This window comes from Rattus norvegicus, chromosome 13 (assembly GCF_021556685.1).
Source record: "Rattus norvegicus strain SHRSP/BbbUtx chromosome 13, alternate assembly SHRSP_T2T, whole genome shotgun sequence".
NCBI classification, from domain to species: domain Eukaryota; kingdom Metazoa; phylum Chordata; class Mammalia; order Rodentia; family Muridae; genus Rattus; species Rattus norvegicus.
The window spans coordinates 100,663,357-100,735,445 of NC_141546.1; the positions used below are offsets into that span (position 1 = coordinate 100,663,357).

At 44.0% G+C, this 72,089-nt stretch overlaps 2 long non-coding RNA genes across 3 annotated transcripts in view; one reads left to right on the forward strand and one right to left on the reverse strand.

Moving 5' to 3' along the window:
* Positions 1-27,508: 27,508 nt before the first annotated feature.
* Positions 27,509-37,831, reverse strand: LOC148001870 (uncharacterized). The gene is made up of 4 exons (XR_015636378.1): positions 37,617-37,831; positions 37,336-37,458; positions 32,787-32,979; positions 27,509-29,163 (listed from the first exon to the last, which is right to left on the reverse strand). It is a non-coding gene; the product is annotated as an uncharacterized LOC148001870 (long non-coding RNA).
* Positions 37,832-62,610: 24,779 nt separating this feature from the next.
* LOC120096341 (uncharacterized) overlaps positions 62,611-72,089 on the forward strand; it is a 15,246-nt gene continuing 5,767 nt past the window's right edge. For both annotated transcript variants that reach the window (XR_015635755.1, XR_015635756.1), the window contains exon 1: positions 62,611-62,820. This is a non-coding gene — a long non-coding RNA (uncharacterized LOC120096341). The remainder of the gene's footprint in view (positions 62,821-72,089) is intronic.

A 72,089-nucleotide genomic window follows, 5' to 3' on the forward strand; every position in this document is an offset into this window, starting at 1 on the left:
GAGGCTGAGACAGTAGATGATGACGTTCGTGTGGTCACTAACTTAGCGATGTGGTGATTTCCAGATCAGTGATAGAGTGTCTCAGAAACAGGGTAGACAGTGTCTGAAGAACAGCAATCAAGGCAATCTTCTGGTCTCTACACACACACATGCCCCCTTCACCACACACACACACACACACACACACACACACACACACACACAGAGGGAGAGACACAGACACTCACACACACAGACACACACACACAGAGACACAGACACACACACAGAGACACAGACACACACACAGACACACACACACAGAGACACAGACACAGACACAGAGAGAGAGAGACACACACACAGACACAGACACACACACAGACACACAGACACACACACAGAAACAGACACACACACACAGAAACAGACACACACACAGACACACACACACACAGACACAGACGCGCACACACACACAGACACACAGACACACACACACAGACACACACACACAGACACACACACATGGAAAATGCAATTTCTGCAGATGTGCAGAGTAAGTGGTCTATTCTTTTTGTTGTTTTTACTTTTTTAAGATTATAATGTAATTACAGCATTCGTCCCTTACCTTCCCTCTTCTAAGCCTTCCCATGTTTTTTCTGCTTTTTTCACTGTTACGGCATGCCATGCATGTATGTATATATGCATATACTCCTAAATATTATCTGCTCAGTCCATATGTTATTGTATGTGTGTTTTCAGGGCTAACCCTTTGGCATTCTATAACCAATTCCCTGAAGGTAGACTCTCTCTCCCACTCCCAGCATCCCTTGGTTGTATTCTTCATATAGGGTTAAGGCCTCATGGACTTCTCTAGTCACGTTGGCACGTTCATTGACGTCATCCATGTTCAACTCATAGCTGAGCAGTCAGGTTGGTGAGACTTTATGGGTGTGGCTTCAGACATTACTAGAAAACAAAGTCTCACAGCAAACTCCCTGACTCTCTGGCTCTCACAATCTTTCTTTTCCCTTTTCTGAAATGTTTCCTGAACTTCAGGTAAGCTGCTGCTTTGTGCAACTAGGCTCCACAGCTCTCCATTCTGATTGGTTGTGGTTTTCTGTAAACGTCCCCATCCTTTGCAAAGAGTTCTCTTGACCAGAGGTGAAGACTATATATCTGTGAGTATAAGGACAGGTGCTTAGATTGTAGTTACGGGTTATCCTGGTCTAGTAAGGTAATGGTGTGGATTTGCCTCCAAGATCCATGATTTTGCTGGCCCTGAGTAGTTAGCTAGGTTCACAGTAGCAGGCATGGCTTCTCTCTTGTTGGAGCGGGCCTTGAGTCCAATTAGAGCTGGTGGTTGCTACCAGGGCATGCATGTACCCTTGGGGTTAAGTGGTATGCTGGTCGCTGGTACTGTTCATAGGCATCATACCCAGGTAGGATTCTTGGTTGCCTCTCTCTTAAAAGTTCACCTGCTTCTGGTACTGTGAAAGCTAATCCTCAGGGAGGAGACATCCAAGTCAATGCTGAATTATTCTTACTCATGTTGAAATCGCATTTCCAGGGCTGGAAATGTGGCTGAGTAGTTGTGAGCATTTGCTTGGTGATTTCTCAGAGGACCTGCTTTCAATTCCTAGCACTTATGTAGTAGTTCCAGGGAATCAAATCCCCTCTCTGACCTCTGCAGGCACCAGGAACATATGTGGTGAACATACACACAGGCAAGCAAAACATTCATGTACATTAAATAACATAAGTAAGTCATTTTTAAATTTTCAGCACAGCATTTTTCTTAGTACATATTAAAATTATTCTTAACATAACTGTGCTGATTTACCTAGGTTTACCTACATTTTAGCTACATATTAAGAATAATCCAGGAAAATGTTTCATCTTACCTAATAAAACAACAATTTTTTATTTAATAGAGAATCTCTTTCTATTGATAAATTCATTCCTGTATGCTTAGAGCACATACTCCAATAAAAATTTTCAACTGAAAAAAATTCTACTTTCTAAGTGGTTTCAATTCAATATCTCATAGCCTATTGAGTCTGTGCTAGAAAGCAATATTGCCCAGATGACACTGCAAAATTAATAGAAAAATATGAATATATGTAATTTTTTGAAGCCATACAACATCAGTGTCTCAGAATTGTATAGCCAAAAGCCCAGCAGAGAAAATTTATATAGTTTTCTTTACTCCTGTTTCACATATGCATTCCTTATTTGACTACATTTTATGAGGCCTTAAACAGTTCGTTTGGTCAGATGTTTGTGGTAATCATCTGATAGATTCTATCAACTGTGACAAACATGAGAATATCTATTTGACTCTTCAAGTCTCTTGATCCGTTCCTTTTCTGAAAAGACGTGGTAGCTATTGTCTCATATCTGACTGCTTTAAGGATGAGGCCAGAATGCGATGCTTTGCTGTGTTCCACTTGTTACTACAAAACCCCTGAGGCATGGACTTCACATGCAACAGATCTTTAAGGCTTACAGTTCTTGAGGCTAGGAAGTCTAAGGTGAAGGCACAGAAAGATGGAGTGTCCGGTAGGGGTTCACCCTTCAAAGGTGACGGTTCCTATGCATCCCTTATTGAAAGAAGGGAGGCAATCTCTCAGGAGGGCCCTGCTGGCGCTCATGAGAGCTGGTTCTGTTACCCAGTCACCTCCAAAGATCTCACTACCGTGTGCCAACACACTGACTTAGATTTCAGCATGTGAGTTTTTAATAGATAAATATAAACATTCGGTGATTTGTGACCTTCTTTCCCATCCCTAAGATCATGTGCTTTTCACGTGTAAAATACTGTCAGGTAAGGACAAACGCTATCCAAAGCTGATCTTACTCCCTCACCAGTTCCAAAGCCTGATTCAGTTTCGCGTGAACCTTGAATACGTGGTGTGGAGTGCTGGTCAGACAAAGAGTTTATGAAATTCGTAGGCAAATGGTTGGAACTGGAAAATATCATCCTGAGTGAGGTAACCCAATCACAGAGAAACACACATGGTATGCAGTCATTGATAAGTGGCTATTAGCTCAAATGCTTGAATTACCCTAGATGCCTAGAACAAATGAAACTCAAGACGGATGATCAAAATGTGAATGCTTCACTCCTTCTTTAAAAGGGGAACAAGAATACCCTTGGCAGGGAATAGAGAGGCAAAGATTAAAACAGACACAGAAGGAACACCCATTCAGAGCCTGCCCCACATGTGGCCCATACATATACAGGCATCCAAATAGACAAGATGGATGAAGCAAAGAAGTGCAGACCGACAGGAGCCGAATGTAGATCTCTCCTGAGAGTCACAGCCAGAATACAGCAAATACAGAGGCGAATGCCAGCAGCAAACCACTGAACTGAGAACGGGACCCCCGTTGAAGGAATCAGAGAAAGAACTGGAAGAGCTCGAAGGGGCGCGAGACCCCATATGTACAACAATGCCAAGCAACCAGAGCTTCCAGGGACTAAGCCACTACCTAAAGACTATACATGGACTGACCCTGGACTCTGACCTCATAGGTAGCAATGAATATCCTAGTAAGAGCACCAGTGGAAGGGGAAGCCCTGGGTCCTGCTAAGACTGAACCCCCAGTGAACGTGATTGTTGGGGGGAGGGTGGCAATGGGGGGAGGATGGGGAGGGGAACACCCATAAAGAAGGGGAGGGGGAGGGATTAGGGGGATGATTGCCCGGAAACCGGGAAAGGGAATAACACTCGAAATGTAAATAAGAAATACTCAAGTTAATAAAAAAAAAAAGACAATCAAAGGCTCACAAGACTATCAGTCATACCTGGGACGTTGGCTTTGGATTTTCTTTTCTTCTGGGTGTTGGTTGCTGATAAGTTACCTTCGCTGTTTGTTGACAATTAATTTGTGTTTTTACTATTATGCTAATTTCTTTTCACCTCTGAGGTCACTTTCAAGTTCATTGTCTAACTCATTCTTCAAATGTTCTGTAGTGTTAACATCTGATTCTTAGAATAGTAAGATTTGTCTTACTCTCACGAATTGCTTTTGTTTAAAAAAAAATCTTTTCTCAAACTGTAGATTGTGATATTCTTGTATTGTTTCTTGAACTGTTGTAGAATGTGATATTCTCGTTCATAAGCACAGTGTTTCCCAAATAGCTTTTCCCCCTGTTTCATGAGTGTAAGCAGATTTCTTCTTCTTTCTAAAGTGTTGCTGTTCCCTCTTGCTGCAAAATGTTATCAATATGTCACGTTTATGTGTCTCATCATTGTTGACCAATGTAGTGGACATGCCCTGACAACTCCATGATTAATATCCATATCACCTCAAGAGAAAACAGATGGCATCCGATATTATCAATTTAAAAAAATTATGCTCACCAAGTACTGTAGAATGACTGCCTTCCCCATGCTAATCCATAGGGATCAGTCCAAGGGTTTGAAGCAAAGCCAAGTTCATCCACCATAGCACATCTTTCTTTAACTGATTACATTTTTTCTTTTACAATTTCATATACAACTATAATGCATTCTTCTTACCCTCATCTTTTGCCTTCTATCATCTTCCAACCATCCTGTCACCCCACTCCTCCTCCTTCTCCTCTCCCTCTTCCTCCTCCTCCTCCTCATCATCATGGTTGTTGTCGTCATCGTCGTCATCATCATCATCATCATCATCATCATCATCATCATCATCCATAAAAGTTCTTTTTGTACATGCTTGCCACTTTTTGCCTCTTTGTGACTGACCCACTGGTTTTAGCCAAGATCATTTGTTCAACCATGGGTTTTTAAGTATCCACTGGTATGTTTACCTTCTATTACACAGCTGGCTCTAGTGTCTCTGTCTCCTTCAGAATCCATTTGTAGTCAATAGCTCAACACAGACAGATAAGGGTGTATGAGTCCCTTCCCAACCCCTGGTTGGCTGTTGACAGTCCCAGTATTGTGCAGGTCCAGTGCAGACAGTCATGGCTGCTGTGAAATCATGCTTGCAATGGCTGGATTGCACCCTGAGGAAAGCATTCCATAGCCCTTCCCCCTATTTATGGCTCTTACACTCCTTCAGTCTTTTCTGTACTGTTCCCTGAGCCCTAGAGGGAATCACCAATGCCCCGTTAAAGGCTGATAGGATGTATTCTCACTCATTTTTATATCTTTGAGCAGCTATGAATCTATAGTACCACCATTCTCTGCAAAGAGAAGTTTCTTTGACTATGATTGGGAGGGGCATTTGTCTTTGAATATAAACATAAATATTTAGAATGCAGTTTGACCCCATGTCAGTTTTCTAAACAACAGTAACAACAATTGTAAGTTTCCAATGGGCCCAGCACTGCCCAGCTGCAGGTTTTCAATCAGGTTCATCACAACAGATACAGATTCCCTCCTGTGGAATATATCAAGGCTCAGATGCATTCTGAGTATGACTGCTCACCCCTATGATAGCTACGTGAAGTTGTGAACACATCTTGCCTAGCAGGTTGGCATATACTTGGGGAAGACCATTCTTCCCAGTGGCTACATAGCCCCTCTCAGCACTTTGGAAATATTCTCATCTTTTAAGCCAAGAAAATACTGTATTTAATAAATGTCTCTAAAAGCCTGAGGTAATAAGAGAGAAACAGAAACACCCAAGTCAAGATCTGTGACTCTCATCGGCCCCTATGCCTCACTATAGATATGAACTATCTCGGAGTTTGTGAGGCCTGGACTTCTAACTACTTCAGCTGCATAAGGCCCATATAACATGCCTGAGACTCTAATAAAATGTTTTATGCAGGTGAATATTCCTGTAAATGAATGAAGCCCAGGTATTCTATCCATTCTCTCTCCATATGTATTAATCAACTATGGAAAACTAATAGTTAACTAGTGATCATGAGAAACTCTGAGATCCTGACAGGAAGACAGGCTTAACATCAATGCACTTTGCTGTTAGTAGAATATATTTGACTCAGTCAGACGTTTCCCTGCTTTGGGTTAACAGGAGAAAGGGCCTATGAACTTTATTTAAGTTTTGTAATAGCTTCATGGTGCCATCAACCTGACACAACTTATAGGGAGAAAAGTTTATTTTGGTTAATGCTGCAATGTCAGGAAGGGAGTTCCACTCTGGGCTTCTGATGACAGTGGGCAGTCCATCAGGGGAAGGGCAGGAAGGCATGGCTGAACAAGCTGTTTACTATGTCAACCAGGAGACAGAGAAACAATGACTTAGGGAAAAGTACTGTATTCCACAATGTTAGACTTCAGTGAGTTATGTAAACTGTTACGTATACACTGGGGGATATATAACAGAATATGTGATCATGGCTTAGGACAAATTAATAAGTTGAAATCTGAATATAAACCTAGCCACAGCCTAGATCTCAAGTGGAGCCAACTCATAATTAGATCAAGGGTGGGGGGTCTTTTCTGGGCTGGGGTTCAGTGGGTAAAGTGCTTTATGTTCGAGCAAAGATAGGCATTCAGATATCTAGCACCTTCATGAAAGCCAGGGTTCGCAGTGTGCACTTAGGACCCTAGCACTGGAAAGGTAGACACAGTCAGCTATCTAGGGCTTGCTGGCCAGTCAATTTACTTGTAATAGTGAGAGGCACTATCTCAAAATAAAAGGAGAAAGACTGCAGTGCAATACCTAATCCTTTTTTAAAGATTTATTTATTTTTATTTATATGAGTACACAGTCACTGTCTTCAGACACAGCAGAAGAGGGCATCGAATCCCTTTACAGATGGTTGTGAGCCACCATGTGGTTGCTGGGAATTGAACTCAGGATCTCTGGAAAAGCAACCAGTATTCTTAACCACTGAGCCATCTTTCCAGCCCCTACAATTCCTAATCTTGACCTCTGGCCTCTCATATACAGTCATGATTGAGCACATGCACGTACCCACCCACCCAAACACACACACACACACACACACACACACACACACACACACACACACACACACACACACACACATTGGTAGAAAGAAAGAATCTTGAAAAAACTCTGTGTATATAGGGTCACATCAAATCTAAAATTCAGTACCACCTTGAGTACGGGGCATGTTCTGCTTGTCAGTTCGTTGTCCTTGGAGGCACTGGACAAAAGGTCACTACCCTGTGACACAGATCTGTTTTCTTAGCTTAGAAACGTGTATACCAGAAGAAGTGAGTTCTTTCCTCCAACCCGAGGTCGACGATGTCTTCAAATTCTTAGAGATTTAAAGGAGCCTGTGCTCAGGTCTACTATGTCTTCCTTCGGAGTATTGACTGTGTCTGTTTATTTTAAGGAAAATGGGCTCCATATGTCATGGGATCATTTGTACTTAAATTGCCACATGGGACACATAAATAAATATCATATTATAAACATGTATGAGTGGGTTTAGCTCTGGAAGAGGCCACTTTCTGAGTCATTCTCATCTTAATCTCTGCAGACGTTGGCTGGTTCCCAGGCTTAAACGCTGTGTCTACATGCAGTCTCAGGCCTGGGAAGGTATTCTCCCATTTTACTTGGCACATTAGAGCAACTTTGACCAGGAAGCATTCACCAGAAGTAAATTTAGCAGGAAGCAATTCAATTCATACTCCTGTGCTCTAGGGTCCCCATGAGACCATGTGTCATGGATTCTATGTCCTAATCTAAGGGCAAGAACCACATAAGAGGCCTAAAAATAACAAGACAGTGTTTTTACCCCAATTCAGCTGCTAGACAATCAGCTGGCTTTCAGGGAACAATCCTACAAGGCAGGGTATTCATTCATTTCAGCCATATGGGAGGAGGCAGACATGGCCACTTGACCTTTTAAATGTAAGTATTAAGAAATAAGCGTGGACTCAAGGGATGGCTCATAGCTTAAGAGAACTGGTTGCTCTGAGAGAGGACAGAGGTTCAGTTCCCAGCACCCACATGATGGTTCAGAACCATCTCTAACTCTAGTTACAGCTAGACCTGATGTCCACTTCTGGCCTCTGCAGGCACTGTATGCATGTGGTTCACAGACAGACTTGTAGGCAAAATCATCACACACATAACATAAAAAGGAATAAAATAGTTTTAAGAAGCAAGAAACTAATCGTCTTGGCAACAAAACAAAGAGAAGAAAAGCACACAAACATAACCTCACATCCAAATATGAATATAACAGGAAGCAATAATCACTATCCTTAATATCTCTCAACATCAATGGCCTCAACTCCCCAATAAAAAGACATAGATTAACAAACTGGATACGCAACGAGGACCCTGAATTCTGCTGCCTACAGGAAACACACCTCAGAGACAAAGACAGACACTACCTTAGAGTGAAAGGCTGGAAAACAACTTCCCAAGCAAATGGTCAGAAGAATCAAGCTGGAGTAGCCATTCTAATATCAAATAAAATCAATTTTCAACTAAAAGTCATCAAAAAAGATAAGGAAGGACACTTCATATTCATCAAAGGAAAAATCCACCAAGATGAACTCTCAATCCTAAATATCTATGCCCCAAATACAAGGGCACCTACATACGTAAAAGAAACCTTACTAAAGCTCAAAACACACATTGCACCTCACACAATAATAGTGGGAGATTTCAACACCCCACTCTCATCAATGGACAGATCATGGAAACAGAAATTAAACAGAGACGTAGACAGACTAAGAGAAGTCATGAGCCAAATGGACTTAACAGATATTTATAGAACATTCTATCCTAAAGCAAAAGGATATACCTTCTTCTCAGCTCCTCATGGTACTTTCTCCAAAATTGACCATATAATTGGTCAAAAAACGGGCCTCAACAGGTACAGAAAGATAGAAATAATCCCATGCGTGCTATTGGACCACCACGGCCTAAAACTGGTCTTCAATAACAATAAGGGAAGAATGTCCACATATACTTGGAAATTGAACAATGCTCTACTCAATGATAACCTGGTCAAGGAAGAAATAAAGAAAGAAATTAAAAACTTTTTAGAATTTAATGAAAATGAAGGTACAACATACCCAAACTTATGGGACACAATGAAAGCTGTGCTAAGAGGAAAACTCATAGCGCTGAGTGCCTGCAGAAAGAAACAGGAAAGAGCATATGTCAGCAGCTTGACAGCACACCTAAAAGCTCTAGAACAAAAAGAAGCAAATACACCCAGGAGGAGTAGAAGGCAGGAAATAATCAAACTCAGAGCTGAAATCAACCAAGTAGAAACAAAAAGGACCATAGAAAGAATCAACAGAAACAAAAGTTGGTTCTTTGAGAAAATCAACAAGATAGATAAACCCTTAGCCAGACTAATGAGAGGACACAGAGAGTGTGTCCAAATTAACAAAATCAGAAATGAAAAGGGAGACATAACTACAGATTCAGAGGAAATTCAAAAAATCATCAGATCTTACTATAAAAGCCTATATTCAACAAAACTTGAAAATCTGCAGGAAATGGACAATTTCCTAGACAGATACCAGGTACCGAAGTTAAATCAGGAACAGATAAACCAGTTAAACAACCCCATAACTCCTAAGGAAATAGAAGCAGTCTTTTTTCTTTTTTTCGGAGCTGGGGACCGAACCCAGGGCCTTGTGCTTGCTAGGCAAGCGCTCTACCGCTGAGCTAAATCCCTAACCCCATAAAATAGTTTTTAAAGGAAAGAGGGGAGGGGACTTGGAGGGGATAGCAATTGGATGTAAAATGGATTGATGAATGGATGAATGAATAGATAGATAGATAGATAGATAGATAGATAGATAGATGATAGATGATAGATAGATGATAGATAGATAGATAGATAGATAGATAGATAGATAGATGATAGATAGATAGATAGATAGATAGATAGATAGATAGATAGATAGATAGATGATAGATAGATGATAGATAGATGATAGATAGATAGATAGATGATAGATAGATAGATAGATAGATAGATAGATAGATAGATAGATAAGAAAATAAATACTTTGAAAAGGCAAAATTCAAATAAAAGTCCAAGTCACTAGAATTGTTTATAGCAACAATAAGAAGGAGAAGCCAAGAGTTAGGAAGAGAAAGGCTTTAGATGGAGTCTAGCTCAGAGCAGCTAACTCTTTCAGGATGCTCTGAGGTGTAAGCAATGGCACAGTAGTCCTAACAGTCATGGCATAAGAGCCTCGGAGCTCCATCGCTCACATCTAGCCATCATGGCTCCACCATGGATCAGTCTTCTTAACATCCAGTGTTGTACCACTCGGGAGAACAGAAGTGGCCCTTTGTGAGGTCCCATCGATGTCTCATCTACACCCTTCAGTTGTCCAGTTTTTCCTGATTAGAATGCAGAAAGGTGTTGGAACTCTTGCATCATTTTTGACTGAGGGATATGAGAAGACTGTGTTACAGACAAAGACAGTACCTCATATTTTTCTCAGAGATGCCCAAACTCAACACATGAAAAATGAGCTTTTGATTCTCTCCTAAATCCAGAATATTTTACTTCCACCCATGCTGCTGTGTCTGTTGGATCCTCTTGGATATAAGTATGGCATGATTTGGCAATACATTGCTTCTCCTAAGCAGCATAATGACTAACAGTTAGGAAATAAGGTATTAAGTAAAATGGTTACATTCCCTTGCTTGCCGAATACTCTTTAGAAATGAACTAGGAAGAATGTTCAAACAAAACCTGTTCACTTCCTTGGAAGCCTCTTCTTTTAACTAGTGGCATAAAGAGAACTAGACCACATCTCCTTGACTTCAAAACCCAGGCTACTTAACATTGTCTCATCCCACTTGCAAGGATCCTGCTGTAGATACACATGAGAGCACAGAAGGCACATGCCCTACAAGCTCTGTAAGGATAGTGCTGGCAAAGAATGGTCCCTGGTTAGTGTCAGGATGTGCTCAAGCTACTCTACTGTGGCTATGACAAAACACCATAAATCTTGTACCAAAATTGCCCATCACAAAGGAATTTCCCATAGTTTTAGAGGCTAAGAGGTCCAAGATCAAGGAACCAGCAAGATGTGACGTCTGGGGTAGAACCATTCCCAGGCTCAAAGAACATATCTCAGAGTGTCTTCGTGCGGTAGAAATGACAACGTAGTTCCCTGGGCCCTCTTTTAGAAGCTCTCTTCGCCCATTCATGAAGGCTCCACTTTCATAATCCAATTGCCTCCCAACAACTTCCCAGAAACACAATGGTCATTGGGTTTCACTCTGTGAACTTTGGTGGGGCAGACACAGACATTCAGACCATAGCAGCCACATTGGATCCCACAGTCAAAGACAAAACTTGAAACAAGAATGCAGTTTAGAAGGGAGTGGCTGTGGGTCCTCAGGGTACAGATAGAAATAGGCTGGAAGGAGACTGTAAACCAAAAGTCTGAGGGCCCAAGTGTGACCATCGGATTCTGTATTCTCTGGCTGTAGTACTAATCTTCCTTCTGCTGGCCCCATTCAAGGCCCTTTCTGAACCCCTTCAACAAGCCCTCCATTCTATCTCTGAACATCTACTCTTCTCCCTCCAGTTTGTTCACCACCCTGTAGCCAGGTGATTAACAATTCAGATGCACCTCAGGCTAATCTCCTTCAAGAACCTGATTGTTCTTCAAGCCGGGCTAAATTCTTTACTATAATCTATTGGAATGCCCGATGGTCTGGAAGCTGGTTACTTCTCCACCTGTGCCCTCCGTGATTCCTTGTCATCATTTCTCATAGACCTTAGGGTGCTGTGCTCTTGCTTCTACTGTAGGTAGATACTTGTCTATAGTGTCCCAAGTAGGCCAGACTACATGTACTTGGGCTTCAGCTCATGGGCCCCACAGGAATGAACCCTTTCCCATGCCATACCATTTTTCCATGCACCCTGCCACCCTTTCAGAATTTCACACTGAATGGTAGGTAGCTCGTGGCTGGGGGGAAAGCTCTTGAGCCACAGTACTATACATCACTTGCATTGGATCACTTTCTAGCAAGAATCCTTAGCAAGAACCAATGACCCTCCACTAGCTTCACCCCTACCCAGATCTGTGAAAACTACCTCACCAACCAGAGAAGTGGACTACTGATCACCTCCTCAACCTGTCACACAAACAGAACTGCATTTGACTTTCCCAGCATCCATTAGATTGGATGAGTCATAGAGGACACTTAAGAAACGTATACTTGAATGTGTGTGTGTGTGTGTGTGTGTGTGTGTATGTATGTGAGAGAGAGAGAGAGGAGAGAGAGAGAGAGAGAGAGAGAGAGAGAGAGAGAGAGAGAGAGAGGAGAGAGAGAGAGAAAGAGAGAGAGAGAGAGATTCTTAGCTCAGCTATAAATGTTCTTAAAATAGCATGTCATTGACACATGCATGGTAGAAAAGCTTAGGGTATAGTGCAGGTTTATTTCTTGGATGTTTTAGCAGGGTTGTGTGTGTGTGTGTGTGTGTGTGTGTGTGTGTGTGTGTGTGTGTGTGTTGGATCAAAGAACATTTTTAACAGAATTGATAAAATTTTACTTTGCACTATAAAGAATCAACCTGATATAATTCGACTTATCAGAAGAAACTGTGATTCTGATAACCAGGGGGACACGGGACTGGGGAAATATGTTTCCCTTAATCTTGGACCTTCTTATTTCCACAGAATGATCTAGATAGAGGCAAAGGTAGAGTGCTTGTGAAGTGTGAACATTATTCAGAGCTAAATGCTGTGGGAGGAACAGAAGGGTTACATGCCAGAAACACGGTTCATGTAAGTAACAGGCAGCGGATGCTTACGGTTCTCATAGTAGAGACCAAAATGCGGATAGAAGTAACAGAAGGAGGAGCAGTTGGTTTTGGCTCATGGTTTCAGGGGGGACAGTTTTGTTGCAGCAAGGATGGCAGAATGGGGGAAGCCTGGGGCAACCACTGCTGCTTCTCCTGATGGCCAGACCAGGAAGCAAAGAACTCAATGGGGAACCAGAGTTCCCCCTTCAAAGGCCCACCCCACCCCCAAAAAATCCCGCTCCTCCTCTACCTCCCAAACTCTCACCACCAGCTAGAAACTGGTTATTTAAACACGGGAGCCTGCAGAGGACATTTTCCATCCACTCCACACCGTTTAGCAGTGATGCCATTTAAATGACAGAGGCTCCACTTAAATGACCACTTCACATTGGTATAAATCCTCCTGAAGTTTTATGCTCACACACGCCTGACTCTGCTCTAACGTGTGTGCGCCCTCTTCTCTTTTTAGAGAATGGGGCTCATTCTTCACATGTCTGTTTTATAACCCATTTTTTTTCAGTTAATGCCACATCATTAAATATTCTGTGATATCATCTTCCAGTACTGCGGCAGGCACCCTATAATTGATTTAACCACCACAAGATCATGTGTAATTTTGTTGTTTTGGATGCTGTTGCCATGAGCATGCTTATGACTGAATCGTTGTCCAAAACAATTAATTTCTTATGATAATTTCTGAATTGTGACTGCTGACATGTATATTGCTAACTTGATTTCCAAACAAGCCACATAGAGTTACCCACCCCCGAACCCCAGTCGTGCGTGAGGTTTGCTGTCTCATTGCCCTTTGCCAGAATTCTTGGCTTCACTTTTTGTTCATCTTTTCTCGTTTCCAAGTTTTGAATGATATTTCATGTTTTTCAGCTTAATTTTTTCGTTGCCAGTAAGATCGAATTATGTCTTATATCAACTATTTGTATTTCTTCTGACAAAATCAGATTTAATAAATGTAAATATAAAATTCTATGTTTGTTTTCCAAAAGCTGAATAACTGCAATGAAGAACTTGGCTTGACAGTGGAGTTCATGAAAATGAAAGTGGGAGGAACCCATGAAGGAGGTGGCGGCTGTGTACGAATATTCAAACCCTTACCCTACTGGAGGAGGCTCATGCTCTGTTTCTGAGGGTTTTTTTTTTCTTCTAGAGGAAAAGAAGGAAAAGCGGATGGAAAGTTGCAGGTTTTACCTCATCTTTTTTTTCTTGTCTCATGTATATACATGTATATGCAGTTGCGTGTGTGTACAGATGCGTGTGTGCAGGTGCATGTGTGTGCACATGTGTGGAAGCCCAAGGCTGTTGTTGGGGATCTTCCACAATCACTCTCCACGGCGTTCATTGAGGCAGAGTCTCTTAGTTGAACCAAGGCCTCACTGTCACATCTGTGTCTCCCACTTACTCTGTGGATCTCTACTTGGCCAACTTCCAAGCTCTGTAAATTACAAAGCAGGTGTCCTCCACTGCTCCCCTGTCCAATGGTCTCACTTTGTTACCCAGCGCATCCTAGAATGTTGGTGATACTCCCTGGAATGCCTCCACGAATGAGAAGCTGAGCTGACCATGGAAGTCTAGAAGGCTCAGAGATGATCACACAGCATAGCACTGGGCTGAGAAAAGATGGGAATTCAAACTTCGATTTCAACTGAGCACATGTGACTGCTGCCATCAGAAAGCTGGAAAAAAAATCATTAACTCAAAACATTACAAGTTGGAGACCATCTGTGCCTTTAAAGCTACCATTTTTATAGCACCTAATCAAGCGATCGTAGCAATTAAGGTGATTTATTTTCACTCTGATCTAAGCACAACAATTTAAACTCACTTACTAGATTTTCAAATCAGTCAACTTAAAATATGTTTATATTATATTATAAGCAAGATTGCTGGGGACTGTTAAACTTTCAAGCAAATCATTTTTTAAAGCACAAAGTGGTTGGGAAAAATGAAAAGAATTGCTTACTTAGCAGGCCTGCTAGTGTTTGAGCGCACTTGGTGCTTAGCTTATGTGATGTGTGCTTTTAACACACAACACTGTTATTTTACATTAAACCAAACTCTAAACGTTCACTAAGTCAAATGTGCCTCCCAAGGACAAGTTCTAATTTTCTAGTTCTAGGAAATGTACCAGAGATTAGATCAAAATGACAATACATTTTCACCTATCACTTAGCGATATTTCCTGTTTGGATTCACCCAATAACTATCGAATTTGCTCACTCTCTTTTAGATTAGAAACAGGACTATTAAATGCATCTTTCAGCAACCCATACCAGGGACAATGATTGCTAAGGGCAACAAACTTTGGTGCAGTAAGCTATCGAGATGAGGCTTGAGTTTGGTTTATAAGGCTAAGCAGACATGGGGATTCCGAGTCAGTTAGCCAGATCGAAAGCTTTGATTCTCCAGCTATGCTGTGCAGCGCTCGGTCTGGGTGTGCGTTAGTGGGGCACATGCTAGCGAAGAATGCATTAGTGCTCAGTCTTTGCAATGGCCCCTGAAGCTTTCCTTATTTTCATTTTCCGAGCTCAGCGTTTTAAGTGATACCAGCCTCCACCACTGTGTTATATGATCTTGCTGATACTGCAGATAAAATACAGCCACAATTTATTTTGGTAATTTAATCCAGTAGGAGTTGGAGAAAATCCTGGCTGTTCACATGCTATTTCAGGATGACGTGACCCACCCTGATCCAGGGAAATCGAGTTAAACTGGGCCTGGTGTTTTCCCCCTCTGTTTTGTAGCAACATTATGCTGGGCTATGTTTAACCCCAAGAAAGCTGACAGCACTGACCAGATTAGGAAGGGAAGCCCTGTGCTCTGCTTTGACGTAAGAATAAGTCTGATTTAGCCATCAATTAGAATGTATTTTTGGAAAGCCATAAATGGTTTTCCAACTCCAATTTCCACTTTAGGGAATTAATTGTCTCTCATAGAAAGTCATCCTAAGACTAGGTATGGGGGAAAGAGACTCTGCCTTCTTCATTTTGGTCTGAATGAATGTATACCAGGCTGCATTCTGTAGAGAAGTCCCAGGTGATTGCGACACAGATGCCATCCAGAACTTTCCTGCTTTGGCTAGACAGTCTGTTCCGCTAAACAGATCTGAGAGTCTGTTCAATACATCCCAAAATAGTGGCAGGGAGCCACACAAGCCCTGATATTATACTTTCTCCAAATTGTGTATGTTTGTTTTCCTAGAGCACCGTAACTCTCGCGATCTTTCATTCCTTTGGATGTGCTACTGACCTTAGCATGAATATTGGTCCAAACGTTGGGCAGGTTTGTGTGTTAAGTGGTTCTTATCCATGTGATGAAAAGAGGCAGATGAACGGCAATCACAGAGATGTTTCTGAGTACATGGGTGTCTTCCTACAATACCTCCTGCCCACTCCCTCTGGTTTAGACAGTCCCCTCTTCCAGCTGATGTTTCCCAATGGACACAAAGGCTGGTGAGATGGGGTATTCCCAGCTTCCAAAACTGGGGACAATGTCTCCCTCACGCCATAGCCAAATCTGGCCTCAGAGATTTGGTATCCTCCTGCCTCTGCCTCCAAAGTGCTGGGACTGCAGATCGTGTGTGTGTGTGTGTGTGTGTGTGTGTGATTTGCCATACCTGTCTCCTCATTTCTTCCTTTATATTTCTACCTCTTTTTTTCTTCTTCCCATTCTGGTATTTTTGGGGGGAATGTGTAATATGCAGAGTCCTCTCTTGAGTGCTGGAGATGGTGAGACACTTTTGAACTCATTCCTTCATTACAAAGGTTACAAGGATAGAATAAGGAAATGATCTAATGGGGACTGGAGTAAGAACACTAGGAGAGCCAGAAGCCACCAAGAGAGGCCAGTTCATGCAAGAAGGGCTCTGTTAGCACCTGTGGGCTGGTGGTTTGGATAGAAACCTTGTATTCTCTTCAGGACAGCACCCCTCCCCCGCCACTTCCTTCTTCCTTCTCTCTTCATCAGCCTTCTATACAAGCCAAGTTTCTTGTCCCCTTCCAACCTTGGTTGGAATCCCACATTGGGGAGCAGAAGATCTGAGAAGCCCTAAGGAAGAAGAAGTTACAGCTGAAACCTCAAGAAAATGACCTTGCCCAGCATCAAATCTGAAACAATAGGAACCAGGAGACCAGAGAGAACTCAGGACCGGTTGGTCTCTCGCTACCGTCTCTGACTGCTCTCAGAAAGTTATTCTCCATAAAACAGATGAACACAGCTTTTATTACTGAGGCAAGGTTGCCTTGTGTGACTCAGACTAGCCTTAAACTTCAGACACTCTTTTCTCTGCCTCTCCTGTGCTGGGATTACAGGCACACACAACCTCACGTGGCTTGAGCACACACTTCCCAAGTGATGTGTCTGCCGTGTGTCTCTGTAACCTGCTCTGGCTCAATGATAGATGAAATGTGTCTCACCCACGGGGGTGGACTTCTGCCTTTCCCTTCTTCTGGAAAAGACAACCCTACTGCAAAGTCCTAAATGTACTGAGCCAACAAAACCAACAGCTCTCACCATTCGTCAACTGTCACCATTCCTCAACTGTCACCATTCCTCAACTGTCACCATTCCTCAACTTTGATCCTCTTTTCTAAACAATCCAGGCCATAAAAAATAGAACAGCAGTTATCCAATTATTCTTCTATTAGAATCAAAAATTAAAAAATAGAAGCTAGATTAATCCCTCTATGAAATCTTACTTGAAGGTCGAGGAGAAGGCTCCCTGGGTAAAATGCTTGCTTCACAAACCTTAGGAGCTGGATTTGGATCCCCGGAACTCACTAAAAAAATCTTAGTACTGTGGCATATGTCTCTCACCCCAAACACTAGGGAGTTATAGAAATATGAGCGTCCAAGGGGCCAACTGGCCAGCCTCACTAACCAAAACGGCATGCTTCGTGCTCAGTGAGACTATGTTTCAAAGGAGTAAGCTAGAGAAGTGGCGGAGAAAAGACGTTCTGGCCTCTGGTCTCTATACATGCCCATATGGGAGACAGCACTTTGCACACAAGTGTGTAGGTCTACATATAACCCACGTATGCATGCACATTGCACACATGTACACACACGTGTGTGCACACACATTCTAAAGAGAAAAAAGACCTGCTTATTTTATGACTTAAAACCAAAATGATAGGGGTTGGGGATTTAGCTCAGTGGTAGAGCGCTTGCCTAGCAAGCGCAAGGCCCTGGGTTCGGTCCCCAGCTCCGAAAAAAAAAAAAAAAAACCAAAATGATTTAACCTATTGACAACAGTTTTGTAGTTAAGTTAAACACACCAAACAAGCAGATGTTTCTACCCATTCTCTAGCAGGTGGGGATCACTTATCTGTGCCCTGTCTGGATTTTCTGGGGTCTGCAGCTTTCACTGAGCTACATGAAGATCCCTGCCCTTCCTTCCAGAGTTAATCTTCCAGAGTAGACTGCAGATCTGTGTGAGCCAAAGAACTCGATGCTTACTTGCCTTTCTCCAAGACCTTCTCACACTCACCTTCTCTGACTGGCCAGGGCGATTGCCTCCCTTGAGTGAACCTGTGCATGCTATTGAAGCTTGTGACCTGCTTTTTTCCCTCTCATTCTCATCCTGGTAGAAGCAAAACCTCTCTCTCTTCCTCACTGTCTTCTACCTTCCACCTTCTCCGCTTTCCACCAAATTCTACAGAGTCCACAGAACTTCTCAGGCTGTTTCCTTGAAAAAAAAAAATCACAACCACTCTGTTCGTCTTCGTTGGATGTTTTATAGACATATTTGAACTTCCTTCAAGCGTATGTGCCAACATCTCACCTAAAACCTTCTGATGATGGGTTGCTCGGTTTGCAGCTTAAGCCAACAGCCCAAGGTCAATAAGTGTTCAAAGACAGAAGAGAGCTCAAATATATCATCAAATTGGCAACGTATCTACTCTGTGGGAGCATGTATAGATTGCTTCCCTGGTCTCTCTCCATATCACTCCCATAGTAGGATAGATATTTGTTAAATTAGTGAATGAACTGAGTGTTATTTAAAATGTATACAGGGGTGAAGAGATGCCTCGGCACTTTAGAGTAAGTTCTGTTCTTTGAGGAGACGTGTTCCCAGCACCCTGTTAACTCCAGCTCCAGATCTCACTATACAGATCTGGACTATGAAGGTAACAGAAATCACACATTTATGCAATTGCATACATTTATATTCACATAATATAAAAGGATTTTAAGAAGTAAGATGTATCCAAGGTTACGACACAATGCCTTCCTCCTGTGTGTTAATGGTGCAGAAGTGTCACCCTTCCAAGATGATGTCACTGGGTCCCACCTCATTTCTTTCTCCCACCTCCTGAACTCCCTGATGCTTTCCCTGCTGGATCCTTGCTACATAGTTCACCTTCAACTCTTCACCGTTCTCTTTTTATTTTTATTAATTTTTATGTCTATGAGTGTTTGGTCTGTATGTACATCCACCCCAGTGTGCCTGGAGCACACAAAAAGTCAGAAGAGACTATTGGATCCCCGGGAACTGGAATTACGGGTGTTTGTGAGCCACCATGTGGGTGCTGGGAACTAAACCTGGGACCTCTGCAAGAGCAACAAGTGCTCTTCCCCTCTGAGTGTCTCTCCAGCCCCAGACTTCATATCATTTTGACCTCTGTGTCTACACCTTCAAGTTCTAGTTCTAGTCCTAGTTCCCCATGACTGCTTCCTCTTACAATGTCTGAACAAACTTTACATTGTGTGTGAGTGCGTGCATGCGTGTGTGTGTGTGTGTGTGTGTGTGTGTGTGTGTGTGTGATGGACCGTGAACACAATCCTAACCCTTACTGTTGGGAACTCTTAATTATCCAGGTCAAAGTAATTTGCATAGATAAAGGAAATTAATCCTGGAGATTACTGTATCTGAGCAACCAGGAATGAGTTTCTTCATCTGTTCAGAAAACTAAGTCATGGAATCCAATCTAGGGAGTCGAGGGGAACAAAAAGAAGAGATGAAGAAAAATGGGCATTAGTATCATATTTCTGTAGAGTAAGTGCGTTGGGCAGTTATCTGCTGAATTCTCCTCTGCCATGCACACACTTAAACTGTATTATTGTGAGTACCTATTAAAGGGAAACACAGGTTCTCCTGGTGCACTCCTTCAGGTTGACCCCAAATGTGCTCCGCATCCAGAGCCCCTGCGCTCTGATTTTCCTCAAAGCGTTGGATCATAATTCACCCAGATTATTAGCAATTTTCTTTCCTTATTGCATGATTTCTGTCTGCCCCTGGGTGGTTCTGTTTTAATTAGAAGAAAAATAGAATGGAAAAGTTTCAATTGTAAACACACACAGAGGTCCTGCTGGCAACGATGAGTTTGGCAGAAGGAAGGCCTGTGGTCAGCTTAGCTACTCTTTATTGGCTCACAAACAAGAACGATTTTGAAGGAAATTAGAATACATTTTTTAAAGTGACAATTTTCTCCATCAGGTAGATTACGCTATTTCCTGTTATTTTATGATACTGATATTTCACTTATACATTTTTCTCCAGCTCCCATAAAATTTTCCATCTGGAGTGAACTTTTCTAATCTCTTTGTAAGCTGCTGGATCTGCCGTCTCCTTTCTGCTTGCTCTTTCGTTCATTCTCTCTCTCTCTCTCTCTCTTTCTTCTTCTTCTTCTTCTTCTTCTTTCTTTCTTTCTTTCCTTCTTTCTTTCTTTCTATTTCTTTCTTTTCTTCTTTTTTCCAGTGTCAGTTTCCAGGAACCTCTATCAGATACCAGTGAGCATAAACTTACAATAGCTTAAGAGCTTATCCAGAGAGCCAGCTCTGCAGAACAGAGGTGGGGGTAGAAACCAGACTCAAATACTGAAGTTACCTTTGCCTGAAACCTTAGCTCAGGCCTCCAACAGCTTACAACAAAAATCCTTCAAAATTAAGAGTCGTACCGTTTCCAGCTGATAGACATTTTCCACACAGAGGATGAAAGGGCAGGTACAGCCAGGCGTCCTGTCAAAGGGGAGGGACAGCAATTGGCTGTGGTTGTGGGCGAGAGGAGGGGGATAAATGCTCTCTAAAAGCTTAAATTGTACCAAGCAGATCTTTTCCTGACCCCCTTTCCCAAGGGAACCGTAAAGTCTTCCCAGGGAATGTGAAAGAAAGAGAACAAAGGCCGCGGTATCGCATGGATGAAGTTACAGGCTGATTACAAGTCACGTGATGAGATTTTATTACTGCGGGAACAAGATGGAAAACCTTTCTCTGCGGACATTATTTCCTGCCTCTGGATTACAGCGGGGTGTTTCTTTCATTTAGACGATGTGGCCTGTCAGTAGGCTTCCCTCTGCTCACCTTTGTTAACCGGCCATTCAGTGGTGTAACTTCACCGCACTCTTTGCATGCCTGCCCTCTGCTATGTTCCTGTCCCAAGTGTTTTGCTGTCATTTGCAGAATTTGGACAGCATTTATATAAAGAGAATATAGGGCGGGTAATAACATTGTTTAGTAGAATTTTTAATTAGGAAAGTGAGAGATAAGAGGGCCAAATGGTAGGGTACTTCTGGGCAGGTGCCAGCTTGTGGTCACATGAGAGAAGGCTTGTGTGTGTCTTGATGGGCCATAACTGTGAATAAACAAGGACACAGAAAGCTGTAACAAACCCTGAGACCTTTAGTGAAGAGGGTGGTCTGGCACTTGAGGACTAATGGCCAGGCTCTTCTGCATGGGCTGGGGGATCATCATCCAGTGTTCACAGTACAAGCTAAGGTGCTGTGAACATTTACACAATTCTCTAGATTATTCAAACCAAAGAAAGACTACAGAGGAAATAGAGTGTCCATGGCGGTTTCCTTCTGGATGTACCTGATCACTCATTTACTGATATCAAATCAAGAATGCTACAGGGCAGAGTAATTATGTGTTTTGTATTTCCCCAGTGAGTGGATGAATTACAGAAATAGTAGGGTTCTATTTTATTATTCAATTTTCTTGAGTCCTTAGACCCTCAGCACCTAAAATGAGAGGTATTATATTGAACAGTTTTCTTCAAACTATTTTACACAAAACGTCAAAAGTTCCCAGCGGTTTGAAGACCCCTTGGCTTGCTTTCTCTCCAATAAGGTTTTGCAAAAGCAGATCCACTTCCTGGCATGATGGTATAGCCAAGAAATCATCCACTCTTTGGTTATAAAAACTGTCCAAACTGAGAAGTCCCCCCCCCAACCCCGTGAGAATTAAAATGATTTCTAAGAGAAACAGATCGAATGATACCTAGCCGGTGAATGGTTGACCAAAAGTGAGGTATTGATACTGTGTTAAAGAGGGTGCTTAAGAAAGGTGAAGGCTGGTCTATACAATTATAATAAACTATCGGTTGCTCTGAAATATCTTACCATTGCTTTGAGGAGTGGTTGTCTGAATTAGCTTTCAGTTACTGTAACAAGTATCTGAGATAACCTAGTAAAGGGGAAGATGTGTTTCTGCCTTAGGTTTCAGAGTTTCCCTTTCGGCCTGTGGCTAGGGAACACCATCTGATAGAGTGGCTGGTGGAGGAAGTCATTCACCTCAGTGCCTGGACAGAGGGAAAGAGGGGAGAAAGTTATGCCTCTGTGGGCTCCCCCACCCTCAGACCTCCTTTGGGGTCTCCCTCTTACAGTCCCTATCACTTCCCAGTCACACCATTCTGAGAAAGAGGCTTTGGATGTTTGGGCCTTTGGTAGACAATGCCAGATCAAACCTACAGCAGCGGGGAGCTAGCTGTGGCAATGTGGTATTTCTACACCTTTTATTCTCTCCATTTAGAAGCTAAGTGCCTGCTTAGAAAAGCTGATCATTTCTGGGATGATGGCTGTAATAACTAAAACCAGGGACTATGCAGGGATCAGGGACCGGGTACATTTTGTAGAGCTCTTTTTAAGATTAGCTTAAAATGTCTTTTCTCCTCAATGCTGTCAAACATTCTGATCCCCCTGGCTCCTGCATTAGACTAATTTTCCAAAATTATGTGTAAACAAAGGACAAACTCCCTCCTGTTTTCATCCAAATTATGAAAGCAATGTGTCTGCAGTCAGCTGAGGCTGAGACATGGTAAATGTAACCACAACAGCCAGGACCAGGAGAAAGCCTACTGGGAAAGATCTGGAGCTTCCTGGTAGAAGGGCTGTCTGCAGGAGTGAGCTGCAAGATTGGCCTGGCCAATCAGTCTTAAGCTGATAAACAGATACAAGTGCTTGTGAAGAGTTAGGGAAAAATCTAAAGGGTAAGCTCTCTTTTGTTTGCTCTAGTAAAACATAACATCTGAACCAACCGTAAGCACATTTAAGCATGGCATCCCACAGTGCTAAGATTTCCACATGGTTATGCCACAGAACTCTACAACTCTTTCTCATCCTTACACATCCTTCTTTACCTGTACCCCATGCCCACAGCCGTCTCCACTCTCCTCTCTTCTTCTGTGAATTCACCTATGTTCCTCGTATCAGTAGACTCATACAGTATTTGCCTTTTGGGGACTCGGTGTACACAGTTTTGAGAGTCTGTTCTTGTGGCATGTGTCATAATTCCTTCCTCTTTAAGCTGAGTAACACTCAGTCATATGTCCATACTACAGTCTGTCAAGCACCCACTGATGAACATTTGAGTTGAAACTGACCTTTCAGTGAGCAATTGTGTTGTTTCTTCTGGCTACTTGACCCTTTGGCTAATTACCCAGAAGTAGCCTGTTGTTATATGGTGGCTTTACATTTAATTTCTGAGAAATCATCAAACCATTTTTCCCCAGAATTGACTATATTTTATGTGATTGCCATGAAAACCAAATGTTGTTCTGATTTTTTTGTGTCAGGAAGTGCAAGTTGGAAATAAGTATCCATACTGAATTTTCCAAGTAATGGCTTAGTATGTTCCAACTGATATGTGTAAATACTTAAGAGTTTTTCCAAAATTCAGACATCTGCATCATTAAATTCTATCATCTACTGTGTGAAAATGAAAGGAGTGAAACCCTGTATATTGACCAAATTCAAAGTCCACACATCTGGAAATCCAGGTTATAATAATAGAGAGCTAATATTTAGGCAGAAAGCCATAAATAGAAATTATATGTATTAACTCTGCCCTGGTCCACTGCTTGATGTTCCCTTCCGGAGAGCCTAAGAAATTTAACAACTTCTACATTCTCCTTGAATAGTCTGTCATCCCAGTAACATGCTAAGTATGATGGGAGGCTAGGATGTGGCAAGGCATTAACATGGACTCAGAACTTACAAAGTTGCCAGCACTACACATGACACACAGTTAAACTTAATTTTAGATAACAACAACAAAATGTGTTAGGTTAAGTATGCTCCGCTCAACAATGGAGACATATCTACGCTAAAACACTCTACAGTGTTGATCTAAAACTCGAATTTAAGTGTATATCTTGTTCCCGTTTTTGTTCACTAAATTGAGCACACCTAGGTAATTCACCGTAGTGTACAGGCAGGAAAGGCAATCAAACAAAATTGTGGTGTCACTAGGGGGCGCCATAAAAAATGAGGGCACAGCCATTCTGGAAGTGAAGAGACCATCTACCGAGATACAGTGCTGATTGAGCAGCAGGTTCCATCAGCGTCGCACCCGCCCCCCAAAACCCACAAGTGGTGGGGACCAGCTAAACAGCCAGGTTCCTGGCATACAGTCAGGCTTGGTTCAACAGCCCAATCTACCAGAGCAGAAGCCAGTGTGGGTGGACACTGACCACAGCAACCACAAAGGGAGAGTGTCACCAGCCTCCGAGGACATCTGAGATTTCCAGGTACCCTGCTAAAGAAAGAATGGTAGACACTGGAAAGCAAAGGGTCTAAGCTCAGGCCAGAACCTTGTTAAATCTTATTGCGATGGCTCATTGATTATCCTCTACCACAATGCATGCACAAACACATACACAGACTCCCAGAAAATATTCCAGGTTAACTTTACTTCTCCAGAACAGAAAAGTTTGCTCATGTGTTCTCTGCGACTTTCCAAAGTAGCTGGCTGTGTGTTGTATGTGGTCTTTTACAGTTTGCCTTCCAACCTAGACATCATCGATTTGGGCACCTCATTCAGACCCCCCAGTCTTCCAGGTATCAAAGGAAATACTTCAAAGTTAGAGACATCAGTGATTTCAAAAACAATAAAGGCAGTCAGTGCCAAAAACTACAGTACAGATAAGTCTTAATGAACACCAACTATCTGTCCTGAACATAACATAGTTTCTGGAATTTCCCTCTCTGTATTCTTAAGAGAAATACAAGACTTGAAAAGCTAATGATCACTTCACATCATGCCTCTGGCTCCAAACTTCATTTACCCTCCCCGCAGAAGTTCCAGAGCTTGGGAAAGAGGTGCAGAATGTCTGAGACCCTATCTACTCACTATACATTTCCTCAGAAAACATAAAACCTGTTGGACGTCAGAGAGACATGACTTAGCAGGCCAAGCACTTAGTGTACCGGGGTCTCTCTCATTAGAGGAAGAAAACATAAAAATACAAAACCATAGGCTTATCGAGTGATCTGAGCCACAGGCTTCGGGTTTATCCAGCAGAGGACAAACACTGGCCAGCTAGTGTGAAAATGGCAAGCAGTGCTTTGCTAAAATTTATTATTCTTGGGAACAAAACCAGAAAGTGCACAAGGTGGGTTTAAAAAAAAAATTAAGCCTGATTCAACTCTCCATCTAAAGGGCTGAGAATTTATGGTAATGGAGCAGAAAACAGTTGCTCAGAGGGGTAATCCTGTCCATGTGCAGTGAATACTTATATGATGGGATTTGAGGGTTTTGGACAAGAGCTTCCGCTAGGAGACCACGTGTGCCACATGTTGAATTAACAAAGGCATATATGAAGATTTATGAGAAAGAGAATGCACACATGCACACACACATATGCACACATATGCATGCTCGCACATGCATGCACACACACACCTAGATATACCATTTTGTTGAAGTTTGTGTCTTTGTTCAGATGTCTTGCTTTACTGTATTGTTAGTCAATAAGACAACCGGAGGATAATTCTGCTCAAAATCCTTTTTTGCTATTGGAAAATTAGACACAATTCTGTAGCCAAGTCACCGGCAATGTTGGTTAGCTCTGGTGTGGTAATTTGCCATTTGAAACTGACTCGTAGGGGCTGGGGATTTAGCTCAGTGGTAGAGCACTTGCCTAGGAAGCGCAAGGCCCTGGGTTCGGTCCCCAGCTCCGGAAAACTGGGTTCGGTCCCCAGCTCCGGAAAAAAAAAAAAAAAAAAAAAGAAACTGACTCATGAGCCAGGCTTGGTCCTGGAAACCTGATCTCCCTGACATGGGAATGAAGAAACAGACAGACATCCGTACAGAGAAGCTGGGGTCAGGTGGGGGATGCTCACTTTGATGGAGCAGCACCAACTATGCACAGCCCACCCCTGGGCCCCAACATGTTTACTCTGTACAACTGTGCGGAAAGGTGAGCTAGGAGAAAGGGATTAGCTCGGGCTCCCTAGAGGGTCTCTCTAGGTGAGCAATCTTAGGCTGTAAACAGCCAGGAGAAGGACAGTTACAGTTAGTAGGTTTTGTACACATGGAGGAAGGCCCAGCCTCAGCCATTCCTGAGTCTGACCTGAGGAAGGCTTTGCCAGTTCCCATGGGTGCCTTGTCAGTGATGCACACTCCCCAGGGCTTCAATCAACCCTTACACTTCCCTCCAGGCTTCCTGAGTTCCCCACACATCTTTGATTATCAGGATATGCATGTTGAGATGGACATTATTATTGGTATTTTGTGTTTGAAGAAGCAGAACAACTATTTCTCCAGACTCATGTCGCCACAATCCTCCCATCCCTGCTCCCCCATTTCTCCACCCAACTCATCTCCCTACACCACTCTCATCTCCCTGACCAAGTTACTGCTTACTGAAGGGCTGGTTCCCCGTGGATTCTTTGAACCTGTTAAGTCTCAGTTAAAAGCATGAAGAAACTCTATCCGACCTTTCCGAACACATGCATCTTCTTTTCTACACCACCCCGTGTTCCTTCCTGTGTGTCCCCTAAAATAGCATTATTACACTTGGCGGTAATAACTTCCTTTGTGGTCTGTCTCCCCCACTAAGTTTTGGATCCCAAAAAGGAAGAAATCATGCCCGGTGCTGAAAAGATGTAGGTGCTTAAGAAAATATCTGTGAAACGGATGAACAGGGCAACTTCCCTGGGCTCACAGCATGCAACTGTTACACAAGGAACTCAAGTCCTTGTCTCTATAAAGGGTCATTTGTTGGTAAGGCTGATTAATGTATGTAGGATGATGTCATTACACAGGTGAAGGCAGGTACAAGACAGAATGAGGCCCGTCATTGGATGAGAAGGAAGGATGAGCGGGAGAAAAGTTTTAGAGGAGTCTGGAACCAAAAGGAGAAGAGGCAACAAAGAGAACATGGAGGCGGATGTTAAGATTCCTCTCCGCACATTTACAGTCTGTTATGAATATTCTTAAGGGACGGATGTGTACAGGATTTTGTGTATCTAGATGAGCAAACTGTATGTTATCTAGGTGCGCAGTTATATCTTATCAGCTGGATCAGAGGTTATTGTGTTGTGTGTTCTTTCATGTGGCGATTTAAGTTCAAGAGAGTATGTGGTGGCTGGAGACACTGGGCCGCCATGGAATTGGGGTGTGTATGTCTGGCACGGTGGCAACCTGCCGTGGGAACTAGATGGGTAGAGAGATTGTTGCCGGGCTCAGAGAGAAGCCATCGGCAGTGTGATATGGGATAGAGCAATGATGAGAAGCTTTGCTGACTGAGATGAAGACATCTACCAGATATCTTGGGGCACTGCGGTGCCAGACCGAGAGTGGGATAAAAGAAAGACCTTTTTTATAATATTACAGCAACACATATATATGTTTATTTAAAATAAAAAGAGTAACAGCTACATTGATGACCTTGAAGAATCTTCAGTGAAACCAATAATCACCAAAAGCATAGACACATCACATAATACTAGGATGTACCACCAACCTGTTAACAATCCACTAAGTCACACCCTTGAGCTCATCCCCATGTAAATGTCTCTCCAACAAGGAAGACACACCATGCAGTCCAGACATTAGCTGCCACTTACCTTAAAAGGCATCAAACTGAACTTGAGTTCAATCTCTTCCCTCAGGTAAATATCGGGTGCTAATGTAAGGACAACACAGCTGGCTCACATACCAAATTCTGTGGCGTCTGAACACATGTGCTCATCCCTCAGCGCGGTGACAGGTGTCCTGATGTGGTCTCACCGTGCCAGGCGCAATCAAATTAGTCAACAGTTCCTACTAATATCAAAGGCGTCTTTAGCATGACTGTTTATCTGTAGCTGTGATATCATCTCTTTTGATTTATGTCTTTCGTCCTCCGTGAGGCCCCATGTTCGCCTAAATTAACGTCCTCCCAGCAGCCGAGGGTTCTGACTGATTCTTCCTTACTCTCCATAATGAAACAGAACAACAGGATTTTTAAAAACTCTTCTACAACTGGTTTCTTGCTCATCCTCATTTCCATTGTGATGGAACCCTCAGGAAGAGAGGGGTTTATTTTAGCTCACCATCCCCAGTTATAGACCACCGTCCCAGGGAAGACAGGGTATCGGGAACTTGCAACAGCTGGTCATTTCACATCCAAGAGCAGAGAGAAAAGAACAAATAGGTACACAATGGCTCACCCACTTGGCTAAGCTCGAATTCGTCACTATTGAAGGACAGGACTAGGAGATGGCCTGTATTACCCATGGGGCTGCATCTTCTCACACTGGTAGGCTTAAGAGTATCGCTGGCAGATCTGCCCCCAGGCCAACCCAATGTAGGCAATCTTCACCAAGACTCTCCTTGTTGACTTTAGGTTGTGTCAAGTAGACAATTGAAAGTAACCAATATTTCGCTTCCTCTTGGAGCCCAGTTGTCTCAGGTTTACATCAACACTGCTTTCACGGGTGACAGATTTGTCTCTAACCACAGGGTCTACCACCAAAAACAAGGTCGCTAATCGGGAATGATCTTGAATCTTCCTGTCAAATCTGAACTAGAAAGGTCTGAGAACACACAGTTACGTTCTTTCGTGGGAAAAAAATGCCAGGTGTCCCTGTTTCCTTGAAAGGGAGAAGCATTCCATTCTACTCCTAGGAAAGAAAAAACCGGGAGAAGGACTTTTCTGTCCTTCATTCACTTCCTAGGCGTTTAAGAGTGGTGTCCCAGATTGGCAAGGATGGGGGAGGGACCTGAACAGGATGTCTGTGGTCCTCCCTGCAGACTCGAGGCACTTTCATGACTTCTCAGCTCTCCCAGATGCTCAGCAAGCTTGGTCAGGGGCACAGCCAGCCAGTCTCATGGTGTTGCCTGCAGCCAGGGGATGGTGGGGGGTGGGGGGGGGAATTGGCTCCACCAATGGGGAAGCAGCTTGAACGCCTGTCCTCTTCCTGTGTTTTCCAACCTTCAGTTTCAAGTGGGAGAGGGGCTGACTGCTCATTTATCTTATCCCACTGTCCATCTGGCTTAAAATTCAAAAGGAGACAGGGGATGATTAATTACCAAATTTCAACGAATGTCTCCTTTTCTGCTTTTCAAGACTTTTTGGCTGGTTGCGCAGCCTACCTCTTAATAACCCCATTAAAATGTAATAAAAATTAGAATGCAGGCACTGGTAATGTCACATGACATAGTCTCAATTGTGGTGTTTCCGGGACTGATCTTGGGCTAAACAAATTAATTACTTTCGCATCGGTTCTCTCATTTCAAACCAGAACCAAATAGCTACTTCATTCAACCCTGCCAAGAACACAGTGAGTTCATTAAGAGCTTCTAACATGAGATCTGCTGTAGACAGATGGGTTTCTGTTGGAATATTAGTTTTGACACAAATGAACTTGAAGATGCCCTCCCCAAGCACCCATAAGGATAAAGCCAAAGAGAGAACCTGGGGTGTTACTGCATAAGCATGTAACTTTTTCCCAGTAGAGAAATATTATTGTCTAAAGCAAATACCCTTGGTGGTTCAGGTTCCCTAAACATGCTTCAGCCACTTCTGTCTTTTTTTTTTTTTTCTTGAGACCAGCTTCCATGACAATACCAAGAAAACTGTTCAACTCCTTTTTGATTGTAAGGGAAAAGAAGTAATATAGCTGTCACCTGCCCCAGAAGTAAATGCACCAAGGGTGTGTGATCATCCCCTTAAGTTAGTAGCTTGCCCTTTGAACCCCACCCCCACCCCACCCCCCTTACCACAGGACAGTCTCTGTGATTTTCAGCTCCCTCTAACAAACCCAAGAGCTCTTAGTCATCCAGATAAAGAACAAATGCCGCCGGCCAAGTAGGGTCCCTTGTGTTTGAACAACCACCTTTGAAAGGTAGAAGTGTCCCTTGCATAGTTTCTCTTCCTAGAAACTGAATTGGGAAGTGTGTAGGATTCCTTTCTCCTGCCTCTTGGGCAAGCTCCCATCCCAGGCAGTCTCGTTTCTCTCAGCTTGTCATCGCTTCTTACTCTGCAGACGGCATAACTTCTTCTTCGTTGCTACTATTTTGAGCTCCCTCCTTATCTTAGGACCGATATTTGTTCCTTCCTTGTTCAGAAGTCTTAGCATCAAGTTTGAAATCCCTAGACATCCTGGAGCCACTGGGTTGAATCCCAGGAGTGCTAAAAGGGTCCTTTCTCTTTCTTGCTGGTGTTTTCAGTTTCTCTTCTAAAGCTCAAATACTGAAGACAAAGGAGTTATTTCCTCTAGGTGGGCTCACAGAATGTTTTTACCCTAACAAAATGCTATATCCTGTTAACGGAACTGGCTAAACTGGCTAGGCCTTGTAAGGCATCAACATTAAAAAAAATAGGGATTTCAGGCCTAGAGAGAAGGTTCAGTGGTTAGGAGGATTGACTCCCTTTGTAGAAGACCCAGGCTCAATTCCCAGCATCCAGGCAGAAGATAACAAACACCTCTAACTCCATTTTCTAGGCATCCTGGTCCCTCTTCTAGCGTCCGTGGGCTCTGAGAAAGCACATAGTACCCAGGCACACATGCAGGCAAAACACTCATGCACATAAAATAAAATGAATCAAATTAAAATAAAGAAATAGGAATTTATTCAGTATTCATTTCAACACAGGACTAATCTCATCTCCGTGACCGGATGGTTGATTGAGACCTATTAGTCTTTCTGACATACCTACCTGATACCTGGTGTTATCTACATAAAGGAGGGGGGCCTTTCCATTCCCCAATAGCAACAATATTTCCCATGAAAATACAGCAGAGTACAGCCACACCTTAACAAAGTTAGTCTTTCCCCCACCAAGTATCTGTTTCTACCAGATATACCCAAAGGACAGACACAAATCAGCTATACGATTCCATACTAAGTTCCTACGCCATGAGGAGATTTGCAGGGCCTGTGTTTGCTAGTCAAGTTCTGGACCACTGAGCCATATCCCCCAAGCCTTCGGATCTACTCCTAAATGGGTCTTTAGAAGCCTAGTGAGAAGCCACCCCTGGCTTCTCAGATGCACAAGGCCATTGTCTTTGCAGAGGATTGGAACGCCAGCAGAGTACTGGTCAAATCTATATTGGAGAGATATGCAGTTACCAAGTAGGGACCAGGTCATTTTTCCGTTAGAAATACGGCATGTCCCGTCATGAAGGGAGGATTTATTTATGTACCTTCAGTCTTAATACCCTCTCGGTGAAGATATGGTGTATTGTTTTCTGCAAAATGGAGTCCTGGTGTGCTTAAATAACTTGATCTCTAAATGTCTGAGTTTTGCTGCAATGCCCCTCATCCCTTTTCCTTCATACCCTAAGGGGAAATGCGCAGTCTGAACCTGATTGCTTGGGTTGTACTTTCCCTTGTTAACGTAGGCGGAAGTAACCTGAGCTTTAAACTGAGTGCTTCTATCCAGATTTTATAATCTAATATCTAAAGCACGACCCAGAAGAGAGCTAATGAACTGCTCATACAAACCACACAGCCTGCTGACCCCATAATGTCTTACTTTGTTATTGCTGTGACAAAATGCCTGGCAAGTGGTTTAGGGAAAGAAAGGTTCATCCTGACTACAGTTCAACCCAACATGATGGGGAAGGCAGGAGCTGGAGGCTGCTGGTCAGAGTGCATCCTTATCAGGAAGCTGAAAACAATTAAGGGGGAGGGGTATTCAGTTCACTTTTCAGTTTATTCAATCAGACATACCACCCTGGGGGTAGTGTCATCCACATTAAGGTGAATCTCCCTTCCCCAATTAGCCTAATCTAGATAATCTGCCACAGCCATTCCCTGAGGTCTTTTCCATGGCTTATTAGTTACTTTCTGTCTGTCGCTGGGACAAAACGCCACAACCCAGGGTGACCTACAGAAGAGTTGTTTTCATGAATAGCTTCATCATGGCTGAGAGTTCATTACATCGAGCAGCAGGCGTGGCAGCCGGACCCTGAGAGAGCACATCTTCAGCGGCAAGCGAGAAGGAGCCAACTGTAAGTAAACAGAAACTAAGAACTCTCGAATCTTTCCCTCAGTAACAGAAATTCTCCAGCAAGGCCGAGTTCCCTCCTCACACAGGGCCACCAACTGGGAACCAAGTATTCAAGTATCCTAGTGTAGAGCAGGGGACAGACATTTGTCATTCAAATCCCATCAAGTTCAGAATGAAGATTAGCTGACCCAGCCCCGCAGACGAATGGAGGGTAAGGCTTTTGACAGAAATAGAGTCTTTTGATGTAAGTCATGCTCAGAAACTTGAAGCTCCACACTATCCTACCTTCCTACCACACGGAGCAAAAACTGGATTTCTACTACAGGTTTTAAACAGTGATTTGTTTTTTTAAGTGTAATGCTTGAAATAACAATGGTGGCACCAAGAAACTTATTAGAAATGAAAATCCAGACCTATGAATCAAAAATTCCAACGACAGATCCCTCCGGGTGTGCTAAGGCACACTAAAATTTAAGAACAACTTAATTTCACCTCCCATATTTTGATAATTCCAGATCTTGTTGGTCCGATCAGTCAGCAAGGTCCCAAGGCCTGAGTTGTTAGCAGCAGTAGGAAAGAACCTTCTCCATTCTTGAGGAGTTAGAGACACAGACGGTTAACACTGAACAATCTGAATTAGCATGGGGTACCATGACTCACCGTGGTGTCCAGGCACATGTGGAGAACTATGTGGCTATTCCATATGGTTCACAGATATCAGTCCATTGTAATTCAGGTGTGCAGAGGAAAAATGCATATTCAAACACCACTTCAAACTGTGCAAAAGATCAATGGATCGCTGAACAACTATGGCAGCCAACAGCTGGCCTGACGCTAATCCTGTAGAACGGCTCTGGTGGAGAAGCAGAGAGGACACACAATGAAACACAGAATCACAAACAACTCCAGATTTTACACGTAATTGCCTTTGGCTGCAAACCAAATGCTTTCGTGCTCCATGTGGGAAGTGCTCTGGGTCACGAATCAAGCCATGTTTGTGCCCGAAGATACCGATCTCCACATTAAAAGATTCCAACCACAGGGTTTGGGCAGAGAGCACTGTGGGCCAGTGGGTGCAAGAGATAAGACCTGCATTTTGGATGTGCAGCATGGGCGGAAGGGGTTAAAGGTTAGAGTCGGTCTACAGAACACTGGTTGTCAACTAGCCATCCATGAGTGGCTTCTGTGCACGCAAAAGTTATGAGCAATGGGGGTGGATAGAGCAGCACTCCCTTCTGAGAAAGCCCAAAGGAACAGGATGCCAAGAACAGCAAATAAACAATCAGAGAGCACAAAAGGCAGAAACATGTAAATACAGATGAAAATGTCTTAATGAGCAAACTTATCCAAGAAGTGACTAAAACCAGAGCATGTTAACAAAGGAAAATAGAATTGAGTTGGAAAATCCTCAGTGGGTGAAGGATGAATGGTAGAAAGGAAAATCAAGTGGGGACTGCTGGTGGCAAGGCAAAGGACTTAAAGACACACCAAACTGCACATGCCACCTCTTAAGGGACAATGGTCATGGTTAGAGAATCAGGGGAGGGAGGTTGGAAGCTGTTATCCAAACCTTTCTCTTTCTTTCTCAGACATTCAGAAGTCAATGAGGTTGTTGATACGACGGTGCCAAGATGGAAATCATACCTGCAGATAGCTCCTTGCTGGAGTGCCATGTAAGAAGAAATAGAGGAGCCAAGGACCCCAGCTCTGTGGGAAGGTCCACACTCATCCTTACGCTAAAGCTCACCATCTTGCTTTGTGGTTGAGGGATGAAGATGAGGCAGATTGAGAAAATACCACAGGAAGGAGGAAACTGGAGGAGAAGAATTGTCATCAGCACCTAGGGCTCACAGGTCTTCTTAGCCTTGGCTACACATGGTGTCACTAAAAGTAAGTCCAGATTAATCGGGGTTCGATCTCACCCAGGCTATAGGATAGTTGGTCCTTGGCCAAGAATCCATCAAACACTTTGCTGAGAAACCACTAATCAAGAACATTGGCACCGAGAAAACCACAGAGGATCACAGAGAGACTAAGGTCAAGAATCATGGAACTTGCACAATACTGCATTGGAGACAAATTCCCTCAAAGCTGGCTTTCTGTAGGGAGAAAGAAGTATGAATGTTTAGGGCAGTGTCTAACATGTGAGGTGTCTGAGAAGCCATGTTAGCAGGTGTGTTTTCACGAGCTGCTGCTTCAAACAGGGAAACCAAGATGGAGACCTGGGAAATGTTGCTTCTGTGAATTATGATGATGGATGGGTTATGGCTCAAAGAAATGGAAGATGAATGAATGCCAGTGTAAAGACTGAGATGGCCCCTGCGCAACAGAACATTGGCATCTGTTGTCTTCCTTCCCCACCTTTCTGGTAAGCTCTGCCTCATCTTTAGTGCCTTTCTCTCCAAACTTTTTCCCAGAGAAATCCAATCACCTTTTCTGGTTTAACTTCAGACTTGAAGTGCTATTTTTCTCTGTATTTGCTCTATTTCAGGCTGGACACACCCTCCTGTCTTGTCTCCAATGGCATAGATACCTCAAGACTGGCTTTCCCAAAGCAGTAAAACCATACTACAAACATCTGGCATGGTTTGAATTGGGAAAGTCCCCCAAAGACTCAGGGTAATAAATACTTGGTCTCTGATTGGTGGCGCTGTTTAGTGGTGATGTGAACATGTGGGAGGAAGTATATCATTGGGGAAAGGCTTTGAGCATTCATAGCCTGACCCCACTTTCAGTTCACTCTCTCTGCTTTATGTTTGTGGTTAATGAGAGCACCTCTCAGACTTCTACTCAGGCTGCCTGTATACTGCCTTCCCCACCATCATGGACTCTCCCTCTAGGACTGTAAGCCCAAATAAACCCTTCTGTAAATTGCTTTGGGTCATGATATTTTATCATAGCAACAGACAAGTAGCTGTTATACCTGGGGTGGGCTTTAACCATTAGAATTATTTTACATTTATTCACTAAACAGAATACACTGACCCAATCCTGGATTTAATAGGTAAGGTTAAATCAATCATAGTGAGTCATGGTTTCTTTCTTTTAGCATCAGGGTAGAATTCTCAAAAGTTGAATGTCTTTCAAGTAAGAGCCTCTCCTATATTCCTCTTTTAAATCCTGTTGTTCTTAACTCTGGTCGTTTATTCTTAATAAAGTACACAGTAAGAGGAAGGGATTACAATGGTGGGTTGAGATTTACCTCAAGGAGTGGGGAAAGCTGTTAGTCAACCACAGTGGTGACTGTGTGAGTCTTTCAGATCCTCATGACTTTGTCCATGCTTGGTGGGGCAGCCTTCAATGTCACATTCATTAACACATTCTTTATAAAGCCTGTCTGATTTCTCGAGCCTTTCCTTTCACTCTGTATCTCCATGGCACCATTAACAACCAATAGTTTAGTAAGACAAACTGAGCTAAGATGAATGGGGATAGAAGACATGAGACGTAGAAGCTGAAGTTACTGCAGGGGAAAAGAATGGCTCCAAGGTCACTTGTGCAGGTCTTCAGTTCATTGGGATGATGTGCTCCTGTCAATCACCCTGGCTTCTCATCATCATGTGGCTTCTGAGAGCCACAATGTTCATTTTGGTTTGAAAATAAAAGACGTTGTCTTGTTTATCACAATGGTGGCAGTTGTGACCATATAGACAAATTGCCTACTTGACTTCTTCAAGTATACCTTTCTGGGGTGATGTCTATTTGAAACAGAATACAAAACACATGTGTTTTGTGAGGAAAAGTACTGATCAAACAGTTGCCTGGCCTACAGTCTTCAGTGGCTTCCCATTGAAGAAGGAAAAGACAAGGCCATACAACCCCACCAGCATATGGCCAGCACCTGCTTCCTGACCTCAGTCATCTTCCTTTCTCTATTCCAGAATATGTAGGTGACTCAGGAATAAATTACCTTGCTTTAGTGCATATTTTATTTTTTAAAAATATTGACTTTATTATTATTTCAGGCTAAAAGATGGCTTGATGATTGAGAGTGGTTACTGCTCTTTCAGAGGACTAAAGTTCAGTTCCCAGCACCCACATTGGGCAGCTGCTGGTAACCCCAGAAGATTGGCTGCCCCTTTCTACCCTCAAGAGGCACCTGCATACTTTGTGCATGGTGACACACTGGCACAAATTTTTTTATTTTACTTTATCATTATTTGTGTGTGTGTGTGTGTGTGTGTGTGTGTGTGTGCGTGCGCGCGCGCGCGTGTGCCCATATATGCAGGTTCCCTGGAGGCCAGAAGAGGGAAATAGTTAAATCTGTTTACTCATCCCTTCATTCCTTTGAAAAAGAGCCTTCTCATTTATCCTGGGCTGGTTTTAAAACCCTATGCCTCCCATCATAAGCTCCCGAGTACTGAGAGCACAGACACAGACCACTGATGCAAACCACCTCACCTGGCTTATTTTTTATATACAGTTTTTAAAGCTGTAAAATTCACCAAGTGAGATTTTTCAATAATAATACAATCATTTCTCACACAACGAGTGAGGCTTAGACAGCCAAATAGCACTGCTACTTTAAATCCAATCTCTATCTCTGCCAACATTATTCTAAAATTTCTTCTACTCTGGTAAATTTTATTCTCCAGCCTTCCAACATCTTCCCACTTACATAATCTACAGGATCACTCAAACATTACAAAAGGTAAACATGTTTGACCAAATCGATGATGGACAGAAATAGGTCTTATCAAGTTTAAGTTCTGTAGTTTAATTATGGTTTACCTCCTTTGTCTAAGTCAGCATTTCTCAACCCCTGGGTCGTGACCATCAGAAAACACATATTTCCAGTGGTCTGTGGAACTAAGACATCACTCAGTAGCAAAATTGCAGTTATAAAGTAGCAGCAAAAATGAATTTATAATTGGGGATTCCTCAGACCATCAGAAATACTGTGTTTCCTGACAGTCATGCCGCACAGGTTGAGAACTCCTACTCTAAGCTATTATCTTCTTTAATTCATCCATGTTTGGGAGACAGAGAGAGAGCAGCCCCATTCATGTCCTCTGATTGTTTGAGTAATGTACTCTACACAGGAAAGCAGAAAGTGCAAAGCCTAGAAATGTAGAGAAAAGAAGAAGAGAGTATGTAATTTTAACATATAGAGGCAGACGAAGATGTCACCCCAGCACCTCTATCTCTCCCACTCGGCTACCATCATCCTGCACCAGACCACCGCAGCCTCTGGGAGGCCATCCTTTACCGATCTCCCAAAGGTCTCCCCGGATCACTGCTTCTCGGAGGGCCTAGCAGCAGGGCCTCTGTCCTTGCAGCACAGGAGTTTTTCTTCTTGCAGAAATGTCCCATTCCCTGGCGTCTTCCACGTCTGCATCCCAACAAGAACGATCGTGTTGTGAGCGGCTCCTTCAGTCCAGCCCTCACCCCAACACATGCCCCTTCTTTTTCCCTGCTTCATGCTCCCTAGCATCACGTGGCACCGCATGTGAGTACACACGAGTAGATATACAGGATCTATATGCTTACGTGTTGTCGGTCCCATCCCACGGGAGAAACTGCAAGAATGCAAGGAATTGGTTTCTGTTTCTTATCATGTTCGTAGCATGTAACTTAGCGTCAGAAAAGTCACATCCTCAGTAAATATCTGCTGAGTGAAGAGATGATGAGTTGAAATTTGTATCTAACATCTTACAAAAATTGTTGACATGCCTATTCTCCTGAAATGGTCACAATGATGCTTCTGCAATTAGGGTGATTCCCACAGTCGTCTGTGATTAGAGGCATCTCTTTACAATGGGTGAGTTTCTGAATGGGCTATGGCAAACACAATTGGCCTTCTGTGCATGCCTGGTTTTTATCAGTTTGAGAAGCTGTAACAAAATAGCACAAACTAAATGCAATGGAAATCTAATTCTCATAGCTTGGGAGAGCAAGAAATCCACAATTAAGGCAGCAATGAATTGGAGCATGGTGCAGGCCTGCTTCATGGCTCAGAGCCAGCACCCTCTCCTTGTGTCTGCTTATGATGGAAAGGGCAAGGCATCTGAGGCCTCTTTGATAAAAGCTCTAATCCCATTATGAAAGCTCATCTGTCAATCACCTCGTCACATGCCAGAGCCCCGCCTCCTCAAAGCATCACATTGGTGGTTAGGTTTCAACGTTGGATTCTGGTTCTAACGAGACAAACAAATGTCTTCAAGCAAGCTATATATTGTTCTGTGAACTCTTATCTCTGGTGCAAATCAGTGTCCTAAAAGCCAAAAGGATAAAAATAATCACGAAATAGATGTGGCATCTGGAAGATTCTTACCCTAGACTCTGTGGGTGGCATGCTTCTTTTCCAAGACTCTTGACTAGTCCAGAACTTTTTGTTTGTCTCCCTAAACAATGCCAGCTGATAAACTTCAAAACTGGCATTCCGTAATCTCCCACTAATGGATGATGATTGATGATGATGACAATGGTGGTGGTGGTGGTGGTGGAGGTAGTGATGATGCTAGGTATGGCTATCATGATGCAGACGTGGTGGGGATGATGATGGGGATGATGATGGTAAGGAGAACAGCAACAGCGATGAGAGTTGAGATTACATTATCCCTGTAGTGGACACACCTACCAATCAGAACATTTATTGACCTGTGTTGGTTGTAATTGCAGTGACAGTTGAGAGCCAGCCAATATGTGCTGATTCATTCAATATTGGTTTCTCCTTTCACCACTCTACTTGGCTCTTTCTGAAATCTTATTTTAAGTCTAAAGCACATTTTATATATAAAAAACATTTGATTGCAACCTGATGAAAATATTTAATGTCACAAATCAGGAATTTAAAAACCAGATAATAAAAGATGTGTAGTAAGACTTCAAAGTTCAGAGTGATTAGGAAATTGGCTTACTCTACTGAAAAGGACATCTGTGCCCACAACAACGCAAAAAGGTTGCAGCCAGCCAGTCAGACCACAGCCCACCACCCCCTTCCACTCTAAGGAAGCTGGAGGGAGTGGGTTTGTCCTGTGCGTGTTTTCTGAATGTGGGACTGGATGCTTTGAGCAAGGGTTTGAGCAGTGAAGCCTTTAAGGGAATGTGGCTGCCTGTCTACTCCATCCACATGCTTTCATTCCTCACTGCTGCACCCAGACTTTGCTTAAGGCAAAAGGCAGGGTCACCTTTGCAGATCCTCCTCAGTGTGGCTTTGGAAGCAGCTCAAGGCAATAAAGTGACAGTGATAGCCAAAGGGCCATTTTCTTAATGCAAAGGTCAAACTCAGTTGGCTTCTGTATTGCCCTCAGCCCCTCCTTTCTCCATCTGGAATATACGCACTACATAATTCCACATGGAAGGAACGATGGACTTAGAAGATGGCAAAGGACCATGCCATCCACAGCACCCTCCTGCGGCTCCTGAGCTCTGAACCACCACCTCAGACACTCTCCGCTCTCCTGAGTACGTACGGGCTAACACATGCCTAACCAATGTTATACGCTCCCAATGGCCCTTTTATGTGCAATCTCATATAAACGCCATTGACAGATGATAGGTAAAAATCTCTTTCTAGACTTTACCCTTCTAATCTATTAGCATGATTTACTTTTATTAGCTTTACATTTTTCCATATCTTCCCTGGCATCAGTCACGTGAAAACGACCCCAGCATTGCTTTCATCATCTTACAACGTAAACGTGATACACACATTACCTATTTAACGTCTATGATGGATTACCACAAGGGCGTGTCTCCTGCTCTTCATCCTTAAATGGGGACACCACTATCACCCTCTCATTAGGCTATTATGAGCCAGTGTGTAGGAGTTGATCTGTACAACGTTTTGTCTAATAAACTTTCAACATCAGCAACAGAGATACTGGAAATTCGAATGTCTCCATCCCTGCCTAGAGCAATTTCCTTGCCATCCTGTCTCCTTCACTCTCCCTATCCCTCCCTCTCTGAAGCTGACAGCCTGTCTCCAGGTGCGACTTACAATTTAGAATGGCCCTGCAGCCACTGAGAAGCATCCTCTCCCTTCTCTCTCTCCTCCTGTTCTGCAAGCAACACTTCCCAAATTAAGGATCCAGATGCATGTGGCCCACAGCTTTAGAGCACCACCGCAGGAGGGGTCAGCGGAAACCCTGGGATTCTGCCTCCCTGTGCAGTACCTAGTGGCCAGAGTCCCCAGCAGTTGGGATGGGGAGGACAGAAGTCAAGTCTAAGAAACTAAGTGGCCTCTAGCTCCTGGGATCACTTTGAGACTGAATTTGAATGCCTTTGAGTAGCCTCTTGAATTCCCCTGGGTAGCAGGAGAGTGAACCAGAGAGTCTAGCAGGCACATTGCTCTCACCTGAGCTGTGTTACCTACCACACCAGGCTCATGAAGCGGTCAGTCAGTCACTGTACAGCCTCCCTTCGTGTCTCCCGATTCTCATCTATAAACTTCCTCTATAAAGAAATGTCCCCTTTACATAGCTGGTAAGTTGCCATTTCAGAATTACACATTTATTCACTCAAAAAATATCCGTGATCCCCTCTAGTTGGGAGGCAGTAGGCTAGACGCTCACTTAAGACACGATCCCAAATTTCAAAATGTTCACAGTACAACTGAGAAGAAATACAAGTCGGTTAGCAATTAGAACGTGCCGTGATAATTGTGGGGGAGGGTATGGAGAAACAGAAGAGGTCATGTGACATATCTCAGGTCACAGAGCTTCTGAGATGGAAAAAAAGAGTCATGGTTGGTTTTCATGACAATGAAATCTATATGTTTAGAAAATAAGATATATGCCTGTTTCTTTGGTTGCCCATTTTATATCATCACCACCACCACCATCATCATCATTATTAATATTAATGATTTATTAACAGTTTTACCTACACACTCACCACAGGCTAATCACACAGAAGCAAATCCTCTTCAACTGAAGGTCCTCCTTCCTAGGTATGTCTAGTTGACAATCAAGATGTGCCATTACAAACACATAGATGCATTGTATTCTTGTGTATATCCACACTCACACATACACATGAAATCATGCACACTTAAACATATTGCCATGCACACAATCATATACCCACATGCACATAGCTACACACATACTCCACACATATTCACCTATGCACACACGGGATTCCACTTGCATTAGTCACACAGAGAATAACCCGGGTCCTTGGTGACCTGAGAGAGTGCCTCCAACATCATCTTCTTTCCAGGGCCCATGCTCTTCCCTTCCCTTCCACTCCTCAAACTGGTCCTTGGAGTGAGCCAGGACCTTTCCTTTACCATGCGTTTAAGCTTCTGTAAATAGCCTGGGGAAGGCTCCTCAGAGCACCAGGTGATGTTTCTGTGCAGAGATCTTTAAGACAGACCGGAATGAGGTCTATGGGCCTCCTGAAAACACTCTTTGATCCAGGGAAGTTGTTTGTCCAATTGTCTTTGATAAGAATTGAAAGGATGAAGGCAAAAGAGTGACCTGTTATTTCAGGAATTTTGATAAAGATAAACCACTCTTAAGGACAGACCATGCCCAGCTGCAGCACATGTACAACACCAACGGAGCTCAGTGGCAGGTCTGGAGGTTCCTCAGCTCATAAGGCTTTGTCGGGCACTCTTTTGGGGTTTGGTTGTTGTTGTTTTATTTGTTTTTTCTTACATGTCTCCTGCTTATGTATGATGTTTCCAGTGTTGTTATTTTATGATATTCCCAGGTGTGCAAACCTGCGTGTCTCTGTGTCTGTAGGTGGTTCTCCTGCTAGTCCCTTTGTTCTTCTTCTTCTGTAAAGAAGTTCACTTTGTGCTACCCTGATTTGTTGGTTTTTACTTTGCTTCTATTTTATTATTATTTTTAGATGCCTTTTTGTATTCTAATGAGAGAGACAGACAGACAGAGAGACAGACAGACAGAGAGACAGACAGACAGAGAGACAGAGAGACAGAGAGACAGAGAGAGATGTTTGGGTGGGTGGAGAATTGGGGAGGATCTGGGAGGGGTTGGGGGTTGGGAAAACCCAAATCAGAAAGTAGTGTATGAAAAAAAATCTTTTTAATTTTTAAAATTGTTAAAAGATTGAAAAACAAGGTAAAACAAACATCTATTGTGTAAGCTGGTCCACCCAGTGGCCTTCCCTCCCTTTTTAGTTGCACATCTCAGACAGCTGGCAAACAATGTGGTAGATGCCCTGCTTGGAGTGGGTCAGTTAATACCCAGTGCCATGCCTTGTGCCCTTCTCCACATCCTGAGAGACTTTTCACGTGTTTTTTTCTTTCCCACGGCCAACATGAGGAAAACGGACTGTGGGTCAGTTAATGTAAGCAACAGACCACAAGATGATTGCCAACTATGTAGCCATCCCAGTCACTCCAAAGGAAAAAAAAATCATTAACACTGAATGCGAAACGCTTGTTTGGACGTCCAGATGTCGGAAAGCGACGCATCCTGAATAGCTGAGATCTCGAAGTTCTTTCCCATCGTTCTTCCTGATTTTGACTGAAAGTCAAGTTTCAGGGAAATTCTTTCCCATTACTGTGTACTGACCACATCACGAAAGCATTTAAAAATCCAACTCATTTCCTATACGAAGAAATGGAAGGACAACCACAGAGATTTGTGTAAATGTCCCCGTTTGTTATTAGACGCTGTGCTCGGCAGGCTGGGGGATTACCACAGCAGTAAGCACACTTCCTACACAGAACACAAACGCCCAGACACGCCCACACCCCCTCAGGTTTCTAAAAATGAGAACGACTTTCCACTTCTTTTTTCTTTTCTTTTCTTTTTCTGTACTGGTATCTGTAAGTTTATGTCCTTGATGAATATTTTCGAATCCCACGGAGGGCAAAGGTGAGAGAGCTATCGTCTCCCGTAGAAGGCAGAAAGCAAAAGCCATACGATGAAGAGGCACCCCCTGCCCCCCAACGCAGCAAGTTCATGTTCCTGTCCCAAACTCTCACTCGCTGAAAAGAAAGGAAGGGGTGAAGCAGCAAGTCTCAGCCTTAACTCTTTCCTGCCGTGAGCTGGACCAGATGCCCAAGGTTGCATTTTTATGGAATTAGATCATAAATGGGACCCAGCTCGCTATTCAGTCATTTGTCACTAAAGAGAAAGAATGTAGTGTCCTCACATGGAAAGAATGTCATGCCCTAAACATTTATTTCTGGCCACGTCTTTCCCAGCCTCGAGATCAAAACTTCGGTTAAGAGATAAGCATAGATCCAGGGCCCACTCCTCCTCTCCCGCGACAGCATGGTGCCTGTCCAGTGTGGCACATCGGCTTTCTCCATGTTTGGCCTAGGCAGAAAGTCTCCCTTGTTTTCTCACACTCGTTTCTCTGGTAGGACCGGTGTCGTTCTAGCATCTTCCTTTACCTTGCCTGGTTCCTAAGGAGACAATTCTGCAGATGAAGGACTGAGCATGCCCACAACCCCCACAACCGAGTCACTCAGTCTTGGCTGTTTCTCTATAAAGTGTATGCTGTCAGATCACACCAGAGTAAGAGGATCCAGTACATTTCCTAAGCTATCAAAGGCTCAACTAAGCATCCTTAGGCAACAGTGTCACACTTGACTTGGCCTTTTCCCATGAGATCTGTGCACAAGGGGTGAATCACCACATCAAAGCTAACAATTTCACGTCCAATACGCAAATCCTCTGGTGCCTGGAGAGTTCGTTTTTGTATCAGGGGGACTATAATTTTTATATGCTGATAAGAATCTGGATCGGCAGTTTCTCTACATTCTATCCTCACACACTGGCCTCTTTCTCTGCTCAGGAGTACCATCTGCCCCGGGGTCATAGAGCAAGAATGCAGTGAACTTATTCAAAACCAGATTTCCCCCAGCTTTAAAGACAAATAAAAACAACAACAGCAAAAAAAAAAAAAAAAAAGCGCAGAATGCTTAAATGATGGGAAGGAAAATGTACCAAACGCTAGGGCAATTGGTTCTAACCAATGTTCATACATTCACTGTAGTCACACGTCAGCTGTCCCAAGCTACTCGTGCAGATGCTGTTTTGTAATAGAGCCAATACACCCCTCAAATACGAAAACACTGTTGGGAGAAGGTGGGTGCAGGGTTAGCCTGTGTACAAGCGCACTTCACCTACAGGTCCCAATGAAGGCATGGCTTAGGGAGATTTTCAATCTCAGTGTGTGAGCAGCAAGGCAGCAGAGTGACTTGTTCCTATAGAAATCGGCGAACTCAGATGAGGACTGAGTGAGGCTTAGAAAGACAGAAAGGACATAATCTCTCATTTATCTGCTCAAGGCTTTAGAGAGACATAGGATCAAACATGTGTAGGGAATGAGAACACAGAGCCAAGCCCTTCAGAGGAAAGGAAGGAGCTCCTGACTGGGAGGGGAGAAAGAAGGAGGGAACCTAGGCTCGAACAGGAGCATGGAGGACCAGGCTCAGCATCTGTCATATATCCGCATGGCAACGACTTTCCATTTCCCATACCCTATGTGAGAAAAATGTTCTAAATGGCAGGAAGTCCTTTTGGCAATACATACATAAACAAGCATAAGCAAATTCTTCTATTCAAACGAGCCGCTTCGCACATGGCTCTTAGCCCTGCACCTAGCACCATGGGAAACTGCAGATAGCTGTTACAATGAATACTGCACACAGATCCCAGTGTGAGGAATCAGTGGGAGCTTAACTTGTTCATTCATTTATGGGATTACTGAGAATCATTTTGCAAAGGAAAAATGCCTTGCACAGTGATGAACTGTAGCCATATAGACTCGGGGGTCTAAATATATTTATACCCATAATTTACCAACAGATCTGTAGAATGCAGTGCTAAAGGCTCCCTTGGGAAAATAGGATGCGGTCACATATATTTTGTCAATAGTTCCTCTGCTGCCTCAGCCTCCAGCTGCCCTCAAGGAGCCTTGGCCTCCCCAAGTTAGCACAGAGATGCATGGAATTCAGCCTCCTGAATGTTCTGGATCTAAGTCATCCCTGATGTTGGCTGAAGCTGACTCACCCAGCTCAGCCCTTCTTCCTTACTGAGTATCAGTCCTTCAAAGACTGCATGAGATCATCGAGTCTCCTCTTCCTTTTCTTTTGAAAGAGGGAGGGAGGAGGACACTTTCCAAGCTCCAGGATCATGCAGTGTTTCTAAACACTCTGCTCCTTTTCATTCTATTCTAACCAAAGTGTACCAAATCGTCTTCTAAGTCAAGTCCCCCACCCCACCCCAAAAAGGAGATATGAAAAAGCAAAAGTGGAAATTATAGAGAATTTGTAGAGTATTTGTTTAGCCCTCATTATGACTTGGCCGTTTGGATGAGAACAATGCTGTCTATCTTGAGCTTCCTTTTTCTTTATCACACCTCAGGCTTTATTGGCCAATTCTTGTTTAATGTCTACCCAAAATACTAACAACATGAGAGCATGTAGTCTCTCCCTTGAGTTCTTTGCCTAGCCAGCCATTCTCCTAATTTTAATGTTTAACTTTCAATATTCAACTCACATTTTCTTTTCAAGATGACTATTATTCAATATGAGATAGGTAGTATTTTTAAGTATAATCTCCCTCCCCTTTCTGAGTTTTGAGGCAGGGTTTTTCCTGTAACCCAATCTGGCCTTAAACTCATGTCCTTCCTGCTTCTTCCACTGCCCTAGTACTGGGATTGCAGGAGTGTGCCACTCTGTCTGGCTTGTTTATTTTAGATGTGTCTTTAGTACTGTATGTACATGTACATGTTAATGTCTGAGAGTGTGAGTACATCGGCCATGACACACATGTGGAAATCCAGGCCTTACTCTCTGCCCTGTCTGAAGTCAAAGGCAGAAGCAGGAAGCTGACTGATCACATTTTCATCGGCACATGGAAGCAGAGAGAACAGGAAGTAGGCGCCCATTGGCCTACCTCCTTCAGCACTGCTCCACCTCCGAAAAGTTCCATAACGTCCCCAAACAGCGCCACCAACAGGTGACCAAGTGTTCAAATTTGTGAGCCCATGGAGACATTTTGAATCACACCACCACACATAGAGAGAGATCAGCTGCAACTATGGGAGTAATCAACATGAAACTTCAACTCTACATATTCCATCAATATAGTCACTAGTCACCGTGCTGGGACGTCATGATAGATAACTGATGGATTCTTGACAGAAGTAGTCACCATATTTCCATCAGCCAGGATCTAGCTGCTCGCTGAACTGAAACAGACTCAGGGTAGAAAACTCCCTTTGAATCTCACCTCTTATCCCACCTGCCTTGTTCTTGGTCCTATTGGAGCACCTAGAACATAGAGGGAACAGAGGAAAATGTCACTGAATGGACTTGCGCATCACGCAGCCGCGTATAATCATTTCTAGGATGCATTCCTTCCAACACTAAATACGGAGGGAGTATCCACTCGGCTGTAGTAGAAGCCATAGGCGTTAAACAGATACCTCAGTGCATAAGGATAAACTGTGATATGGACGGTGACATATGGTTGATGGTATATGGCCTGTTCCAAATGTTTCTATGAAGACGAGACTGTCGAACTGATATCTAAACGAGGAATCAGAACCAACACGGTAAAGGTAAGGGAAAGCCATCCAAAAATAAGGAAGACAAGGTGGTTCAGAGTGGTTGTGGCCAACTAGAGCATAGGACATAAAAAAAGTGTGCCAGAGACAGGACAAATGGGAAGAGAAGAGGGATCCTACTAACCCTGAGATCTCACGGTGAGAATTACCACTGAACTGCTCACTGCTCGGCAGATGCAGTGTGCTAGATGCTTTGCTACCAGCAGTGCAGCAAGCCCAAACTCGCACCCCAACCAAACACACTGCGAGCGAGCAGTGGAGGTTTTTGCATTATTTTAAAACGTGTTAAGAAAGTCTGTTCTGTTTGGGCCAGGTGAAGGGGTCTTGGACACAGAGCAGCGAAAGCTCATTGGAGGCCATCCCAGGAGAGGGAGGGCTTGACCCAGACACCTTAGAACAGAAGGGGAAAATCTGGCCTGCAAAGTCACATGGAAAGAGGAACTTTGGACAAAATTCTCATACAGACACCTACGCTGAAGGCCTGGATGACTGGCTGCACCTGTGGTTTTCTGAGAACTCATTCAAGCCAGAGAGCAGACACCATGCCAATCATTTGCCTTCTGTATATATCCTCAAAGGCCATCTAAGCAAAGGCACGGCCTGCTTGTTCTGTCTGGCACAGAGGGCAGCTGTGTCTGTTCACACCAACTAGCTCAAGATTCAGCAGGGAGAACCAGGAAGGGAGGGAGGTGAGCCTCATCACCTCTAAGGTACATCGCAGCTAAACCAATCACACTTCCTCACACTGACATTGCCTACAGCCAAGTTTTCCCAGTACAGTTGCCCTCCCACTGATCAATTCTGTAAATGGCTGGCTTTCTGGACAGTTCGGATTATTTAGCTCCCTATTAACTCACACCACTGCTGTGGGTGCTGATATCCTCTGTTTCCATGACGAGGAAAAGGAGGCAGAGAGAGAACAGATGGCTAAACCCAGGCTTTCAGGTGGGTTTGAACTCCTGGCTACAGAATACTCTCGAAACTTTCATGTTGTTCTGCCCTCTAAGGTGTGCAATAAGCCAAGAGTCAGCGCACTTTGCCTTCTGGGGTGCCACAGTCTGCATCTGTGTAGGACATGGGCACTGTCTCTGCCTGAGCTTCCCCCTCTGGGTCACTGTGATACAACAGTTGACACAGAAGATCTGGAAAGAGACGAGGAACAGATGGATTTGACCTGACCCACCCTGACCTTGGCTGCCACTGCAAAATAAAAAGGAAGTTCCCTTGTCACGAATTACTGTGAAAAGCAGCTGGCTGACTGGCCTACTCTAGTTCCTATTCATATGCATTTACTCATGAACTCATGACTGAGAAAACAGCCAGAATATCAGGTTTGTGTCTGACTCCGTTTATACAAAAAGCTGAAGCTTAACAAAGCTAGCAAAGACAAGGAGGCTAGAATATATTTTTAAGCCAGTTATTGTTAACCTTGGGGACTTATAAACCTTATTTATTAAATACACCTTGATTTTTTACCACATGGTCATGTTGACCAAGATGGTGGTGAAGTTATGTTACATGTACTCCTTTTCAACCTTAGTAAATAAAAATGGCTGCCACACACCAACAGCCATGTGGCTGTTACTTAAAAATATCTATTCTTCTCCATAAACCTATTTTTTTAAACAAGACTTGAATCCAAGTTACATATACAGTATATTCTACACAAAAGTTGAATCAAATGTATAGTTATATTGCTGTGAATTAAGATTATCCATCTATAGTTTTTTTTTAACTATAAGCCTTCTGTCATAAGTTTTAACCTAAATTTTTTACAGATTGTCCTAACCATATACAATGAACTTAAAAATCCTAAGGTAGTTTACAGCATAGTTTTGAACAGTTGCTGTCAACCTTCCTAACGCTGTGACACTTTAATGTGGTAACCCCCAACCATTAAATTATTTCATTGCTACTCCATAACTGTAATTCTCCTACTAATATGAATTGTGATATAAATGTCTGTCTTTTCCCATGGTCTCTGGTGACCCCAGTGAAAGGGTCATTTCAGCCCCCAAAGGGGTCACAACCCCGTGTTGAAAAACATTGATCTTAGTTTGTTTTGTTTTTTGTTTTTTGTTTGTTTTTGTTTGTTTTGTTTGTTTTGTTGTTTGTTTTTGAGAGCAGAGAGAAATCATAGAAATAAGAGGCTTTTTGGTTTTTGGTTTTTTTTTAAAGACTGGAAAAAAAAAGGCTAGAAGCCATCTTTATTTATTAAGTTAAAAAAGAGTACATATAATACAACTTCACCACCATCTTGGTTAACATGACCATGTGGTAAAAACCTTAGAGATAAGAAACCTTTGAAAGTGTATAGCAGAGAAAGTTTCAATACAAAAAGACTTGGGAAGCTTTGGCTGTGGTTGTTAGCATACGGAGTATTCGAAAACGTAGCCCGAAGTGTTTGGCCATTGGTTGAGCTGTATTGAGACCAAGCCATTCTCAGTAAAACAAACCTCTGAATCTGGGGAAGAAAAGAGGAAGAGCTGATCAATGAACCCCCTCGGGAGGGAGAGTTCCTGTATGCTCCAAGAGAGAGTTGAGAATCAGAGAAGCCCAGGAGGGCATAGAGAAGCCATGGGATTTCCAGGAGAATGCTGAAAGGGAACAACACAGTGGTAAAAGAACTCTGATTTCAATGTTGTAGAAGCCCAGATGGGTTTAAGGAATCTTTGGGACTTAGAGGGCAGCTCCTTGGGAAACAAGAGGAAATTCACAAAGCCTAGGCCCAGGAAAGCACAAGGAGAGCTAGAGCAGGCAGCTCTGAGGGAAGGCAAAGGAAGGGTGTCAGGCCCAGAAAGTCTTATGGAAGCTGTGGGACCTCCAGGAGGGGCTGAGCGCAGCTGTGGCTTAGTAAGTAGAGAGGTGTTCGCTTGGTCGGGGCCTCTGGGGGTGCAGCAGGCTTCAGGAGCCGGAGAGACACTTAAGGAGTAGATGGAGGGAGACCACTTAGAAAGTAGCGAAAGAGGCAGACTCAAGAGTTTAGAATCACATTTGGTGTGCGACAGAAGTCAGTTGAAACCAATGGTCCCTACATATCACATATCGTAAGAGAGTCAGATCAGCAGCTTGGTTCAAAGGCACTGAGTCCCTTGAAAGGGAACACATCTATTGCCAGTCTTGTGGTTTCGGGGCCGGATGGATGGATGGATGGATGGATGGATGGATGGATGGATGGATTTTTAAAAGAGGAGAGAGAGAGAGAGGGAGGGAGAGAGAGAGAGAGGGAGAGAGAGAGAGGGAGAGAGAGAGAGAGGGAGAGAGAGAGAGAGAGAGGGAGAGAGAGAGAGAAAAAGAAAAAGAAAAGTGAGGACATGATACTACTAGGTACGTTGGAGGAGAAGGTTTTGTTATAGATATGAGGGAGAAACAGCCAGAGAGATTTGGAAGGCTCCAGACTGAATGGAACCATGGTGGGGATAGGAGTGATGCAGAATGAGAGAGGAAGAGAAAGGCGGAGAGCAGAAGAGGAGAGAGAGTGGGGCAAGTGGACCAAGAGAGCAGCACAGATCAAGGGGCCAAGAGACTGTTTAACCAGAATGGCTGAGTTTCCATAGGAAGGAGGAGCTGGGGGAAGGAAAGGGGAGGCCCGGCCCCAGGAGGAGGAGGTTTGGGGTTCGGGGCAGGCGAGGTAGGAAGTGCTGGGAGGAGCCACAGGTTCTGCGTGAGACTTGTCCTGGGTTTCTTTGAGACCAAATACTGTGAAGAAGAGCAAAGCAAGAACAAACGACAAAGATGGGCAGTGGTCAGAGAAGGCTTGTGTAGGCACTGAAGGATGGACAAGGTCACTGAGTGCATGGGTGCTATATGAAGACAGACTCCTGGAGAGCCTCCCTCAGGACAGCGCTGAAATGGATCCAGCAAAGATGGAGAAGGGGAGGACGATGCGTCAGTGAAACCAGGGGCATCTGACGCTACCCACGTTTACACAGAACGTCCATTATATCTGACAGTGAGTGTGTTCTCCTTGGCCGGCACACGAGTATCTTCAGACGGAGAAAGTAGGCCTGGAGAGTCAACAGCAAGAGAAAAAAAGCAATGAGGGTGGGCAAATACAAACCAATAAAACCCATAGGGATTTTGCTATAAGGAAATAGAATGTGTGGGTACAAAGGATACTGTATGGTGGACGCTGTCAGTTCTGCCTTCGTCTCCGGGTTTTGTTTTCATTTTCTAACTAGAAAGGCATAAAGCCACATTTGTGTATATTTAGAGGAACAGTCTAGTGAAAGAGGAGAAATTGATAAAGTGAAACAAGGAACAGTCATGTGTTTAAAGCTGGTGTTCACCTGCACAGGACCAGTCAATACCATTTAAGGTAGGAGATGCAATGTTGACCTCGGCCTACACAAGGCATGTCAGTACAGCAAGTAACTTAACAGACCAGTGAGCTCAGCATGCAAGCAACACAGTTACTGGCTACCAGTATACGCCAAGGCCAAGAGAGCAGTCGTATGTGCTCGTTGTTTGTTCTGAATACTTAGTGAAACTCCAGAGAAGTATTTCGATTCTCATCCCCAATCAGAATTCTTTACTAAACATACTCAAGTTTAAATTTCTCAAGAATCTTTGATTTTTCTACTGAAGTCATCTCAAAACAGAGAAAGAGAGAGAGAGAGAGAGAGAGAGAGAGAGAGAGAGAGAGAGAGAGAGAGATTAAAAAGGTTTAGAAGTTGGCTCCGTTGGTAAGGTGCTCAACATATAGCAGAGTAGAGACTTGAGCTCTGTCTTAGTAGGGGTTTAACTGCTGTGAGCAGACACCATGACCAATGCAACTCTTATAAGGACAACATTTAATTGGGGCTGGCTTACAGGTTCAGAGGTTCAGTCCATTATCATCAAGGCAGGAGCATGGCAGCATCCAGGCAGGCATGGTGCAGGAGGAGCTGAGTTCTACATCTTCATCCAAAGGAAGCCAGGAACAGACTGGGTATCCTCAGGCAGCTAGGAGGAGGGTCTCCAAGCCCACCCCACCCCCAGTGACACACTTCCTCTAACTAGACCATGCCTTCAAACAGTGCCACTCCATTGGGCCAAGCATGTGCAAACCATCATAAGCTCTAAGTCCAGAACCCACAGAAAAATGGGCTTAGACACTTAGCTGTGGGAAGGAGGAGACAGGTAGGTCCCTAGAACTTGTAAGCTAGTCACACTGAATTAGGGAGCCATAGACCAGTGAGAGACTCTGTCTCAGGAAACGAAGTAGAGAGAAACTGAGGAAAGCAACCAAGGTCCACACCTGGCTTCCACATGCATGTAGACAGACAGACAGACAGACAGACAGACAAAATAAATTCATTCAGGGCATGGGCTACCAGTTTTCTAACCACCAGATGGCTTTAGCTAGAAGAGAAACCTTTCGAAGTCTATCTACAGTTTGGATATTATTTCACATTGCTTCCTGTGCACATATTTAGCCCCCAGATGACTCTACACAGAATGGCATCTCATCCCCAAACCATCATGTTCAAGGGTTTGCTTAGCTGATCTGAGAGTGATGCAGGCTCCAAACAAATCAGCTTCTGCCCATGTAAGGACGAACTGGGAGCTCTGGATATGCCCAGCCCCCCGTGAGGATTCTTGTCGGGTTTATGACATGAGACCTGCTGGAAAGACAGTCACCACTCAGCACATTCCTGACCCACATGCCTCTGGAGGACAGTCCGGAGTCAGTCTCAAATGCCCAGATCTAGAGAAAGAAAACCAAACCAACAGCAAACACAAATGAAGTTGGCAGAATCCTGAGTCTCACTAAGAACATGAAAATGGCAATGCTAACTTAAATAAAACACCTTCTCATCCCTCATATTCTCATCTTATTTTCTGCAATAGAATATACAAATTTAGAGTAAGGAAGGGAAAGTAGCTGAATTTATTAGAGGCTAACTTCCTTAAACCAGCCATTTTTTTGTAGCCTAGCAATGGTATCACTGCAAGTATCCTATAACAAATAAGAGAAAGAAAAATTGAAGGAATGAGTAGACACAGGGCAAAGAGCCCAAGGAGATCATGTCTGCTCTCACATGTGCTCCCCTATGTTCTTGTCTCTCCTACAGTAGACTGTATTCATCTTCCCCTTGTTGGCTTTATTTATTTTTAAGTATCTGAAGTCCAACTGTTCCAACCCAGCTTAGTTCACTGTACCTAAGACACGTTAAGTGTTTATAACGCAGTATCAGAAGCATTTTTTTAATATCTGCCTTTTGTTTTGTGTTATTTGTGTGTTACAACCCAGTCTCATTAGCCTCTATTTCCCCATTGCATTATGATTTATACGACACGCACACAGAACTAGGGAGTAGATAAGCTATAATTCTGGAGATGGCAAATCAAAGAAGAAATGAGACACCTGTGAGCTCACTGCATGAGGCTGTGGCCAAGATAAAGCAGGGGACGGTGTGGAAAAGCTCCCCTTACCCATGATACCCTCTAGGATGTGTCTCATACTCTTCTTTGAAGCGTCCAGCTCAAGGTGGGATATGAATTGCTCCCCTAATTCTTTAGCCTTTCACGCTTACCCTTCATGAAGCACTATCACATAACCCTCATCAGCACAGGACACAGCACCCCTTTACTTCCTCCAGCTTTTACCCCGAGCTAATAATAATAACCATATGTTATCTTGGAAGTGTTTCCCTTCTTGATACTGATGGCACTGGGGACTTAAGAAACGCATGGTCCTGCTGTCCATGGTGGTGGACATCTGTAACCCAAGCACTCCGCAGGGAGAAGGAAGAGGGTCCCGAGTTCGAAGCCAGATTGAGCAGCATGGTGAGATGCGACAGAGAAAAAGAGGGGTAGGGGGAGAATGGGTGAAGGGGGAAGGGCAGAGAAAGCAAAGCAGAGTCAGAGAGCCACGGCCCCTCTTTAAGCTTCGAATGGAGTCTGAGATCACTGGGGTTGATAGTAGTAAGATGGTTCATTTGGTGACAAGGAAGGTTCTTTCCCAACTAGAAGGGCTGTCTGGCCCCTCATGGGTGGAACTAGGAGACTGTCAGTGGTAGAACCTGAGGTGTGAAGTGCCCCAGAGAACCAGGACCTTCAGATGCAAACCTTGACTCTAATACGCAGCAAACGTGAGGGCTCCTGGAAAGGTCACAACTAAATGGAAAGCAAACAGAACAGGTTGGGCGCTGCCTCAGCTCTCCTCTTGCCAGGTGCAAGCAAAAATGGAAATCTGATCAGGACAGTTCTGTTCTGTTCTGTTTTTTTAATGTATACTTTTCTTTCTAAAGAGGAAAGATCAAATAAGGGAGTGTCTGGGACAATAGAGCCAGTACATCAAAGTGGATGAGGACACACTGTCAACCCCACCCCTGCTCTAGCAGGAACATTTGGGGACCACCACCCTACCCCTCACTGCTCCTATCTCTTCAGCTTTTGTCAGAGATGATACAGTGGACTGCAGTCACTAAATTTACATGAGCTGCTCCCCGCCTTCTCACAGAACAGACTTTGCACTAGGTTTCATAACTGCAGCCCCACAAGAGTGTCCCCATGGACATTTAATACATGCCAGAGACTCTGTGGTGCTCAGTGGACGAGAAGCCAAGATCCAGTAAATGCTTCCTTGTGTCATCATTGAAACAGGGTCTTTCTCTACAGCACTCCCCAGCCTCTCAGCCTACTGAGTCCTGGGACTAAATGCCTTTTATAACTCAGAATCGTTTTATCTTATGATATGTTTATTGGGATGGAAACCCATCAGAAGCTGAGTCTCGTCTGTAACAACTTCATGACACTCTTTAAAGGACTTAGTAGCTGACACACCCTCACATTTGATAAAATGCTTTCACATTTGATAAAGGAGTGGGGATTTGGGAAAGGCTAATTAGCATTTTATGAGTATTTTTTGCCACTGATGCTCTCCAAACAAAGATTCCATGGAGATGGGGCTAATCGGTTCTTTTTGGCTTATCAGAGAGACGGGGGATGGAGTAAGGGAAGGAGATGGAGGAAAGATAAAGGAGGAGAGAGACAGAAAGAAGGACTAGAGAGGAGAGAGAGTATCAACATCCAAGCCAATGGACCTGTAGAACTCCCCTATCATACACACAATCCTGGCTGCTTTCATGGCATTTGAGGGTTTGGAATTAGTTTCATTCTATAGCTCAGACTGACCTTGAACCCATGAACCTCCTGCATTAGCCTCGGGAGAGATGGGATTGCAGATCTAAGCCACCACACCCAGCTCTTAGCTGCTCTCGGCTGCTTTGGGCTGCTCTTCAGCTCTGTCATCCTTCTAAACCTCAGTGCTGGGTGGCCACTCACCTCACCAACCCATTGTTGTGAGTCAGTGTGTGCATCTACCACTGCCTAGAAGTCCCACATGTTCATTCTTCAGCCTATTCCAGGAGACTGGACTCAGAGGTGGGAACAGTCACAGAGAAGTCACAGAACTGTGCCACAGCGTCAGAGAACTGCTGATGCAGAAATTTCTGATGCCAAGAAGCAGAATCCTTCCCCTGGAGACCACTCATGGGACAATGTGCACTTCAAGAGTTAAAGCAGAAGCCGCCATCATCATCATCTTCTTCTTCTTCTTCTTCTTCTTCTTCTTCTTCTTCTTCTTCTTCTTCTTCTTCTTCTTCTTCTTCTTCTTCTTCTTCTTCTTCTTCTTCTTCTTCTTCATCATCATCATCCTCCTCCTCCTCATCATCATTTATTGTAAACTAAATCTGCCAAAAGGAAGTATTGTTTTTTGTGCTGAGTTTTCTGGGTCATAAAGTGTTCTTCATTATTCATTATTACCAAACAGAGACATTTCTGTTGTTCGTGTTAATGACTTTCATAGGTTTCCTTGGAAATGCTTTATGACCTCCATTAAGGTAAAGGGGAAACCCCATCACATTTCCTCTCCTCTCTGTTTCAATTCCTCATTCCAAGGTCTTATCCTCCCTTCTGATTTCTCTCCGTAATAACAAATATCGCCTAGATATAAAGAGTTATCATGAGATAAAATAAATCCATGGATGTGTTTAAGTGAGATCCCCACTTCTACATATAAAACCACACAGACAAATATTTAGAGGAATTATACTGCTCTACATTTAAATTCTGCTCCCTTGAGTCAGCAGATAAACTTTTATAGAGGCAAAGAAATAATAATAACTCCTGAACCTTACTATTAATCCTATTATTCTTACAGTAGCACAAGGCAGAGCACCAGCCAGGAAGGGAATACAAGAGGCCTCCCTGCTTAACCTCCTAATCGGTTCTCAGACCATCCCCCTTGGAACAAAGAAAGGGTCCAGATTTCCTTGGGAGCCATGGATTTCTCTGGGCACATTTATTTTGGAGTTATTCTAGAGGCAACATCTGAGACACATGTCTATCTGGTTGCTATTAGTGTTTTCGAAACTCCAAATGAAATGCTTCAGGCTAGCAACTAGAGGTGTTGATCAAACAATAGTTTCCCAGCCAACATCCAAACTGGGTGTACCCGGATGACTTTGCACTTAAGCACTGGAATTTGGAATATGTGGGTAAAGCCTGACTAATTACAGTGAGGACCACAGTAGAGCCATGGAGGATCCAGGCTTAGTATGCTGAGAAACACCTATGGAAATGCCTGTGTTAAGTGTGTAGCTTGCCTGAGAGACTGTCCGTGTGCCATTTCCAACTTCACAGCACAGAGAAACTCTGGACCAGGACACTAAATCATGAGGGTTCGGGGTAGCCTGCCTCTTTGCTTTCCTTGCACTGCTTTATACAAACAGAGCATATTCTAGGCATGAAAATAGAGGAGAAACATCCAGATATGAATTGTTGAAATAATTACAGGGAGATTTCACGACACACATACAGGGTCTGTTGACATGGAAGAAATACCTCCCCATCAGTCTGAATAAACTCTTACATAACAGCTAGGCTATAATAAAATCCTGATTCCAAATCAAATAAGTCTCCCAGACTTCTAAAATGAGTCACCAACAGCTCTATAAACATACAAAATACTTGACAAGGAAGACTCTGATAATTTTTTTTTTAGTAATTATGTCTGCAAATTGTTCCTTGCTGACATCACCATTAGAAATGGTTTCCCATAAGCTTGCCTTTCCTCGTCACTTCTGCTCATTCATCACTGATACTTGGGCCATGTCTATCATTAGTAGGTGATTCACAGGCTCTCTGTGATTATCCAGGCTTCTCCTTTATGGAGTTTGGTGGGATCGGGGTGAGAAAAGCTAAGGTGCTCAGGGGTTATGCTCCTACTGGTCCTTGTTTAGTGTACACTCACAGAACTGTCATATCTTTATTCTAAAATCACATTTCACTCACACACACACACACACACACACACACACCCTTTGCAAACATCTGGACATAAATACAATAAGGAGAAAGCTGGGCAGGGTCGAGGGCTCACTGAGTTGACATATTTTCTGTTTAAAGACATTCCCAAGCACTGGCGTCATCTCTCTTTGTGTTGGACATGAGACTTCAAATTCTGCTCCGACATGTGATCCACAAACCAGCTCTGAGCCAAACCCAAGCATCAGCTGCTGGGTCCAGCACTCGACACTGGCCAGTGATGAGTGCAGGAGAGTAAGAAGGGCTGTGAATGTGGCATTGCGGGGCCAGGAGACACAAAGGGCAGGCACAGCTAGGGCCCAGGGCTTCATCCCAGGAAAGAAGTAACATAGCTGGGGAAATTAAGTCAAAGGCCTAGGAAAGTGGTGGACAGGAGGAAGGCTTGGCTTAACCTGGGCCATTAAAATGGATGTGACCCAGAATAAACCAAGCCCTTGATTTCTCTGTAACTGTACTCATCTAGTGATAAACACTGGCTCTGTGAAACCCTGAGAAAGTAAAATATTTAAAGCCATTCAGAATGTGTCTAAATGGAATCTAGATTTCTCCCGGAATGACCCGAGTAGCTGGCATGCCCGAGGTTTTGCCGCCGGAGCGAAGGCAGCTGAGTAAGCAGAGGACGAGCAGAGGCCTTCCTTATCAAAAAACCTGTCGTCGCAGAGTCGAAGTCTTCACTTCACTTGGACACTTAGCATAAACACACAGGGAAAGGAAGATGTGTTTCATGGGAAGAGGAAGTTCTGGGCCTGCAGTCGTGTGGAAGAAAAGCTGTGTGCCAGTTGAGCATCCAGCAGAGCAGTGGACTTCGGACAAAGCCACACTGTGCAGCAAGGAGCAGCCAAATAGAGGTCACACTGAGTGACAGCTTCAGGCACTGATGAGACTGCATTGAGGAGTGTCTATCAAGCATGGTGTACCAGAAACACAAGGATGAGTAAAGGCTAGCCCCTCGTATTCAGGAGTCTGCAAAACAATGGATAAGGAATACTTGGAGGTAGACATTCAAGGCAGAGTGCAGTGGATGAGGGGCTGGCCACGTCACCCAGCTGTGGACACACACAGGCCTACCGTGGGGAGCTGGGAGAATGGAGTCTCCCCATGGGCACCCAGTTTCCTTTCTGTGCTTCTGGCTCCGGTTAACCATATCCCTGGAAATGAAAATAATGAGGCCTGCCCCTTTGACTTAAAAGAAACAACTGGAATAGCAGGCAGAGAACAGCAGAACAGGTAAAGAACAGATACTGCTGAAGAAAGTCAATCAGTAAGGGAGGAGAAGACAAAGGAGAAACAGACCCTCAGCAGTCACACTCCCTATGGGAGAAGAAGGGCTGTCTCTCTGCCTCCCCAGGAGTAAGCGTCTTCTGCATAGGACTAATCACAAGAGGCTCTGGCTAACAATTGTACTAGCAGCAGGAAAATCTGTCTGTCTGACTCTGTCCCCCCACCTCTCTGTCTCTGTCTCTCTCTGTCTCTCTCTCTCTCTCACACAGAGATTCTCACAGACACACACACAGACACAGACATACACTCAGACACACACACACACACAGATTCTCACAGACACACACAGACACAGACATACACTCAGACACACACACACACAGAGACACACTCTCTCACACACACATACACACACATACAGAGAGAGACACACACACTCTCACAGACACACACACACACATACAGAGACACACACACACACACAGACATACACACATACACAAGTGCTCACTTGATTTCATTTCCATAAGCTAATTTTCTAAACTAAAGTGTTAAGCTATTTGCTTAGTCAATGGCCGAAGATTTGTGAAGTGACTTCAGATGCATTGCAGAGTCCACATGGACAGACAAGATTAGCACTGAATGAGGAGGAAGGAGGTGGGCTACTCTTCTTACCCAAGGCCCCTTTGGGATGAGGAAGTCAAGGGATGAGAACCAGGAACCACTGTCAATTATTCTGAGGAACTATAAGAGTATGCAAGGTGACAGAAACTCGAGAAGTCCAACTGTGGCTCTGAACCAAGTTCACTCCGGGCTCTCTGAATTAAGCAAGACATGTTAAACTTGCTTCCTGTTCTGACAGCTGAGAACTCAGTTGGCTCGGACGATTGTCAAGGTGAGTCATGATGCCCCATGGAGTAGGCAGGTGAATGTGAGCTGCAGTGACCCCTGGGCTGGTGACTTTGAACTGGCGGAATGACTGACCTACATGGGATGCCTCTGAGGGGCCCAGAACCTTGACTGAGAACTGTCGCAGCAATCTGGGGGTCCTCTACTGTGCCACATTGGATCAACATATTTAATCCCAGAATGAAATGGAATAATGGTGACTTGCAAACATCACAAGTACAAGTTAGTGGGGAGAAATTTATTCCAAAAGGATTTTGTCCCATAAGATGTGGCCCACCTAGATGGGTGAAATACCCAGAATAGAATAGACTATTCTGGAGCTGATGTTTTAAATATAGTCAAAAGTATATTCAAGAAAAGAATTATTGAAAGGGAGACTAGGACTGAGGAAGGACATTGGAGGTGAAGGCTGGTGATGACATTGTGGGAGACAGATATGTTCTAATCATGATATCTCTGTGTGGGAGTGTCATAGCAAGACATGGCAACCTGTACAGTCAATATGCCTGGGTAATAATTTCTAAATTTTTGAAAAGTAAAAGAACACCCAATGGCTACTAAAACAGAGCCCCAGGACGTCCAGGGAGAAAAGGACTGTGGAATCGGTTATTCTGAATGAGACGTTCCCTCCTGCCAAGGTAGGCAATTACAGCAGCTTTTCCTGGGACCTCTTGTGTTCCTGGGCTACTGAAGGAAGGTGACATCTACTCCAGGAGGCAGGGGAGAGTCTCCTCTCTCCACTCATCCTTTCTGGAATAGCCTCATAGTCCTACCCCAGACGTGTCTTTCAGTTGATCCCAGATGCAATGGCGTTGACAACCAAGAGTAACCACCACAAAGGGGTTGGGAAAAAGCAAAGAGGCATAAATTGCAACCATAGTGCACTATAAGGAAGCATTCGTGGTTCCTATAACTGTCTAAATGTATACTGGCTCTCTGGCAGGTCAGGGGGTTCTTTGGAACAAGTCATATTTTTAAGCCTATATTAATCTATGCTGGTCAGTCCAAGAGCCAGTAATAATGTGTGGCACACAGGCCCATGAAGTGTGGATGGTCTGTATCAAGGAAAATGTCAACTCTCTTTCTCTTTTTTTCTTTTCATTTTTTATGTGTTTGTATATGTGGCGTGCATGTGTGTATGCATATATGCATGTATAGCACATGCATTTGTGTGGGGGAACATACATGGAGTACCTGTGGAGGGGTGGCACAAAACTGACATTAGGAATCTATCCATGTTCTACCTTATTCATAGGGCAAGGCATCTCAATCAAACCCAGAGCTTGACAATGCGACTGGTCTCCCTAAGCCACCTTGCTCTAGGATTCTTTGTCTCTCCCTTCTAAGACTAGAGGTACAGTGAAGGATGTCACACTCACCCGGCATTTATGTGAGTTGTGTGAGTGGGAGCTCCTGTCCTTGCAGTTATGCAGCAAAAGCTTTAGCTACTGAGCCCCCTCCCCAGCCCTTGTTTTACTTGCTTGATGCAGCCACGAGGGGTTTTAGGGCGATGCTGTGGGCTGAATTTCCGGCTCACATTCTCTCTCTGGTGGTCAGTAGTGATGGAGCAACAGAGACTGACCATCAGGGGCGTCCGCAGCTGCAGAGCTGAGGGCTGGCAGCTGAGTGTCCCCTCCTCGGACTCCAGCTTTCCCACTGCAGCTAAAAGAATTGCCAGTGGGAACTTCGAAACAACGTGTTAATTGTTAGATGCAGATGCCTGTTCAGGGACTACCCCCAGCAGTTGTTTTACAAAGCCTGCCTAGGTCAAGACCATTTATGGAAGGAGCTAAAGGGCAGTGATTCACTCCACAAGTATCTGTGGAATTTTCTGAGAAAGTACCGTCATGTTGATCAACATTGGCGAACACGGACTCTTGTTTTGTTTTGTTCTGGGTTTTGTTTTTGTTTTTGTTTTGTTTTGAGTCAGTACCATGCAGCCCAGGTTATCCTCAAACTCAAAATGTAGCTGAAGATGACCTTGAACTCTCGATCTTTTGCCTCCTCCTGCTCTAGAGTTCTGGGATTATAGGTTGATGCTACCATACCCAGCCTAATATAGGATCTTAAATTAGACCATCAACTTCCTTTAAAATAGGTACAACTGTGCTCAAGAATATTTTAAATGTGTGTGTGGGGGTGGGAGGGAGACTGGATCTTCAGCAGTGTTATCCCAGAAAAGAATGTCCTAATTGCTATTTCTTACAGCAGTGTAGATCTAGATATAAGCAGATAAATATGAACAGATACACAGAGAGGGCGTGTTTAAAATTTCAATAGGAAAAAAAGAACCTTTATTTTTTTAGATTTTTTATTGGATATTTTTTATTTACATTTCAAGTGTTATCCCTTTTGCCAGTCTACCCCCCACCCGGAACTCCCTATCCTATCCCCCCAGCCCCTGCCTCCATGAAGGTGCTCCCCCAGTCACCCACCCACTCCTTCCTACCTCCCCACCCTGGCATTCCCCTACATTGGGGCAATGAGCCTACACAGGACCAAGGGCTTCTCCTCCCATTGCTGCCAGACAAATGCCATCCTCTGCTACATATGCAGCTGAAGTCATGGGTCCCTCCATGTGTACTCTTGGGGTGGTGGTTTAGTCCCTGGGAGCTCCCGGGGGGGTCTGGTTGTTTGATGTTTCAAATAAGAGCAAGCTAACTCAACAGCGTATCTTAAGGAAGACCAAAATGGGTAAAGACGATCTAACACGATCTAACATGATCTGCGTTGGTGAAACCTTGACAATGACAGATCAAATCATCTCTTTAACTACATGACCATCATCACCCTGAAATCAGTACACCAGTCCTCACCAGTAAAGCACGACCTTTGTAGAAGGAGAAAACTCTTAGGTGGCAGGTAGATGGGGCGCATGCTCAAGGCTGCCTGCCATGGTGCAGCACATTGTTTTCAGAGAGGAACTGCTTTGCAGGGGAGCCCTGCAGACTATGAAGAAGTTATCCGTGCAGATAACTCCCTCTCTTCCTCCCTTAAAGTAAAAGGTTTAAGCCCTTCAAAGCGGGCAAACATCCACTGTTAGCAATGTTCAATGTTTTCAATCTTAAGAGAGCTGCCTAAGCCACCCTGAAACCTTTCCTGATCTTTCACCTGTCCCCTACTACCTAGAAACCTTGAGTAGCATACCAGAAGAGTTTAGTCATCTCTGGGAAAAAAGGGAGCACTTAGGGGGCAGAGGTGGTGAAAATAATGTTTGGCTGGAGAGGATCTACGGTGCCTGTGTGCTTGATGTCAGTGACTACTGATTTAGGAATGCTGGTGAAATTCCACAGTCCCCACATTCTGCAACGACCATCTATGTCCTTACCGTGGCTACTGCTCTAGCAGCTTGTGATGGGCATGTAAGAGTCAAAGGACACAAATGATTAAGACTAGCCAGGAAGGATGATGTAAGGGCATCTCCATTTCAGACCGCGGAGAACACAGCAAGGCTCTGCCTCGTGGATCACAGATAAAAATAGCTGCTGTCCGCTGGTGCCAGGTACTTTTCATGATCTGTCACTGAGAGCTCACAGCCAAACTTCATGAGACGGTGCTACATTACTCTGCCTTCCTTGCATGAGGAATCCAAGGCCACATGCGGTTTCGTCACTTGTCAAAGGTTAGCATTGCCGAGGTTAGAACTGGGTCCCACTTTGATCTGGTTCCAGAGCCTGATCTCTTTACTGGTGTGTGGAGCGGACCGCAGGGAAACTGCTGCTCTCAGGATGAGCTGCAGCTGTCTCAGGTGAGCTTTGTTGAGACCTCATGAAACTGTCAAATAGTTGTTGCCTCTGGGGGGAAAGTGGGTGCTTCCCACCGTAGAGCGAAGGGGCCAGGACAAGGTTCCATGTGCTGCTAGAGTATAAAGTAGCCCTGGTGATAAAGGACCTCAATTTAAAGAATTCTGCGGGTGTCACAGCTGTGGGCCCACTCAGTATATAACTAAGGAAAAAGTCACCTAAAATTAGACCTGAGTATTATTATTAGCGGTGCGGATTCAGTAATGAACCACTCTCTAATTCCTGCCAGAAATAGGTAAAGCAAAGCCTGTTGCTTCTCACTATGACCTGTACCCTTAATGATGACGTCACTCCCGTGGAACTTGAACCTCCCTTATGAACTGGCCATCTTTGTTTTCAAGTCTCAGTTCAGTCACAAAATCCGGGCTCATTTAGAGGGCATGGAAAAAAATGAATACACGTGCACAGTTATTGTACCCCGGAGTCTCGTCCCACTGATGGCTGGGCGGGAAATAACAGAAAGCAAGACAGCAGAGACAATGACAGCATTTCTTCCTCAGAGATAATCAGGGAATATGCTAGAAAGGTGGACTGACCTCAATTTGCCTTTGAAGGGAGGAGGAGGAGAGGAGGAAAGGAGGAGGAGGAGGAAGAAGAGGAAGAAGAGGAGGTAGAGGAGGAAGAGGAGGAAGAGGAGGAGGAGGAGGAGGAGGAGGAGGAGGAGGAGGAGGAGGAGGAGGAGGAGGAGGAGGTAAAGGCCAAGTCATCTCAGAAGGAGGTTGGAAAAGAATGTGGTTTGACTGGAGATACCAAAGAAAAGCAAGAGCTAAGCTAAGGGAACTCAGAGCATTAGCTGTCAGCTCCAGGCCATCCTAGTGCCCAAGCTAGGGCCACACAGACATCCACCTCAGCTGGGATGGGAAGGAAGGAGACTAAAGAGAGCAGAGTGTTGGGTTGCTACAGCATGTGAGCAAGAATTGGCTGTCTAAAACGGTGCCATTCTATGTCCATGAGAGGATACAATGTTACCTCAGAAAATGGCTATAGACGGCTAAAAAGCCAAAGGGCACTGACCTGTGATATATATATATATAAAATCATTATAGGCACTGTTATGGGGAAAATGTAGGGCAGAAGGGGCAGAAGTCAAGGAGGAGAGGCAGGAAGGCGGAACAGGCTGATGGCTGAATGTAAGGAAAGCAATGTCCCTAATTGTGAAGAGTTTATGCTGGTATAACCTTTACTCTCTAGTCTATTGGCAACTGCCAAATAACAAGCGTTGCAATAAGCGTGAAACTGTTCTGCATGGCTGAATTGTCCCAGTGGTTAAGGGGAAGGAAAGATGAGAGCATGTTGTGGTCATCAATTTGGATTTTCTACCAAACCTTAAAAACATTCATCAGGAGAACTAGGAAGGCACCTCTGGAGCACACCTCTGGAGCACACCTCTCTGGAGTACACCTCTCTGGAGTACACCTCTCTGGAGGACACCTCTAGAGGATACTCTGGAGGACACCTCTAGACATGCCTATGAGCTGTTTTCAGAGGAGACTAGCTTGGAGAACTGAGTGGATGAAAGCTACCCTGAGAGGAGCTCCATCTCACAGGCTGGAGATGGGAGAAAGAAAGGGGAAGCAAGCCCTGGATTAAGAGTTTCTTCCTCAGTGGATGTGGTTTTAGGAATATCAGACTCCAGCTTCTTCAGCCTTGGAACACAGACTTACAGCAGTGAGGTACATGGACCTTGGAGGCCTTCACCCTCAGACCTGGGATACACCCGTGGCTTCTCAATCTGTGTTCTCAAAAGCATCTTGTTCTGAGTTCCCTAGCCAATGGCCCAGCTCTTCAGTCTACAGAGGACTGTTGTGTGGCCACTGAGTATTCCAGGCTATTAACTTCCTCTTGTTATTGTATGCATTCCTTGAATGTCCTAGTACAAGGATGAATTGTCACTCTTTTCAGATCTGTCACCATCGATCTGATAATTAATGACTGAGCCTGGAAGAGAACCATTTTCATACGAATAGGAAATTAACCTCCAAGGCAGCATGGCTTAGTGAGAGTGCAGTCCTGTGCAACTACCAATGTCTATTGAGTTAAATGTTGTGCGTGCTCTTGCCAAAGAGTACACTCAAAAAACAAACAAACAAACAAACAAAAAACCACAAAGGCATGAATGAATTAAGTGCTATTAACCAAGAGAAAATAATTCCATATTTAATGTCATGTAAAGGCATTTGGCTTATTATACAAGCATAAATTGACTCTGTTACTATTATCTATTAATAATGGCAGTGTGGAACCAAGGTCTACAGTGGCTGCTGAGGTCAATCTTAAAGAGATGACTCACGCATAAGGCCAATCTACATAAATAGCATGTGCTAAGATTGCCATCTGGTAGAACAATCTACATCACAAGACTCCACGTTTCCTGTTACCAGGGTAAGTGCATTTCAAGCATGAGGGAGAACTTTTATCAAGTTTCTCTAAGTCCCTTTACTTTGAGACTAAAGGGGCTTACACAGGGAGGAGGGGAAGGGAAAGTATGAGGCACAGGCTACTCTCTCATCCCCCCAGATTCCCTCCTCACAGGAGAAGAGAAAGGCTCTCTTGGACATTATCACTCCTAACATTGAGTCTGTCAAATTCGCCTACTTGCTCTTTAACTGTGCTCTTCAGGCAGCAGAACTGGGACTTGAAAATGAATGGATGCATTTGAAAGAGTTTTAAAGAGTTTCTCATACCCCGCTTCCTACTTTCCCTCTTTCTCTTCATATTTTTTTTTCCTTTTTTGTGTCTTCTATGAAGAACTGAGTGTGTGTCATCAAATCTACTCAAGGGAAGCCATATACCCTAAGCACCTCTCTGTTTTGTACTAAGGATGTGACATCTGAGATAATTCTAATGTGAAACCGGTAGTTTCAGATTTTCTCTCCTGTCTTAAGTAGAGCCTGCCCTGAATCCTATCTCAGGCAGATGAGGAGCCTACTCCCCCACAACCCTGGTACACCACCTAACCCTCCATTTCTCTCTGTGGAGATTCCAGGTCCACCCATCCACAAGTCCTCCAACAGTGTCTGGTGTTTTCACAACACAGGATGTGCCAGCATTTCTACTCTTAGTTCAGATTCTTTCCTGATGTTTGATTTTCTTCAGATTATTGCAGATTTGGAATTTTGCAGTGCCACAAGCTAGATTCCTTTATATGGCTTCTCTTTCAGCACAGTGTACCTCTGTCTGTGCCTGGCTTCATGAGCCAGATGTATGTGTCTTTCTCCCATAGCCAGAACTATGTATGGCGCGACAGTGCTAAGAGAGCTCATCGCGAGCCGAAGCCATTGGATCTGCCACAGAGGGAGACAGCAGCTGATGGCCACTGGTGTATTCCTGTTACCCAGCCATCTCAAGCTCAAGGAGAAGGCAGGTTTGATGAGAGAGCTGTGACCTGTGGCCCTCCTGAGAAAATAACGAGGGGGTAACTGATATACACTTCAGGACGTAATTACCTGTGGCTGGTAAAAAGCTCTCCCAAATTGCATATAATTTACATTGTGTGTAATTTAAGTAAATAGGTACCTCTCCTTTTTTTTCTCTGTTCATGGCACACTCATATTGTTAAAAAAAAAATCTCAGCCTCTTGTTAGTTCTTTGTTTTCTCATGATTTAGAGAACAAAATATGAAGCGAATGATGATAATACTCAAAACTAACGTTTATTGCACCTTCCACCTGGAGAGATGCCGGGTCCTGTTTTGAACAGTGTACACATCAGCTTAAGTATCCTTGATTCGGGCAGAGTTGATTCCTGAACTTGTGAAGAGAAACCGAAAGAAGCATTTCTTCCACAAGTCATAAGAAAATGACCTTAGCTGCAGAGAACGATGCTACCTACATAGCCTCAGAAAGACATTGTTTAGATGGGAGCATCACCATGTGACCTACAGCAAACTAAAGAAAGACTCTTCCTCAGAATCCTCCAAGACTGGATTGACAGAGATCAAATTTTTTAGAGTCAGACTCTGATTCTATCATCTATCTATCTATCTATCTATCTATCTATCTATCTATCTATCTATCATCTATCATCTATCTATCATCTGTCTATCTATCATCTATCTCTTATCTATCTATAATCTATCTATCTCTTATCTATCTATCTATCATCTATCTATCATCTATCTATCTATCATCTATCTATCTCCTATCTATCTATCTATCTATCTATCTATCTATCTATCTATCTATCTATCATCTATCATCTATCTCTCCCTCCCTCTCTCTGCATCAAGTATCTTCCTCACTCGTTTGCCGCCTTACTCTTACTCAGAGTCTCCCACTGAACACAGAGCTAGACTGCCCGGCTGGCCTGGGAACCCCACAGATCCTTCTGTCTCTCCATCCCTAGCACAGACATCACATTTGGCTTTTCACATGGGTGCTAGAGACCTGGTTTGGGTCCTCTTCTTGTGCAGCAGCTCCTAGAACCTTCTTTCTAGTCTTCCAGGAGATTTTCAGTCTCTGAATTCCCAGTGGTGGCCATCGTCTACGACCCCTGTCCTTATTGCCTTAATCTCTAAAGCCCCGGGGACTTCTCTAGTCTTTCTTGTCTCGAATGTACAGCTGGGACTTAACAAAAAAATAAAAATAAAAATTCAGCCACTTTCAAGAAAAAAGTAAAAGGAGAGGACAGTGACAAGGGTCACTGTAGCATTGCCATTAATGCCACCTGCAAGAAAATCTCAGCGTCACAGTTAAGGTAAAGGTAAGCTTGGCTTTGGGATCTATTTCAAAAATCCAGGAATCCATCTGACATAGTCAGCATTACTCCCTGGAGACATCTACCATCATGGCTCTGGGAAGCCAGCCTGCATGTCACATTTCCCTTCAGCTGGTGTACCAAGAGGACAGCCCCACCAATCACTGAAGAGTCAACTGTGTATGTCCCGTCTCTAGAGACGCCAGCAGGACGGAGGGGAGCAAAGAGTGCTAAAACAAAAGCAAGGCTCTTCTCACAGTTAACAAGGCCCCATATCCCACAGCACACTCTTAATTCTATCATCCATCCTGGAAAGGATGTTCACAGCATTCATGGGTCAAGACGCAAAACCTTCCATTCCCACGGCAAACAGCATTCGAAAGAGGGGCATGATGTACAATTAAGGTTTGTTGGGATTTTTCTTTTCTTTTCACATGTGGCAATATTTATCTTCAAAGTTCCCCTCTCGGGCAGCCAGGCTCCTTTACGGAGCAGCTGGTCTGTGTGGCCTCATTGTGACATGACTCGTGTGATTCGGTAGCTCAATTGTCCCATGGCTGGGTGGAATTCGTGAACCGCACACTATTGTTCTAGACTGCTTTCCTTTTAGTAAGAAGCCACGTTTTTCTCCAGCGTTCAGGACTGGGATTCGAATTAGGTGGAGCCCTTGAGATATTTCTATCCCGACTCCCTCTGTTCAGCAATGGCATTAAACAAAACAAATTATTGCATTTAAACAGAGAGGTGGCAGCGGGGCCTGAAGAGAGAAGCAGACTGGGAATTTAAGATATGACCGGGCTTCGTTTTACGTAGGAGTGCTTGTTAACAAACGCTCAGATCTAACGACTACAAGCTGCGAGCATCTTCTAATTAGTCCTGGCTGTTCTCAGAGAAAACAGTAAAATACGGAGTCTCTTAAAAGAGGCCTTTTTGGCTAACTTTGCACTGAACAGACATTAATAAATGCTCTCAGTTACTTGTGACACTTTCCTTCAGTGATGAAATGGCTACAGTGCTGCCAGACCTGTTAAAACAAAACAAAACTCTAAAAGCAATTTATATTCTCATTCAAAAGAAGTTCCTTGTATGTTTCGCTGTCATCGTTGCTTTCTTAGAAATAACGTTCTGTAATGTGAATGGATCAGTCAAAGGACTTTGGAAGAAACAAACAAACAAACAAACTGATAAATCCAGAACCTTGTGTGGGGCCTAAATTTTAGGATACCTGGCAACGTGAAGGCTGGAAAGAGGACTTAGCGGTAAGAGTGGGTGCTGCGCTCCCAGGTTCAGTTCCCAGGAGCCCCTCCCACTCACGTGCCCATCTGTAACTCCAGGATATCCGGCACCCTCTTCTGGCTTCTGTGTATGAGCATGTACGCACACACATCCGTGTATGAGCATGTATGCACACACATCCGTGTGTGAGCATGTATGCACACACAGTGCTGCAGAGGACGGCTTGAGAGAAATGAATGTGATGGAGTCAGCACACACGCGACTTTTTCCAGGAAATTTCCGTTTTCACGTGATGTGAAGCCATCGCTGTTGCTAAACTTCATTCTCAGGGAAATGTTAAGCAACCGCCGGCTGTCCCTACCACAACAAAATGTTTGGATTCTGGTCCAAACTTTGACCTAAAGCTCTACAATCTTCACAGCGGTCCAGACCAGTCAGGGTCCGGCTCCACACTGCCACCAAGGCTCCAAACCAGACTCCCAGTCCTTGCTCCAGTCTGTTTCTTTCTTGGGTCCCCAGTAAACACAATCCCTGGGGGCTGTGCACTGAGCATCAAACACCGTTTCCTGCATCCCAGTGCTCTCAGCAGGGCCTACCTTCTTCTGTGTTCTGGTCCCTAATATCCAGGAGACCTCAGCTGGAGACAACCACATGTCCCTACTGGCTCATAGGAGCCATTCCTTCAGGGACTCTTATGGCCTTTAATCGTAAAGCCTTTGTCTCAAGGAGGCATAGGTGTTGGTTTTGTTCAGCTTCTTGGCTTCTACCACCCTCACTCAGAGGATCTCATCTCCCCCCACATTCCATAGTCTCACAAGCCAGATGTTAAGAGGCTCTCTCTGCTTACCTGAAGGTCTCCTGTAGCTCTAAGAGCTATGGGGTTGAATATTCTCTGATCACCCAGCCTCCTATACCAGACCCCCAACAGGATCATCCACCTTCCCTTACTCCACATGAAAGGTGGGACCTGAGGAGCATCTGACTTCTCCTATAGGATCCAGGGTTTGTAGTCTCAGAAGAAGCTCTATATTACCGGTTTAGTCTGAGTCTTCTTCCCCTATTGGGCCCCTAGTGAAAAACAAAACAATACACACACACACACACACACACACACACACACACACACACACACACACACTCCAGGAGGTCAACACCTGCATATCTGTCTCTTTGATTCATTGCCCTGCTAAGTTGAAGGTCAATACTGAAGATGGCAGCCATACATCCCTCCCTTACTGCAATCCCCCTTCCCACCTGCAGTCTCCCCAGGATCTTCTGTCTCCTATAGTAACAGCCAGGCTGCCCTGCAGCTGCCTGCTGATATCCATCCCTGGTCTGCTACCTCCTACAGAGACAGCTACCACATCAAAACTTCCTCTGCAAGCACACATCACACAGCTTTACCTCTGTTGCTTGTCTCTTCTCCTTCTCCACATTAGGGACGACACCTCTGTTCTTCCCACACTCATCTTCACCGTCATCATATCTTACTGACTACACCAAGTGTTGCTGAAATCCTGTCCCATCAGGAGATGGAAAGAGCATAGACCCTTCCTTCGGAGGTCCCAACAATAAGTCGATTCAACCCAAGTTCACTCAGAGAAATCGCCAATTATCAGGCTTCCTTACAGAGCACATGTAAGAGGTGATGGGCTGGAATTATGGGTACTTTCCCTAAAAAGACCACACTGAAAAGTCTTACCTAGAATGAATGATGGTTTTCCCATAACAACATAAATGGAGCCTCCCCTCCCTGGCCTACATACTGTAGTCTCTCCCAGAGGCCATGTGCAATTAGCAAAGAGGTGCAATTAGCCAAGAGCTGAATACTCAGCTGAGGGCTGTGGCACTCCATGCCTCTCGTGAGGTTGACATGCTGGTCCGTGCAAAGAGTCACCAATCCCCACCCCACACCCTTTTTTTGCCAAGTGGACCCGACTGAACTCTGAAAGATGGTGATTGATTGACTCAAAGAATAGTCCTGTACAACAACCACAAAACAAGGTTTGACTCTCAGAATATGAAGTTGGGCAAATGGATCTTATCAGTAACCCCACATGTAATCTTGAGGTGACACACCGTAAGTTCATGGGAATTTAAGGGTCTAATCCCAAACCTTGCCCGATGCTCTGGAAGTTCTTGTTTAAGCCATTGTTCTGCATGAACTGTTGGAGCCGTTCCCGTCTGCCAGGCTGAGAGGCTGAGTTATTTATGTGAACATTCTCCATCAGCATGGGACACAAACAAGTAGATGGGAAATGTCTTGACAATCCTGTCATCTGAGTCACGACAGGATACGACGCGATTCCCATCTTCTCCCAGGGGACACGCTCCAAAGCCACCTGTGTTTTCCAGATCCAGTCATTGCTCTCGCTAAGGCTGAACCTCAGCCATAGCCTGCCATGCCTTCTTCTCTGGGCCACACGGTTTGCTTCAGCAGGATCTGGATTATTGTCAACCAGCATCAGATGAACCATATGCTGTTTACTCCCCTATATGCCTGCTTGATTTCTGTCTCTTAGAGAAGACTTTTTACCTTAACTTGTCTCTAAATCTATCAGGAAAGCGTCTTCGTTACCTGAGTGTGTCGTCATCAGACTTCGGTGAATGACTGCTCATTGACATGGAATATATTGAGTGATTATGCACTAAGTACAGAGTATTAGATCAGATACAATTAATTATGTAAAAATGAAGGGCGAATGTTGAAGGCTCAGATCCAATTCACGGAATAAGCCACACGTGCAAATTCAAAAGAGCAATATCCTATAGTGTGTAGTTTAATGACAGATACAATAAGAGGAAACAAAGTCATGGAGAGTTTAATAGAAGCAGTGGCATTAGAAGGAAACCCACGTAAGTTCCACCTTGGGTAAAGGCGGGATCTCTCTTCTAGGCATTGTGGATGGAGCTGTCAGTTGGTGAGAAGAGGTTTTCACTGTGCACTGTGAGATGTCTAGTAGCCCCTCACCAAGTCAGGAGATCAAAAAACCACCCTATGGAGAACAACTGGGTAAAGACGATGTCACCTGAGTGAATTTTTCAGCTCAGCCTTAGAGAGGAATCGTCTGTGCTGAGGAGAGAAGCCAGACAGCTAAGGACAAGGATGGCTGAAAACACTGTGGAAGCAATGAGCGACAAGAGTGAGGAATTGTCTGGGAGAAACTAAGAAGGGAGCGGGCCTCTGGCTGATGTAGCCCAACTTGCAATTGTAGCTAGTTTCGCTCTTGGACTGATGTCTTGAAAGTGATGAGAATCTTTAAAGTTCAGAGTTTTTCAAGAG